The sequence below is a fragment of the Pleurodeles waltl genome, chromosome 11 (assembly GCF_031143425.1).
Source record: "Pleurodeles waltl isolate 20211129_DDA chromosome 11, aPleWal1.hap1.20221129, whole genome shotgun sequence".
NCBI classification, from domain to species: Eukaryota; Metazoa; Chordata; class Amphibia; order Caudata; family Salamandridae; genus Pleurodeles; species Pleurodeles waltl.
The window spans coordinates 550,074,994-550,147,082 of NC_090450.1; positions in this window are offsets into that span (position 1 = coordinate 550,074,994).

Consider the following 72,089-nt stretch of genomic DNA (forward strand, 5'->3'; position numbering starts at 1 on the left):
CTGGGACTGATTCTGAGACCCCAACACCAACCATGGCCGTTCAGCCGCCCGAGGCTGCAGAGGAAGGACTGGAGCCTCCTCCCATCACTGGCATTCCCACCACCATCACCGCCATCAGCACCACCACCAGCACCACTGCCAGCATCACTGGCAGCAGCAGCAGCCCGAGTGGGCAGCCATCCGAGGCTGCAGGGGAAGGGCTGGAGCCTCCCCCCACCACTGCCTGAACCACCACCAGCACCGCCAGCAGCACCACTGCCAGTACCACTGCCATCAGCAGCAGCCCCAGTGTGGAGCCGCCCGAAGCTGCATGGGATGGGCTGGAGCCTCCCACCACCACTGCCTGCACCGCCACCAGCACCACTGTCAGCAGCAGCAGCCATCCAAAGCTGCAGGAGAAGGTCTGGAGCTTCCCACCACCACTGCCTACACCACCACCATCACCGCCAGCAGCACCACTGCCAGCACCACTGCCAGTAGCCCCAGTGGGCAGCTGTCCAAAGCTGCAGGGGATGGGCTGGAGCCTCCCACCACCACTGCCAGCACCGCCACCAGCACCACTGCCAGCAGCAGCAGCCCCAGTGGGCAGCCGTCCAAGGCTGCAGGGGATGGGCTGGAGCCTCCCACGACCACTGCCAGCACCGCCACCAGCACCACTGCTAGCAGCAGCCGCCCCAGTGGGCAGATGTCCGAGGCTGCAGGAGAAGGGCTGGAGCCTCCCACCAGCACTGCCAACACCGACACCAGCACTGCCACCACTGAGCAGCTTCCACCCACCAGCGGGCAGTGTGTAGTCCTGCCTCCATGGACTGTAGTGCATCGTGGACCCTGCAAATCCTGTGGGTGTGACATCCAGGTGAGGGACTGTGACCTTGCACTCCCAAGTGCTGCATCACGGGGCACCAGCCCCCCTCCAGAACCAGTGGAGAAGCCATCCACTTGAGAGACTGTGGCTTTGCACTTCCCAGGACCAAGCAGTGGGCAACCACCCACTTGAGAGACTGCAGCCTTGCACTCCCCAGGACCAAGCAGTGGGCAAACCATCCACTTGAGATACTGTGGCCTTGCACTCCGCAGGACATCGTACAGGGCATGTAGCCCCCTCCAGAACCAGTGGGGATGCACTATCTTCTGGCTGAGGTGCCCCCCGTTCCCCAGGCCCCTGAGGTGCCTGTGTATTTTTTACCTGATGCCCCTGCGGTGTTCTCTCCGTGTTGTTGCAGGAGTTAAGTGGGGCCTTGGCCTATGTGATGTGGCCCACAGACATTGTGGACTGGGCAGTGTCCCTCCATTTGTATATATGTATATACTGTTTTGATTTTGAAGCACAGTTTTCTACACTTTTATCTTATTACACTCACTTTAATCAATTCCTTTTGTCCTTGCATTATTCCTGAGGGGTACGGGGTGAATATGTAATGTTACTACATCTGGTTATTTGTATGGTGTTGGGGGTGTTGCGTGTTGCATGTGTGTGTCACTACCTTTTTCCTCTCCCATCTCCCGTGTGCTAGGCAGCAATACTCACCGTGGTCATCTTTGCCGGTGTTGGTGTTCATAGCGAAGAAGGAGATAAACGAGCATGAGCAACACCTGCACCTTGGGCTCCATAGCGGCGTGGTTCTTCCTTGTGTCTCCAGGGGTGAGTGCTTTTGATGTCGTTGGTACCGCCCCGGAAAAGGTGGTGGGTAGGTCTGTTGTAATACAGTGGGCGGTACATTGTCTTCCGCCTGGCTGTTGGCGGTTACCGCCGCAGTGCTTGTGTTACCGCCATGGCGGTCAGTGTGTTAAAGTGGCTATCTGTCTGAGCGGTTTCCGCCGTGGTCATAATTCAATTTTTTCTACCACCAGCCTGTTGACGGTATTACCGCCGCTTTATCACTGACCGCCAGGGTTGTAATGAGGGCTAATGTGTGTATGTGTGCAACACTTCAAACAGCAAAATAGAGGAAATACAACATGAAAAGGTACTACACCTGGTCACAAAAATCCAATAAGTAGAACTTAAATCATAAATGTTCAAAGAATAAACTGTAAGATAGAGCATAGAAACAAAAAGCGCCAACCGGGGATATCTGGTAGCGCCGGGCTGGGACAAAATAAAAAATTCAGGCTGGTGGTGATTGAATGTAGGCTGGCTTCATGGACCCCGTTGGGCACGCTGAACCAACGTACCTTCAAATCCTAGTGCAGGAGCTTTGGGTTAGTTCTGAACCACGCCATTGAGGAGATGGGTCGATCTTCTCCACGCAGTCAAGGAGATTTGTTAGAGTTCCCCATTCAGCAGTTGCTATACGTTGGAGCCGAGATGCAATAGAGTTCGAGTGCAGGTGCCAGCTGCGTCGATGCAAGGGAATGTGACAGCGCTGTGAAGTTCGGCATTGGTGTCGAGACTGTCTTCGACCGGGATGCAGAGGCCTTAAGCTGAAGAAAATGCAGCAGTGCTAGTTCTGAAAGCGATGTGCCAGTTTTATCCATGCAGTGGCAGAGATGCACTGGTTCTGTCCATGCAATGACGGAGATGTGGTGCTTCTGCTAGAAGGATCTACTTCCAATGGCTCAGGATTGGGGTGGCACAACTTGACAGGTCAGGCTCACAGCTGGCAAAGCCCAGTTGCAGTGTTGGGTAGGTCCCTGAGACTTCTAACCAGGAGACCAGGCGGCTGGCCATTGGAGTCACTCTGTTGATTTTGTTCTAATTCACCAGTTATGTTATTTTCCTGACATACATAGCACAGTAAGACTCTCAGTGCAAGAACCTCTCCTTTTTCCCTCATTGGATGATCAGGAATTGTATGTCAAGAACGGACTTTCTATCACGATAATTTGGAAAACCCAGGTTCTCATTGACACAGGAAAGTACTATTCCTAAGTACACATGCCAGGAGAAGTTTGAAAAACTTATCTTGTCTACTGCTGATGTCATGTCTCTTGGAACAGTAGGCTTCCATATTTATACTTTTTTAGCACCGCATTTGCACCGCTTTTTGATGCAAAACGGTGCAAACTTACAAAATACAATTGTATTCTGTAAGTTTGCGCTGCTTTTGTGTCAAAAAATGGCGCAAATGCAGCGCTAAAAAAGTATAAATATGGGCCTTAGTGTGCTTGCTTTAGAGAGTGCAAAGGTAGATTCATATGTTTAGGGGCACAGGTGTGCGGCTTGGGACACGCACTCTCTAGTGCTTCTCAAGTTGAAAGTGAGGATGGAAGACCATTGCAATAATAATTTTTTGGGTGGGTGTAGGCAGAGACCAGCAGCCGGAGTGCACTGTTTGTTCGAACATCACAATGTTTCCCTGTGCCCACTTTTGGCCCTTGGCTATGAAAGGTGAAAAGAAAGCACAGAATTAGAAGTGCTAAGACCTCAGTGATAGCTCTGTAAAGAGTAACTGAAGAGAGATGTTCCAGAATAGAAAGACTACAGCCCATATTTAAGAGGGCCTAGCGCCATCTAATGACACATTAGCATCATTTTCTTGACGCTAGTGTGGTGTTAGATGGCCAAAAACGCAGTACCATATTTACAGTGGCGCAATGCTTGCATTTGCAGTAGCGCAATGCTTGCAATGCTTGCATTGTGACACTTTGTAACCCCTTGCGCCACATTATTCCTCCGCCAGGCATAATGTATGCAACGGGGGGCATTCTCCTGTTAGAGGGGGGCGAAAAATGGTGCAAAGAAATCTAAGTGATTTCTTTGCATCCTTTTTATAGACATTTTTAATGCCTGCTTGGAATATGATCAAAAGGAGGCTCCCATTGTTTTTAATGGGCCTCTGGGTGCTCTGCAGGATTAGCATCAACATTCTTGAAGCTAATCCTTCAAAATGCCGAACTAGCGTCAAAAATGTTGATGCTTGTTCCCAAACTACTGCATTGGTGGACTGTATGTTAAATAAAGAGTACACATGGTGGCGTTAGGAAGGGCGCTAAAGGGCAAATTTTTCATAAATCTGCCACTACATTTTGTTCTGAGAAGTTGCATTGTTTACTTTAAGATCGGCTAGTTGGAGGTTCACTCAATTAACTTCATAATATCTATTTTGGGGACATGGAGGTGGAGAAGAGAGAACACAACAGACTCCCTGACTACTCCACAGGCCATCTATTTTTTTGTGGGCTCTTGACACAAAAGAACAAAATTACAGAGCAGCTCTTCTTACATTTACTGTGCAGAAGGTGCATATGCTGTTCATATTTCACACCTCTCCCCCTTTCGGTATACAGATTTAATCTTTCAGGTTTTAAGAATGGATTGGGAGAAAAGGATGAATGTTAAATTCCCAGAGATACCTAAATCTTTTCTTTGAATTCAAAGAAAGATGCTCATTTGAGTGTCCTCAGAAGGATGAATGAAAGAGTTGATCATGAGGGACTCACATTTGTGATATGCAGATTACACTACTTCTTACTGATGCCTTTGTAATGGAAAGACAACACAAAGGCTTCAGCTAAAATTACAAAGCCATACAAGGGGCTATTTGTGCTGCCTTGTGTGACTTTGTAAAGAAATGTCAGTAAGGGCTTGCTCTGTGTTGCTTTACATTTTGTGGTGATAGGCATTCCATAGGTGGGTATATCCTTGCATCTACCCCAGGATTTTACCCAATTTCAGATTTACAAAGGTCCTAAACGTGAGATTCTGTCAAATCCGTACATCTCCCAGACGATGGCATAACGAGAAGAAAATTATTTTTTTCTCCTCATTACTATCTCTTTCAATGCGTGACGCATTGCACAACACACATAGAAAGAAGAAAATACCTCTTTTTATTGTATTTGTGGAGGAAGGTAGTATTTTCTGCACAAAAACAAACCTGCCCATAATGCAGGTGCCATTAGAGCATGGCGCAAAGGTTCCTGTGTTGGACTAGGCAGTACACAATGCACCAGCACTAGAAGAGAGCATATTTGTTTCATATTTTTGTAATTATGGTGCATTTCCGCTGTCTCCATTTCATGCAACACTGCATATCATTTGCTTGCTATTATGCATTGTGAAAAACTTTAGTAAGGAATCTAAGCTAAGCTATGAGCTATCTTCCTGGGACTGGAATTTGTTCGCTGTAAGAACCAGCACATCTGTTCAACAGCCATAGCAAGCAACAAGATACCCTGCAGAGGTGGGAACATGTTTGCTCCACATCTTGCAGTAGGCACAATAACAGCTTCAGATATCCTACTGTGATGTAGTCGTATTAGGATTGAAACCAGCCACCAAAAAGTAACAGGAACCTAGAGTCCTGCAAAGATTTAAAGTTTCGTTTTAACAATTGTTGTGTGTTTTACGAGCAAAATTAGAAATGTATGTGAAAGTCATAAAGTGCTTCATAATCAGGCATAATCATGGGAAATTGGACTTTAGCCATGTGTTTAAGTCTGCAGTATTTCAATGTTTTTACTATTGCCCCATTTTAACCTGTTTCTTTCCAACATCAACTTTGGACCGCAAACAGGCAGATTCGTTCTTGGAGTGAAAGTTATCCTTGTTGAGAGTCCTGCATTTTTTGTATTCGATATTTTTGTGTGGCTTTATTCTATCCAAGCTGAAACTCATTTCATTTTGATTAAATAAGTAAACATAGTATAAAATGTAATAAACAAAATTACATCAGAAGGAGAAAAATCCAATGAGTGGAACCAGTGATGTTTTTAGAGATTTAAGAGAAAAACTGCCAAGAAAAATAAAGCACCAATAGAATGTGCCTCTCGCCTGTCACCAGTACCTAAGCATGATTCTAGAGTGTGTGTTAGATACACCAAGGAGCTTTGGCCCACTCAAAGATCTTACCTTCTGGAGTCGTTCAATGAAGCAGGGTTCCACACTATGGAGCAAATTTACAAGCCCCTTGCACCACCTTGTGCCACCCTAGTGTCATTTCGTTAATGCTAAGGAGGTGTTAAGGTGGCCTTTTTCACTCACCAAATTTACAAAGTGGTGCAATGCTTGCATTGCACCACTTTGTGACCCCTTGCACCACCAATGTTGATGTTGTTGTGCTAACGACCTCCATGGTGCATCGTTCTATAATTACAATTCAACTGTGGTGTTGTTAGGTGGAGGTGGGGGTGCACAAGAAAAGTGTTGTATCGGGACCGATGCACCACTTTCTTGTAAATCTGACCCTATATATCCAAGGAAGTAATCTCAAAGCCAGAAAGTCATTGGATAAGGTTCAGCTGAAGCCGTTGGTTTTGGCGAGAAAAGCTCAGAATAGCAAGTTCAAATTTCACATCCAGGGTTGTCCTCTCATCAGGTTGATCATTTAGATTTATTTGCCCGGTCAAGACTTAAGCTTCTTTTTTTTGTAACTCAGAATCCTCCAGTGGGGCAAGGCTGCAGGCTGTATCCAGGATGTTTGCGCCAAAGTGGAATAAACTTGCCGCAAAAGCTGCTAAACAGGATTTTCAGGAGCAAAAAGCTCAGAGCAGGACCAACTTGATTTCATGCCCATTGAGGTCACGCTTTAAGAAGATTGACTTGATTGACTAGCCCTAGTCTTCCTGAGGTCACCCAAGTCCAAAATATTTTGAAGTCCCACTAACTAAGAGGTTGTTGAAGAAGTCCACCTCGACATGCCAATGGTCCTAGGACCTCAGAGACAGCACGTCAGAATGTACTCCAGCAGAGGCCAGTCCTGGTCAGTACGACACTTCAGGAAAAAAGCCTCTTGCATCTTGTGGTGTCCCTAAAGCTACACAGTAAAAGGGCATCTTGTAGCTTGTTGCATCCCTTTAGCAGCAAAGCAAGTCATCCCACTGGCCCATGGAATCCACTGTTTTGTCCTACAAGTAGAAAAACGTCCAGCTCTTCAGGCCTCCTCACTGGTACGGGTGTGTGAAATTCATGTAATTTGCTTTTGCCTAATTGCATTAAATTATCACAAAATTATGAAATTACACATAGTTGCACAAAAAAGCAAATCTGCCATTTCGAACTATAGTTTAGTGATAAAATGAATCATCTCATTGAATATTGGCACAGAGATGCATTTAAACAAAATCATTGATAACAACTGCTTGTGTTCTGTTATTCCTGTGCGACGATGATAAATTCTAAAGGCAACGTACTATAATTTGCACTACTTGTGGCAAATTCTTACCACAAACAGCACATAATTACTCAAAGTAGTGTAATGGTACAATTTTAGGAATTCTGAGTAAGAAGCATAATGCTAAATTTCCCAAATTACATGAAATATGCAGTTGTAATTTAAATTTCATACAGACCTATTCACAGGTTTCATACAGGAGGTGCATTCCTTTTTTGTGCTTTCATAGGTCCAGAAAGTGTTCTTAGGAGATGGTATAAGATCCACATTTGTACACTTCAGTAGCTGGTGGGTGGTGGTGAGTCCTGGACACTCAGTAACCAATGGTGAAAATGTTCTCAAGACAAACCTACTCACATTTACAGCACAACCTGTTTACCATACAGCATGCTATCCCAGAATCACCTATTCAAGGGATATCTAAGCTGGCACAGGCCTTCAGCCCTTGGAGGGATCTTGTGTGCCAGCAGTGGTCTAAATGGGTGGGATTGGAGGGGCAAAACGTGCCCATACTTTTTCAATTTATGAAAAACCATTCCCCTACTTTTTATGAAGGGACAACAGTCCTGGGACGGTAAATATTGACAGCGGAAAGTCTTCAGCTGAAGCGTCATTCTGTGAGTCTCCTGTGTTGTGAAACCGAGGGCTCGGCAGACCGCTTGACAAGAAATAGGTCTTCTTGCCAGGGTGCCGCTTGTCTGAAAGAAATGCAAATGAGCACAACTGGTTAATCTACAAATGTGAAAGGGGCTTAGGAGCCAGTCCTGGTTTAATTGATCGAATCACATGAAGCTTTGTGATGACAAAACTTTAGAGTCTCATTAGGACTTTGGTGGTTAACCGCCAAAGGCACGGGGAGAAGACTGCCGTCATACCAGTCCCCCCCCACCCAGTCATATCAAAATGTTTCCAGTGAGCTGACCGGCAGCGCAGTGCAGACAGTGGTATTCTGAGGGGCTGGCAGGAGAACACCCAGCCCTTGCTTTCCGCCAGCCTTTTCATGGTGGGGAACCCATCATGAAAAAGCAGTCCGAAACTGGATTTGCGATCACATGGTGGCACTGAACTCAGCGCCTCAATGGCTGACCATGACTCCAACTGCTGCCACCCTGTCAAGAACCATGTTCCTGTCGGTGGCAGCGTTCCCTGGCGGTGTGACAGTCAGAGTCATAATCTGGCGGTTTGACCACCAGAAGTGAGGCAGTCCGACTGCCACCGCAAGTCTGGCAGTTTTAAGACTGTCAGACTCGTCATGACTCTCTTAGTCTTTTTCAGCTGTAGCGCAATGGAGTTACCAGCTGAGTTGTGAAGTGTGCGCTTTTCAGGGTAGTTACATAAAAATACATGATTACATACAGTCTGGGTTTCACTAAAGTCTATATTTGGAAGCACCATTTCATCTGAAACCTTTTTGCACATTTAGTAGCAGTATATCTTATACTGTATGAAATGCAAGTTTAACATAATGACTTACATGTTCTCAGTGCTTTCTATTACAGACTGGGCCCTCGAAGCACACACAATACACAAGCCACTATTCTCCACTGCACTAACCAAGTTTTTATTCTGGGACTTTCTGGATACACATTATATCCATTATAGAGGTTTCATAATGTGCAGTTGTACGCTATTTTTTACATTTATTTTTCATGTAAGCTGTGGGTTATTTGATATGTAGGTACCTGAAGGTGAAATACCCCAAAAACTTACAGAATATTTTATTTAGCCATACAATTGACTCCACCCCTATGCACACTGACCGCACCCCTATTGCATGCAGCATCACAGTTCCCATACCTTTTAGAACGCACTTCGACAGCTGTGTGCCAGGTAGAGGTGTGTTTAGGGAAACCAGCAGCCCCCTCCTAAGCGATACTAAACAGATTCTGGGACCCGCTTCCCGTCTCACTGTGATGGTGCCCAATTGGCTACCCTGGGCCTATTAAATAAAAGCTTCACTTTCCTCAGACCTTCCCATACACTACCCTATGAACAGGCCAGCTTCACATCTGTCCCTTTGCATAGCTAATATTTTAAACTGTACTCTAGTTTTCCTCAGAGGACAATTAGAGCCTTCACCGGTACAAATAGCTTATGAAAGTTTGCCTCTACAAGAACATGGCCACATTAAGGACCATATTAAAGAAAAGGTGGTGCATCAGAGCTGATACACCACTTTTTCTGGAACCCCCTACCGGCACCTAACAACACCATGGTTGTGTCATATTTACGATACAGTGCATCATGGAGGTCGTTAGCACAATAGCGTTAAACTTTTTGATGCTATTGTGTCGCTTTGTATACACTAGTGTCAAATGTTTTGTGGCTAATGTAGCAAAGTGCAAGGAGGCCCATAGGTTTCTATGGGAGCGTCATTTTATCACCTGCTCTGAGCAGGCATTAAAAATGACACCACAAATGGTGCAGTGAAATCTATTAAATTTAATTGTGACATTTTTGCTGGCCTCCTAACACCAGAACGCCTCCCCTTGCATATATGATGCCTGGCGCATACAGTGCATGCATTGCTCCACATTGTAAATATGGGGATTGGAAAAAGCCACTTTAGTGCCCCATCAGCGAACAAATGTTGCTATGGAGATGCTATAGTGGCGCTAGGGGCTCTTAAATATGCCCCTAAATTTCTACATGCCCCAGTTTTGAATACTATGCACCCTACCTTGTGGGTTATAAGGCCCTTCATAGCGCTGACTTATTAACAATTAAAATGTAGGTGGTCATTATGACATTGGCGGTAATTGCCAGTTACCGCCACGGTGACGGCCGCCAACATACCACTGTGGAGGCGAACATCTGTTTGCCAAAATATGACATGCACACACCAATCCGACATAAAACTGCCACATACACAAATCCGCCAGCCCAGAGGTCAGTGCTAAAGTGGCAGTACCAACACCCATACCGTTACGTCAACAAAACTATGCCCACCACATAATGACCCACGAATCACCACAGCGGACATTCAATGGTGGTAAATCATTGGCGGTACACACCGGCGCACTCAAAATGGACACCCATATACTAAACTATACAACATTGGCCAGTACCAAATACACACACCTGACACTCATACACACACACACCCACATTACCCACAACCCTTTACGAATACAAATTATTGCCATCAGACTGACACCAAGACCACTTGACAACTAGACACACCACATACACCCATACATCCCTCACGCACCCCACTTCACACACCCAACCACAGTACCCAATACTCACATACTTACACACACCACACTACACCCATGTCCCCACAAAGGCACCCCTGTTTCACAGATGAGGAGTTGCGGGTCATGGTGGAGGAAATAGTCAGGGTAGAGACACAGGTGTTTAGAGCACAGGTACATCAAATATCCATTGCCAGGAAGATGGAGCTATGGCGGAGAATGATGGACAGGGTGAGCACCGTGGGACAGCATCCAAGAACAAGGGAAGACATCAGGAAGAAGTGGAATGACCTATGGGGAAGGTACGTTCCGTGGCAACAAGGCACCAGCTTGCCATACGGACTGGCGGTGGACCCCCACCTCCTCCTCCACAGCTCACAGCATGGGAGGAGCAAGTCTTGGCATTACTGCATCCTGAGGGACTCACTGGAGTTGCCAGAGGACTGGACACTGGTGACTCAAAATTTACTACTTATCACCCCCTGTACCTGCATGCCATCCCACACCCTCACGCTTACTCCCATCACTCCCACACACTGCACCTACACATATGACTAACCCCAATGCCAAGCCCTGCATGTTATACCAATGCATGGACAGCCCTCCCAGCCCTGCATGGACACCCATCACAAAAGCATGCACAGCATGGAGAACTAACATTCTCACAGTACATCACCATACACAAACAAAGGTGGGAGGGCAACAGCAATGATAAAAGGGAAGCTAGGGATGTACAATATGTCGCAGACATGAAGCATAATACATCACTTACATCCCCACAGGTGCCCTTGCCAATCTCAGCGGAGAGGAGGTGCCATGACAAACCAGTCCCCCAACAGAAGAAGCCCCCAGTCATGACAGTAACTCTGGACTTCTGGATCTGGATGAACTACTTGGCCCATCTGGGACCACTGGTCGGTCAGACTGGAACAATACCCTAGACTTTCCTCTACCATCACCCCATTCCATTGCACTTTTTAGCCAAATATTTGCACTACAGAAAACACCCTTGAACACAACTTGAGTGACACCGTTTTAAGTGTTGAAAATGTGTATTTATGGGAACAGTCACATCTCGTGCAAATGATTTGAACACTGTGACAGCATACAAATAATGACCTGTAGCTGTCAGGAGTAAACACATCAGGACACTGTTGTCATATCACCAACATCTGTAAAAGGACAAGCCATAAGTGACAGTAAGTTGAGATGCAAAGGATGGGATTGCCTTCCTGCTACAGCCCCACAGAAAACATCAATAGTCAGAGTAATGGTCAGTTCCACTGTCTCACATGTGTGTCATTTAAAGTATTGATGTATAATTGATGTTCTGTTGTCCTCATCCTCATCCTCTGCCTCCTCATCCTCACTGTCCTCAGGGTCCACTGCTGCCACATGGGCATTTCCAGTACCCTCCTCCTGCAGAAAAGGCACATGTTGTCTGAGGGCCAGTTTGTGCAACATGCAGCATGCCACTACTATCTGGTAGACCTTCTTGGGTGAGTAGCACAGGGATCAACCTGTCAGATGCAGGCATCTGAACCTTGCCTTCAGGAGGCCAAAGGTCCTTTTGATTATTCTCCTGGTTCGCACATGTGCATCATTATAATGGTTCTCAGCCCCTGTCCTGGCATTCCTCACAGGGGATAGGAGCCACAATAGGTTTGGGTAGCCAGAGTCACCTGCAAGTATTGAGGGACAAAATTTTGCCTTACACAATGCAGTGGTTGGGTACTCAGTCTCACCTATTAGCCACAACCCGGTGCCTCTGTAGTTGGGTCATCACATTTGGGATGCTGCTAGTCCTCAGAACAAAGGCATCATGCACAGACGCAGGATACTTGGCAGTAACGTGAGGGACGTACTGGTCCGCCAGGCACATCATTTGCACATTGAGTGGGTGGAAACTCCTCCGATTCCTAAACAACTGTTTATGTTACGACTCTGTCATCCCATTTTTAGGGGGCACTGTACGGGGACTGTCAGAAGCCTGGGAATCACCTTGAACAGTATCTTGAGTCCCTTGTTGACTTCGGTTTGTTTCTCTTTTGGCCATGGTATACTTTTGTAGTACTACATTTGCTTCCTGGGACTGCAAATCCCATAATGCACAGCCTGGTAGTCAGGAAAGCCTGGATTCTGTTTCCCATTGTTTTCTATGGGAGAAGTCCAGTTGCTCCTTTTCACCGGATCCTCTGCCCCAGGACTTGCGAGTGTCTGAAACTACACACACCTGAGACCGCTCCTGTGCAGCCGAGTCATGTGATTCCATCTGGGGTTTTCTGCAGCTTGGAACTGCTTATAAGCACCCATTTCCTCAAGATCCTTCGTCGTGCATTGGAGTTTGATTCCTTTGTGTTACAGACCCCTTATCAGATGGTGTTCCAGGCTTGTTCCACTTCATGATCCTGTTCTGTTCCAGCTTGAACCTGTTCCTGTTTCTCTGCCCTGCTCCTGATTGTTCCAGCCAGAGTCTGCTCCCTATATCTTAGCCTTGTACCTGTTTGTTTCTTCCAGAGCCTGCTCCCTGTTTCTCTGTCCTGCTCCTGCCTTGTTTCAGCCTGAACCTGGTCTCTGTTTCCCAGTCCTGCTTACTGCTTATTCCTACTCTCTGTATCCCACCCCCTGCTCCCTGCTTGTTCAAGCCAGAGCCTGCTCTCTGTTTCCCAGTCCTGTCTCTGTTTGTTCCAGCCAGAAGTTTGCGCCCTGTTTTCCAGTCCTGGTCCTGCCTTTTCTTCAGCCTGAGCCTGTTCCCAGTTCCTTCCTCTGTCTCTTAGTTTGTCCCTTCTGTTTCTGTTTCCTTTCGGTATTTGTGTCTGGTAAGTGTTCTATCAGTCTTCACCAGTGTATAAGTGTCCTCCTTTGTACTGGGGTTGGCTCTTGGTTTCCAGGAGGCAATTCCAGCCCCCATCCTTGTCTAGTGTTATACGTTGTCTTTTTTGCCTAACAGTGACAGTGGTTATTGCTGTTTTCCCAGGAATCACAACTGTGTTTCCAGCTGGACCCACAAGAGCTTGTCTTGTGTATGTAAGTACTATCCTTATTTGCGCTCTAGGGTCCAGGGACAGAATCACATCTGCTGCCTCCTTTCTATGGGGCTGGCAGGGTGACTATCTGTAAGAGCAAACTTCACAGAGGCATTGACATTCCCTGTCACTGTGGGAGGTTCTGCGCCTTACTCTGTGTACAACTCCAGTGTGTTTGTCTATTAGTAATCCATTTCCTGTTTGTTCACACAAGGGTTGCTCTGCTTTTACTTTCCTGTTTCCTGTGCCTGTCCATAGCTGTCCTTTCCGTGTATGCCTGTAGCTGCTCTTCCGCCCCAGTATACTACCTCTTTAGGATATTCGGTGACCTCAAGGTCCTGATCAGACCTGCCCAAATCCGTGACATTTTATTCTGGTGGGGGGGGGTCAAACGTAATATGTGTACCGTCAATCACCCCAATAATATTGGAAATATGTCCCATTGCATAGAATCCCGCTTTTACAGTGGCCAAATCTTCCACCTGGGGGAAGAAATGGAGCTGCACATGTGTTTCACCAGGGCAGACAATACCCTTGCCAGCATGATAGAGAACATTAGCTGTGACATTCCTGATGCCACGCCCACTGTCACTTGGAAAGAACCAGTTTCCAGGAAATGGAGCACTGATAGAATTGCACAAGAGGGGGGATCCCAGTGTGATGACGGGTAGCTGATATCAGGTCAGGCTCCAATTGGGCACACGGCTCTGTGAATGTGGCCCTGTGCAGTCTATAGGTGAGTATAATGTGCTTGTCCTCCAGTGTAGCCATGTCCACAAAGGGTCTGTACACAGGGGTGTGTCTCCTCCTCCTATTCATCCGCATCCTTAGTTATCTAAGGGACAAAAGAGTGAGTAGGATGTCACAATTTGTACAATGAAACCACCACCTTAGTGTGCATACAACATTAATGTGATAGGACAGTGGGAATGGCAATGTATGTGCAAATTCCATAAATGACGCAGTTATGGAAAATCTTATGTAGTCCACCACCATGAAATGGCGACCGCCTGTCCTGCATCTAGGGACAGGTGGAAGTGAGGTAACTTCGCTGACATTGGGCGTCGTGGCAAAAGTGGTCTCGCACCGCCGTGCAATTTCTAATTGGCTAATATGGGGCTCTATGGAGTACAGCAGCCAATAGGGATCAGCGTCGGCGGTGCAGATGTCTCCGCCATTTTCTGTCTATAGCCTCACTTGATTCCTGACTTTTCACACAACAAAACCTATACTGCATGTGCTGCTGTGATCTGTCTCTGGAACATACCAAGGCCCGTGTGAGCAGGGAAAGTGCCCCTGCCTTCATTTTGATGGAGTTGGAGAGCTTGGTGGATGGGGTCCTGCCTCAGTATGGACAGCTGTATGGGCCTCCAGACCAACAGGTGAGTACACCTTGGCCCCAATGCATGTTGGTGGGTTGCATGGAGAAGTGTGTGCATACATTGTGCCATATGTTGGGTAGTATGTTTGGTGGTAGTGTACATAGTGTGTGCTGGGCGATGTGTGTGCCTATGGAGTTGGAAGCGGGATTTGTGGGCCATATGTGTGACAGGCTGGATTGTATATATAATGCTGTCCTCCAGCTGTATTCCCTCTGCAGGACAGCGCCCATCAAAAGAAGGGATTTGTGGCATGTCATCGCCAATGATGTGCAGAACCTGGGGGAAACGGAGGGAGGATCTGAGACGCTGGGCATAGAAGACTGCGGAGGCCCAGCTGGGGATGGCCTCCCAACGAGGAAGGAGTGCCCGTTGGAATCTGACCCCCTTGATGGCCCGCATACTGGCAGTGGCCTACCCAGAGCTGGATGGGCGCTTGAGGGCATCACAGCAGCCACAAGGGGGTGATTACAGTGGGCGTAACTACAATAATTGTTAGGTGGCATGGGATCCCGGTGGTGGTTGTGAGTTAGTGGGTGCCCCTTAATGCCAGGCCAGACATTGCAGCATGATCCAGCTCAAGGGTAACGGGTGTATGACAAATGCAGGTAACCTAGCTTGTATGCATTCCATGTCAGTCAGGGCTTTGTGGGTCCCAGGAGGTCTGCAGTTGGCAGTGTTTGTCCCTCATCTTGCTGTGGGATCTAGCCAATTCAATGCCAATGCAATGCATAGTTCTTAATCCTGATCCAAGGGTGTGACGGTGCTGTGTATGCCAACTGTGGTGTTGGTGCTGTAATTGACCCAGTGCTCCCTTTCGCTCCCTCCCCCCTTTCTCCTTCTGTCATCCTGTCCATGTGTGCATTAACATTATCTGGCAGAGGAGCGGGGGCACCAGCGACAGAGGGAGCTGCATCCCACAGGACCCAGGAAGCAGAGTCCACGAGGGAACGAGTGGGCTGGAGGGTGCGGGGAGCACCAAGGCAGAGACATGAGGTGACAACACTGACTCAGATAACTCCTCTGATGGAAGCTCCCTGGTGGTGGCAGACACTTCTGAGACCACCCCAGCTGCAGGTACAGCAGCCACCCCCGTACCAGCACCCCCCTCCCAGTAGCCCCTCAACGAGTAGCCCGTGCTCGCTCACCCATGAGGGTGGGCATCTCCTTCGGCCCAGGCACCCCAGGACCCTGCCCCAGTGCGCCCTGCTGCCCTGAGTGAGGAGGCTATTGACCTCCTGAGATCTATTTCTGTAGGGCAGTCAACCATTGTGAATGCCATCCAGGGGCTGGCATCCCAGATGCAGAAATGCAATGCATTCTTGGAGGGCATTCACAGTGGACTGGTGGCACACAAGAGTGGCACAGTCAAACACAGACCCCACACCTCAGTCCACAAGCACTCACATAAACAACAGACAGTTGCACACACATCCACATGCACAGCCTCCACTGTCTACCCCTCCTCCTCCTCCTCCACCTGCCTCACAGTCACATCCACACTCACACCTGCATGCACTGCTTCAACAGCCACCACCAGCATCACCACACCAAGCAGCACACACACCTCACTAGCAGGCATCTCCACAACATCCATCCATGCATCCCCTGTGTCCTCTCCCACCCTGTCTGTCCCCCCTTCCTAAAGGACACAAACGAAGGCACTCAGACACCCAACAGGCATCCACCTCACATCAGCACACTGCTCATGTACCTGCAGCCACGTCCAGGAGACGTACTCCTCCGACAACCACTCCCTCAACCTCCACTCCCATCCCTCCAACCACATCCCACCCCAATGACCCTCAGAAGCTTTTCCTTGCACGTCTTGACTTCTTCCCTCCCCCTCCCCCCATCCTGCCCATAACAGCAGGGTCCCAAAGACCCAGCCCAGCACATCAGCCAAACAGTCCATGGGGTCAGTGGAGGAACCAACTAGTTGTGGAGGCAAGACAGTAAAGGATCCCACTCCACCAGCCAGGAAAGGGAAGGATCCCACTCAACCACCAATGTCAGAAAAGATTCCCACTCAACCACCAATGTAAAAAGAGGATCCCACTCAACCACCAATGTCAGAAAAGATTCCCACTCAACCACCAATATCAGAAGAGGTTCCTACTCAACCACCAATGTCAGAAAAGGTTCACACTCAGCCACCAATGACAGGCAAGAAGCCCTCACCTCCAGCATAGGCTGCCCAGGAGACACCTCCCCCCGGCAGAGACACTGCACCCCTCACCCTCAGCAGATGCTGCCCAGGAGACACCTCCCCCAGCAGAGACAATGCAGCACTCACCTCCAGCAGAGGCTGTCCAGGAAACACCTCCCCCAGCAGAGACAATGCAGCCCTCACCTCCAGCAGATGCTGCCCAGGGGACACCTCCCCCAGCAGAGACACAGCAGCCCTCACCTCCAGCAGAGGGCATGTAAGCCACCCTCCAGGGACTGCTGTACAAGGAGCCCCCTCCAGAAGCAGTGGGTGAGTTCCCCACCTCCGAGACTGTGACCTTGCACTCCCCAGCATTGGGAAATGGGCATTTCTCCAGAAGCAGAGGGCAAGTTCCCCACCTCAGAGACTGTGACCTTACACTCCCCAACATTAAGAAATGGGCAATGAGCCCCCTCCAGAAGTAGTGGGCAAGTTCTCCACCTCAGTGACTGTGACCTTGCACTCCCCAGAATTGGTAAATGGGCATGGAGCCCCCTCCAGAAGCAGTGGGCAAGTTCTCCACCTCAGAGACTGTGACCTTGCACTCCCCAGCATTGGGAAATGGGCATGGAGCCCCCTCCAGAAGCAGTGGGCAAGTTCCCGACTTCAGCTGAGGTGTTCCCCACACCCCCTTCCCCTGAGGTGCCTGTCCACTTCCGAGATGTTGCCCCTGCACAGTGTTGTGCAGAATTTGTCAAGATCAAGTTGGGGCTTGGACTGTGCCCTGTGGCCATGTGGGCCTTATGACTGAGCATTGGCCCTTTCTGGACAATTGTTCATGTATCGTAGTTCTAAAATTCATATGGTGGGTGTTGCCTTGCTAGTACAATGGCAGTGCTGCCAAACTGTAGTCCTTGTATTATTATGCTGTGCGTCGTGTGCCATTGCTTTACGTCTGCAGCTGGTAGTGTATGTTGTGTGTGCAAATGGTGTTTGTTGTGCGTGTGTGTGTCACTCTCCTTTTCCTCCTTCCCTCCCTTGTGTGCTAGGCGGCTGTACTCACCGTCATCGTCTTCGTCGGCGTTGGTGTTTCAGGTGGAGCATGGCATAGAAGAGCATCGGGAAGACTTGCAGTTCCGGTTCCATGGTGGTGTTGGTCTTCTCTGTGTCTCTGTTGGTGAGTCTGTGATGTGTTTTCACCAGGCTTTTGATGGTGTTCATATCACCCCAGAAATCATGGCTGTGTGCTGTGTCAGAATATGGTCAGCAGTACCTTGTCTTCCGCCTGGCTGTTGACGGCTACCGCCGTAGTCAGTGGTGTTAACGCCCTGGCGGTTGGTGTGGTACATTGGCTGTCTATGGGAGTTATCCGTGCGATGGTCATAATTTGGCGGTAATTACCACCAGCCTGTTGGCGGTATTACAGCCACTTTAACAGTCACCCCCAATGTCATAATGAGGGCTTAAGTGTCTTCCCCTTTCAAAAGGGTTATTTTGACAGTTTGGGCTAGAGGTTTACACTGTGTCAGCCTGGCTATGTTTGTAAGCTTGAAGCCATGTTTTCCTTTGCAGTAGAGGGTGACCCAATACCTGCTGCACAGATGAGATTAAACTTTCCATGCCACGAGTGTCATTTCTAAATCACATACTATGGTCTTACAGGGGAGTTAAATATGGGAATTATCCAATTTTTACATGTTTGAGGGTTCAGAGCTCATACAACGGGCACTGGACAACAGTGATCCAGTGTGTAGGTCCTGGATTTAGTACATTTGCAGGTCGATATTTCAACATCATTTTTTATAATATCAGGGTAGTCTTTTCTCTTTTTACATATCAGGCCACAATGCTTGAAGCAAATTTCTCTTTCTCTCTCATAAACAATTCATGCCTTTCTGTAAACTAGGTGTCAGTGCGTACTCATTTATGTTCCCACATTGACTAGTATTTTTAGATTGAATGTTATTTTGTTGTGAAGCACATTAAAGAGATATTTGTGGCCTCCTAGGTTTTTTTTTAAATGTACTTATTGAGTTTTTCCATGAAAAACATGTAAACATGACAATGACACAAGCAAAACAAAGTTGTTCATAATGCCAAAATGTATAGGGTGCAGTTAGAAAGAGGAGGGGTGGAGAGGAGCATAAAGAGGAGGGAGAGGGAAAAAGAACCATCAACTCAACAGGGGCAACATCTTGGACATACTTTAGTATCCAATGCTATATCCTTCAATATTGTAGCAGTCTCAAAGGATTTCACATGTCTCAATAAGTTCGATAAAAATAACAGATGGGGCATAGTGCAGGAGGGGACCTCTGATCCAGGTATGGCCTAATTAATTAGCCGGCGGGCTTCTGCTGGGGTGGTTTGAAGAGACCACCATCCTCTCCAATTCAAGCAAAGGGAGAGCACAGCCAACATCTCATGGATTGCCAGGTGCATCCTCAGCCTCAGCGATCTCCTGCTTCCCAGGAATGTCACAATCGGGGACCAGATGGCCTTGGGTTGAGAGAGCGGACAGACATCATGCTCCCAGAAAGCGTTCAGCTGATCCTGACAAATAAGCAGTATCCAAAAGTCACCTTGCCCTCCGGGGTGCCAGCAGCCTAGCCCAGTGAATTGCCACCCTACGCTTGGTCAGCAGCTGCAAGATCATGGTCAGTTTCCACACCTCAGGAGGAACCTTCTTGACATAGCCTAGCAGCGCAAAGTATGAGGAGCGCTCAGGTTGTTGACACGTAATCTGAGTGAGGGCATTAAAAACATCAGGCCAGAAACACCTGATTCTGGGGCAGTCCAATGCCAAATGTAAAAAGTCTGCACCTGGTGCGGCACAGAGCACAGCTTGCAATGGTCACCAGACCCATCCTATGCATCTGCTGTCTCTGTCTCTTGCATAATAGTGTAGATACTAGTGACCAGACTGAATGGTGATGGTGGATATTGTGACTATCACTTCCAGGACAGTGAGAGTCGAGGGAGTCATGTCATCCATTATCCGCAGGGCCACAAGTAGTTGATAATAGGGGAGGATGTCTAAGATCAGAGCTGCATGGCCTTGGAGTACCTGTTGCAGGGTAGGAAAGGTCCACTCCTGGTACGCAGCTCCAAAATTTGTCAGTTGTATGCAACACAGTCCACCGTGACCACCTGTGTTCATCATGACATGTGACAACAGGTGGCCCGCTATCAGCACTGATGAGACAAACAAGTGATCTCAACATGCCCTCCGTCTCAGCTCGCCCCATGCTCAAGCCGTAGAAGCAACATGTTTATCAAACTCCAGGTCCACCTGGGGAGAAGATATAGAACCATCTGAAGGCACAGCGCAGTTCTGTTCAGGCACGGGGTGGAGCTGGAATTGTGTGGGGTAAAACCAATGGTAGGATGATTGCACCTGCATGTGAAACAAATAAAGAGCCATATCTGGAGCTCCCTACCCTTCTTGCTCAAAGGGATGTGTCAATGTCTTCCACACCACACAGGGTTGTTTGCCTGCCCATGCCAGTGTTATAAGGTGCGACGTAAGTTTCTTCCAAAGGTATAGCGGGAGAGGGATTGGTAAATTTATAAACAGGTACAAAAATTTGGGAAGTACCACCATCTTAGCCAAAGCCAGTTTCATCCACACCGCCATATGGTCTTCCAACCATGTTATTAAGCTCCCATAAATTGCCCGCTAAAGTTCATTAAGATCCTGTTTAAGTCAGAGTCACAGGTACCAAACCTGTCTTTCGGCCATGACAGGAGGAATGCGGATTCAAATCTCCCCGTTGCAGCTGTAAGAGGGAACACAATGGATTTAGCCCAATTGATGGGTATGCCCACTATGCCTCTAAATGGAATGAATTTCCTAATAAGCAAATCTAAATTAGCCTGGGGATCCCTAATGTACAGGGCAATGTCACTCACATACATTGATACTAGGATCCTATGAGGAGTAAATGCTAGTGAAGGGTGAAAGTGGTGTTGCTGCAGATGGGCTGCCAGTGGTTCCATTGCAATCGTATGGAGGATAGGTGACATGGGACAACCCTGTTGAGTGCCAGGAAAGATTGTGAAGGGAGGAGATATTATCCAGTTTACTCTTAGATGGATGACAGGCTGTGCATAAAGAAGCGTAGACAGCCTTAAGAACTTGTCCCCGATGACAGGGCACATGAGAAGGTGGAAGAGATAGGGTCATTCAAGTGACATCAAGTGAGTCTAATGCCTTAGTTGCATTTAAAAATAGTGAAGCTGCTTGAAGACCAGAGTCGATAGTGTTAGTCTGGGTGAATGATGGTCAGGATGAGGAAAAGACGACCGGATGCGAGCAGTTTGGCTAGTATTTTGTTGACTGTATTTATCATGGAGAGGGGCCTATATGAGTCACAATGCTTGGAATCCTTTTCTGGTTTCAAAATTGTAACAATGACAGCCTCCTGTAGGAAAGGGGTCGATACTCCATTTGCTTTGGGGTCTTCATCCATATTCAGAAGATGGGGGGCAAGAAGGGTGGCGTATTCCTGATAAGAGGCAGCAGTGAGCCATCAATGCCGGGAGACTTGCACTTTGCAGGCTCCCAATGGCCCGGATAATTTCCCCTACTGTGAAGGGTTAGTTGAGAAATCTCCAATGCCTCTCATCTAAACAAAGCACCTGCACAGTGTCCAAATAAGCATCTAGGTCTATGCGAGGCAAAGGCTTAGAAGAGCTATACAGGTTCAAGTAAAATGTGGTTATAGTGCGCTCTATTGATGCCACACCAGCATGCATAGTGTGCTGATCATCTATGAGCTCAGCAATATATATTCCCAGGGCTTGCACAGCAGGCCAGCAAGAGTTTTCCTGCCTTGTCACTCACCCCGTACCACCTAGCTCAGGCTTCTTTCTCCAGATAGTGAGTTTCCCCATGAGCTGCTTCATTATACTCTAATTCAATAAATTGGAGCTCCAGATCATGGATCTCCATCTCCAGCCATGCCAGTTCTCCCCACAGCACCAAAAGCACCCCAGCCTGCTTATCAATACAAGCCCCACGGATTACCACCTTGATCACCTCCCATAAGGTAAACGGTGATGTGACTGACCACTCATTATGTTCGAAATTTTCAACAACAGCGGCTCTCACTTCGCTTCGGAACTTTTGGTCTCAGACGGTTCCAGCAGGTAGTCGTCAAGTAAATGTGTATGATATATACTCAGCGGGGGCTAGTTCCAGCAAAACAGAGGTATTGTCCGACAGTGTTTGGTAGATACAGGGCATTAGTGGTCCAGGTGACCACATCTTTGGTGGCCAGCCAGTAGTCAATTCTTGACCACACACTATATGCATACGTTGTGCATGTGCCTTCTGTGCTATGTGCATGTCGGGAGTGCCAGATATCTGTGAGATTATTACCTGTCATTATGGGTCTGTGCCAAGCTGCAGCATTCGGGTGCGGACATCGAGTCACTTGCCCTGTCCCCACATGCATCAAGCACCACATTAAAGTCCCTGCCCCATAGTATCGCTCCAGGACCCAAAGATCCAGCTAATCGCCAGACCTCTGCAAAGAAATATGGATCTTCTATATTGGAACCATAGATTGAGATCAATATTATTGAGTGTCCCTGCAGTGTACCTCTTAATGTGCCAGATGTAGTAAAATTCTGAGTTGCAAACTCGCAAATTGCAATTCAGACCGACTCGCAATTTGCGAGTCGCAATTCAGAATGTAGGATGGTGTCCCTGACACCATCTGCGACTCACAAGGGGGTCTCAAAGGCCCACCTCATTAATATTAATGAGGTGGGTCACAATTTGCGACCCCCTTGAGACTTGCAGCACTCACAGGGATGGTGGCCTGCTGGAGACAGACGACCACCATGTCTGTGCTGCTTTTAAATAAAGCAGTATTTTTTTTTTTGTAATGCAGCCCGTTTTCCTTAAAGGAAAATGAGATGCATTACAAAACTAAAAAATGAAACATTTTCGTTGAATTTTTCCATAGGACCACTGCCTGCTCTGAATAAATGTTTTTCATGCCATTCACAAAGGGGAAGGTGTCCCATGGGGACCCCTTCCCTTTTGCGAATGGGTTACCACCAGTGTGACACTGGTGGTAACTGCAATTGTTTAACGACCACGTTCGTGGTCACAAAACAATACATCACGCTGCGACTCGCAGTTTGGAAGGTGAACACCCCTTACTAATTGTGACTCGCAGACCCGTTTTGCGAATCGGTAACCAGGTTACTGACTCGCAAAACGGGGATTGGGCATCGCGATGTGCTTTTTGCACGTCGCAAACAGCAAAATTCTCTGTTTCGACGTGCAAAAAGTTTTGTACATCTGGCCCAATATCACGTATCTACCTTGCTTATCACAAAGCGCTCTGTGCATATGCCAAAGAAGATCCTTGGGAGGAGCACTGCCATGTCCCACTCATATTTAGAACAGAAGGCCACATGTCACTCAGAAACCCATCCTGTTCGAAGGCACGCCTGGGTCTCTTCCACCAAATGCGGCTCTTGCAGCTGGCAATTGTCTATAATATAGCTCTGGAGATATGCTAGCACATTCCAGAACTTATGTTGGTCATTGTGCCCCCTAATGTTCCAAGCAAGAGATTTAACTGACTGCATCTAAGGCTAAGGACGGGGTGAGCCATATCCAAGGTTTGGTGGTGCAGCTAGTGTTAAGGTGATGGAATTGCAAAGCTGATTGGCAGCTCAGGGGGGGAACAATCAAAAATAGAGGAGCAAAGGATCGTCCCCAAACACCCAACCCACCTCTCATTTTGGCCCCCTAAACAAGGCAAATAGCTCCTTTCCACCCATCACAGAACAACCCATAATTATTCAGTGTAACCAGAACGGGAATCATCCCTGAGGGCGGTCAGAGAGCCAGCTCACTCCCAGTCCAATAAGAACTTAGTGACCGAGAAGGGCAGCATAGAATCAACTGGATATCCATAATCAATATCTGCTCAATGCAGAGGTGGCCAAACTGAAATGGCATGGGCAGCACAAAAATGATGGATTTAGGCCCAGATCTCTGTACCGGGGTGAATGTTTGACATTGTTCAGCATTCCGTCCATCACTTGTTCTTTTTGCATTTGTCGCCCTAAGTGGGAAGGGTATGCCCAGACGTGGGTCCTGTGCTTCCCATGCCACTGGATTCAAGCTAGCCTGGCTGATGAAGGGTGAAACCCTGAAACCGGTCCCAGGATGCTTGATTCCAGTCCAGTGAAGACCTGGCCTGGCAGTTCGGGCTGGACTGTTCCCATGGGGAACAGGGTCAAGACTGATTTGCACATGGCTGGGACCAAACTGGAATGGCATGGGCAGCAAAAAAATGATGGAGTTAGGCCCAGCTCTCTGTACTGGGGGTGAATGTTTGACATTGTTCAGCATTCTGTCCATCACTTGTTCTTTTTGCATTTGTCGCCCTAAGTGGGTAGGGTATGCCCAGACGTGGGTCCCGTGCTTCCCATGCCACTGGATTCAAGCTAGCCTGGCTGATGAAGGGCGAAACCCTGAAACCGGTCCCAGGATGCTTGTTTACAGTCCAAGGAAGCCCTGGCCTGGCAGTTCGGGCTGGACTGTTCCCATGGGGAACAAGGTCAAGACTGATTTGCACATGGCTGGGTCCAAACTGGAATGGCATGGGCAGCAAAAAAGTGATGGATTTAGGCCCAGATCTCTGTACTGGGGGTGAATGTTTGACATTGTTCAGCATTCCATCCATCACTTGTTCTTTTTGCATTTGTCGCCCTAAGTGGGAAGGGTATGCCAGACGTGGGACCCGTGCTTCCCATGCCACTGGATCCTAAAACCGGTCCCAGGATGCTTGTTTCCAGTCCAGAGAAGACCTGGCCTGGCAGTTCGGGCTGGACTGTTCCCATGGGGAACAGGGTCAAGACTGATTTGCACATGGCTGGGTCCAAACTGGAATAGCATGGGCAGCAAAAAAAAGATGGATTTAGGCCCAGATCTCTGTACTGGGGGTGAATGTTTGACATTGTTCAGCATTCCGTCCATTACTTGTTCTTTTTGCATTTGTCGCCCTAAGTGGGTAGGGTATGCCCAGACGTGAGTCCCGTGCTTCCCATGCCAATGGATTCAAGCTAGCCTGGCTGATGAAGGGTGAAACCCTGAAACCGGTCCCAGGATGCTTGTTTCCAGTTCAGGGAAGACCTTGCCTGGCAGTTCGGGCTGGACTGCTCCCATGGGTAACAGGGTCAAGACTGATTTGCACATGGCTGGGTCAAAACTGGAATGGCATGGGCAGCAAAAAAGTGATGGATTTAGGCCCAGATCTCTGTACTGGGGGTGAATGTATGACATTGTTCAGCATTCCATCCATCACTTGTTCTTTTTGCATTTGTCGCCCTAAGTGGGAAGGGTATGCCCAGACGTGGGTCCCGTGCTTCCCATGCCACTGGATTCAAGCTAGCCTGGCTGATGAAGGGTGAAACCCTGAAACCGGTCCCAGGATGCTTGTTTCCAGTCCAGGGAAGACCTGGCCTGGCAGTTCGGGCTGGACTGTTCCCATGGGGAACAGGGTCAAGACTGATTTGCACATGGCTGGGTCCAAACTGAAATGGCATGGGCAGCAAAAAAAAAGATGGATTTAGGCCCAGATCTCTGTACTGGGGGTGAATGTATGACATTGTTCAGCATTCCATCCATCACTTGTTCTTTTTGCATTTGTCGCCCTAAGTGGGAAGGGTATGCCCAGACGTGGGTCCCGTGCTTCCCATGCCACTGGATTCAAGCTAGCCTGGCTGATGAAGGGTGAAACCCTGAAACCGGTCCCAGGATGCTTGTTTCCAGTCCAGGGAAGACCTGGCCTGGCAGTTCGGGCTGGACTGTTCCCATGGGGAACAGGGTTAAGACTGATTTGCACATGGCTGGGTCCAAACTGGAATGGCATGGGCAGCAAAAAAATGATGGATTTAGGCCCAGATCTCTGTACTGGGGGTAAATGTTTGACATTGTTCAGCATTCCGTCCATCACTTGTTCTTTTTGCATTTGTCGCCCTAAGTGGGAAGGGTATGCCCAGACGTGGGTCCCGTGCTTCCTATGCCACTGGATTCAAGCTAGCCTGGCTGATGAAGGGTGAAACCCTGAAACCGGTCCCAGGATGCTTGTTTCCAGTCCAGGGAAGACATGGCCTGGCAGCTCGGGCTGGACTGTTCCCATGGGGAACAGGGTCAAGACTGATTTGCACATGGCTGGGTCCAAACTGGCATGGCATGGGCAGCAAAAAAAAAGATGGATTTAGGCCCAGATCTCTGTACTGGGGGTGAATGTATGACATTGTTCAGCATTCCATCCATCACTTGTTCTTTTTGCATTTGTCGCCCTAAGTGGGAAGGGTATGCCCAGACGTGGGTCCTGTGCTTCCTATGCCACTGGATTCAAGCTAGCCTGGCTGATGAAGGGTGAAACCCTGAAACCGGTCCCAGGATGCTTGTTTCCAGTCCAGGGAAGACCTGGCCTGGCAGTTCGGGCTGGACTGTTCCCATGGGGAACAGGGTCAAGACTGATTTGCACATGGCTGGGTCCAAACTGAAATGGCATGGGCAGCAAAAAAAAAGATGGATTTAGGCCCAGATCTCTGTACTGGGGGTGAATGTATGACATTGTTCAGCATTCCATCCATCACTTGTTCTTTTTGCATTTGTCGCCCTAAGTGGGAAGGGTATGCCCAGACGTGGGTCCCGTGCTTCCCATGCCACTGGATTCAAGCTAGCCTGGCTGATGAAGGGTGAAACCCTGAAACCGGTCCCAGGATGCTTGTTTCCAGTCCAGGGAAGACCTGGCCTGGCAGTTCGGGCTGGACTGTTCCCATGGGGAACAGGGTTAAGACTGATTTGCACATGGCTGGGTCCAAACTGGAATGGCATGGGCAGCAAAAAAATGATGGATTTAGGCCCAGATCTCTGTACTGGGGGTAAATGTTTGACATTGTTCAGCATTCCGTCCATCACTTGTTCTTTTTGCATTTGTCGCCCTAAGTGGGAAGGGTATGCCCAGACGTGGGTCCCGTGCTTCCTATGCCACTGGATTCAAGCTAGCCTGGCTGATGAAGGGTGAAACCCTGAAACCGGTCCCAGGATGCTTGTTTCCAGTCCAGGGAAGACATGGCCTGGCAGCTCGGGCTGGACTGTTCCCATGGGGAACAGGGTCAAGACTGATTTGCACATGGCTGGGTCCAAACTGGCATGCATGGGCAGCAAAAAAAAAGATGGATTTAGGCCCAGATCTCTGTACTGGGGGTGAATGTTTGACATTGTTCAGAATTCCGTCCATCACTTGTTCTTTTTGGATTTGTCGCCCTAAGTGGGAAGGGTATGCCCAGACGTGGGTCCCTTGCTTCCCATGCCACTGGATTCAAGCTAGCCTGGCTGATGAAGGGTGAAACCCTGAAACCGGTCCCAGGATTCTTGATTCCAGTCCAGGGAAGACCTGGATTTAGGCCCAGATCTCTGTACTGGGGGTGAATTTTGACATTGTTCAGCATTCCGTCCATCACTTGTTCTTAATGCAGAGGTGGGGCTATGTGTAGGGGAGTGGCAAGTCACAGGTGTCCTATTGCCCCTCATTTGGAGGGAAGCCAACAGGTGGATTGCGCAATGACAACATAGTATGGACCGGCCATCCACTAGATATCAAAGAATTGGGATCTCAATCAGTCATTATTGCTGAGGTGGTCTCGCCCCAAGCCCCCGGGGAGGGGCCCAAGCCGGAGGAACCAAGGCCTTTAGCAAATGTTTAGGCAGCCCTGGGGTTGGTGAAGTGGTTGGTTTTCCCAAAATGTAAAATGCAGAGTTTGCCCAGGTATATCAAAGGGTATTTGGTGTCGATTTTCTGCAACATGTGCTTTACTGGGAGTAATTTGCATGTAGCTGTCTGCACTGAGATCTCTTCCCCTGATATTGAAGTGGACAGCGATCCCTGGCTAGGCAGAGCATGGTACATCAGTACCCGTAATTTAGAAGCCTGGTAATGATCAGCCATTGAGTGTGCCGGGGGGCTGCCCAAGAATGTATGGACCCTTTCCACAGTGAACATCCGAAAGGGATCGACCCCAAAAAGAGATCAAGGCATTTTCTCCACGACTCAGGTATTCCCAGGATGCACAGGTTGTTCAATCTCAAGCACACTTTGAGGTCCTCATTTTGGTTACGAATGGGCTCAAGCACCTTTTACATTTGCAATAATCGCTCCCCCGCAGTGGAGTGAGCATCCTCAACATTAGATGTGCGTTGATCAAGTTGGTCAATGATCTCTTCATGCCTATCTACTTTCTCCTACAGGCGGTCTAATCAGTCTATAAGAAGGTCTATTTTTGCATCAATGGTGTTCAAACTGTGCTTGAGTTCGAGGAATATGGAACGAGTGTCAATGCTCAGGCACATTCCCACCACCGGCGTGGGCACCGGACTACTGATCCTCCACCTGGAGATCTTCAGTATGAGTGAGTCTGTGGGACTCAAATGACAACTTGGATTGCTTAGTGTTGTGTTTCGCCATTGAGCATAATACAGCCTCGGGTGTCAGCAATAGAATTTCCTCTCTCACCCGTGGCCCCCAAGTGCAGTGTTGAGTTGTTTAACTCCTTGGGGTCCCGAAACTCCCATGGGGCCAGCAGGGCTCACCATAGCTCTACTCCTCCGGGCGTCCATCCCCATAGCACATTCCACGGGCCCCATGCCTCCCAGTCTGTGGGTAGTCAGCCCAAAAATGCCTCACCCCACCTCCCCCCAGGCCCGCCTCACCCCGGAGATAATGTACGGGGGCATGAGGAGGCCCAGGGCCACCAAATAGTCCAGCAGGGGAGGGATCATCACAGAGGAGCTGAGTGCAGTCAACAGTCAGGCCGAGGCTGGGGAAAATCAGACCCCACCCCAGTTAGGGCCACTATGCAGGTTCCAGTGCACTCCTCTCTGAGGTCTCAGGCTCAAAACATGCGGGACACTCTCAGGAGTTCGATCCTCAACAGTGCTGCATCGATGCTGTGAAGTCGGGTGGATTTTTACTGGATTATCCTTCCCGACCAGCAGAGTCTCACTATCTGGCAGCGATCTTGCTGCCGGGCTCTCTAGCACCTCCATGGCCTCATAGTAAAGGTCTTAAACTTGCACTCTGAAGCTTAAGGGTTTGAGCCCTGGTCTCTCAATGGTCATGTATTTGTTAAAATGTTCAGTTTACATAGTAAAGAAATTCTCACTCTTGAATTACATTTTATTCTTTTATTTTGTTGAAAAATACCTGTTTTTAAGCACCAGACCCCAACGCTTAAAACAAACTTCTCTTTCTCTTGCTCCCTTTTTCCATGCCTTGCTGTAAATTAGGCAAGTGTCAGTGTATTCTCAGTTATGTTCCAACATTTACTCTTTTTTCAGATTAAAAATCATAGTTTTGTTTTGGTGCACACCAATAAACGGTCCCTTGTGGCCTTGTGGTCAAGATCTTAAACCGTCACTCTGAAAGTTAAGGGTTTAAGTCCTGTTAACTCAATAGCCATGCATTCAATTTAAATAGTCAAAAAATATCCTTCTTCTTAATTTCATTTTTTTTGTACTATGTCTAAAAATATCTCTTTTTTAAGAATATCCCTACTCAAGCTTAAAGCAAACTTCCCTTTATCTCTTCCTATGCTTTCATGTCTTTCTGTAACTGAAGTAGGTGTCAGTGTATGCTCATCTTTATTCCAACTTTGATTGGTATTTTCGGATTGAATGCCATATTTATGTTTTTGCTCCAGTGCAGTAAAGAGTCATTTGTGTACTAGCGGCTAACGCCTCAGACTCTTCTGAAAGTTATGAGTTTGAATCCTGGAATCTCAGGGCTTATGCATCTGTTCACCTTACATAAAAATAAAATTCTCATTATTGTTTATATAATATTTTTTTCAGCTTGTATAAAAATACCTCTGTTTAGGTATACCGTGCTTCAAAACTTCAAACTAATTTTTCTTTCTCTTTCCCCCTGCTTCCAGGGCTTTCTGCATTTAGTGTTAGTGTCAGTGTATACTCACCTATGTTCCCACATTAATTTGTATTTTTGGATTGAATGCCAAGGTTATGTTTTGATCCAGCAAAATAAAAGATCAGTCTACCTGTGGGATGGTGGTTATGCTCTTGTACTCTAACTCTCCAATTTAAGGGTTTGAGTTCTGATCTATCACTGTTCATGAGACTTTGCTAAAATCTTTATTGAACTAAGTTGAAAAAAGTTAATTCTTTTTAATTTCTATCTTTTTGCCACTTTGTCTAACAATACCTCTTTTAAGTACATCATCCTCTTAAACAAACTTCCTTTTCTCTCTTCCCCTCTTTCTGTGCTTTCTGTAAATGAAGTAAGTGGCAATGTATTCTCACATATGTGCACTCATTGAGAGGTGTTTTGGATTGAATGTCATAGTTATGTTTTTATCCGGTGCAATAAAGAGTGACCTGGTGGTTAATCTCTTAAAATTTCACTCAGGAGTTAAGGGATTGAGTCCTGTTAATTCAATAGTGACGTTTCTGTTTTGATGTTAAGATTACATGGTAAAACCAAATTTCATTCCTTTTCATTTTTCTTCATTTTTCTCACTTTCTGTAAAAATGCTTCTTTTTAAGTATATCATGTACAAAAGGTTGAACAAACTTCTATGTCTCTCTCCCCCTCGTTCCATGTATTTCTGTAAATGAGATAGACATCAGTGCATAGTCACCTATTTTTCCAAATTGACTGGTATTTTTAGATTGAATGTCACAGTAATGCATTGGTACTAAAAAAGAGTCATTTGTGGCTTAGTGGTTTAGGTGTTAGATTCACTCTCTGAAGGGTTTGTGTCCTGGAATCTCAGTAGTCATGTGTCTGTTCAATTTACATATCAAAATGAAATCTCATTCTTTTTAATTCAATGTTTTGCCTTTACTTTGTCTAAGAACACCTCTTTATAACTATATCTGTCCTTAATGCTTTAAGACAACTTATTTTTTTCTATCCCCCTCCTTCATGCCTTTATATAAATGAGGTATGTGTCAGTGTATACTCACCTATGTTCCCACATGGAATGGAAATGTATGGATAGAATGTCATATTTACGTTTTTGTCCACCTTACTTCAGAGTCACTTGTTGCCTTGTGATTAAGATCTGAAACTATCAATTTAAGAGTCAAAGGTTCTAGTCTTGGTATCTTAATGATTGTTTAAATGTTCAATTTACATAGTCAAAAAATATCCTTCTTAATTTCAACTTTTTACTTTTTCTTAATTACCTCTTTTTAAGTATACCAAGCTTAAAACAAATCTTCCTTTCTCTTCCCATGTCCTTCCATGCCTTTCTGCAAATGAGGTAGGTGTCAGATTATACTCACCTATGTTCCCACATTGATTTGTATTTTTGGATTGAATGGTATATTTATGTTTTGATACAGTGCAGTATAGAGTCACCCACAGAATAGTGAAAGGTCTCTTATTCTTGCTCTGTAGGTTAAGGGTACTAGTCTAGAGCTTCAAATGTTCATGTATGTTCGTTGAAATTTTTACTAAGTAGGAAAAATCAGATTTTTAAAATTTCAATCTTTTCTTTCACTTTGTCTAAAAGTCGTTCTTTTTAAGTATGTCATGCTCCAAAGCATAAAACAAACTCTTTCTCTCTCTCCCTCCTTCCGTGCCTTCTGCAAATGAGTTAGTTATCAATGTATACTCAGCTATGGTTCTACATTGACTAGGTTTTTTGGATTGAATGTCTTAGTTATGTTTAGGTGTTGCATGTCAAAAAATCACTTGTAGCCTAGTAGGTACGTCTTAAACCTTCCTGCTGAAGGTTAAGGGTATGAGTCCTAGTATTTCAATGGTTATGCATCTGTCTGATGTTAATTTTGCATAGTGAAACAAAATCTTTTTACTTGTCCAAGAATACATCTTTTTAAGTATATTATGCCCCAAAACTTAAACAAACTTATATTTCTCTCACCCCCTCCTTCCATGCGTTTCTACAAATGAGGTTAGTGTCAGTATATACTCACCAATGTTTCCACATTGACTGTTATTTTTAGATTGAATTTCATAGTTATTTTTCAGTCCTGCAAAAGAAAGACTCACTTGTGGTGTAGTGGTTTATGTGTTAGACTTGCACTATGAAGGGTAAAGTTTGAGTCTTAGAATCTTGACTTGTATTTTTTGAATGAATGTCAAAATTATGTTTTGAACCAACACAGTAATGTATCACTTGTGGAATAATGGATAAACTCTTTTACTCTGACTCTAGATAATAAGAGTTCAAGTCCTGGCCTCTTGTTGTTTATGTGCCTGCTCAAATCTTACACATTAAAATAAATCTTGTTATTTTTCACATAATTTTTGCTTTCCATTTTGTCTCAAAATCACTCTTTTTAAGTATATCATGTTCCAAAGTTTAAAACAAACTTTTCTTTCTCTTTCCCTCTCCTCTTGCATGTCTTTCTGTAAATGAGGTAGGTGTCAGTGTATACTCACCTATGATCTCACATTGATTGGAATTTTTGGATTAAATGTCATAGACTCTCACTGTGAAGGTTAAGGGAGCACGTTGTGATATCTCATAAGTCATGTGTTTGTCGAATTTTCAATTTACATAGTGAAAGAAAAGTTAATTTTTTTAATTTAATTTGTTTTTTCTTTCTCTTTGTCAAAAATACCTTTTTTATGGATATCATGTCCCCAACCTTAAAACCTATTTATCTTTGTCTGTTCTCCTACTTCCATGCCTTTCTTTAAGTGAGGTAGGTGTTAGTGTATAGTCACCCACCTGATATTTTTGGATTGAATGTCATAGTCATGTTGTGGTCAGCTCAGTAATAGTCACTTGTGGGTTGGTAGTTAAGGTCTTAGGGCAATATGTACGAAAGCTTTTTCCCATAGACACAGAATGGGTAAAATCCTTTGGTACATCTAGCCTTTAATCTCTTATTCTAAATGGTAAGAGTTAGAGTCCTACTGACTCTAGGTTCATGTGTCTGTTTAATTTACTTAGCTTTCTTTCAAGTTGTCTAAAAATATCTCTTTTTAATGTACATCATGCCCCAAAGTTTACAACACACTTCTAATTCTCTCTACCTCTCCTTCCATGTCTGTCTGTAAATGAGGTAGGTGTCGGTGTATACTCACTTATGTTCCCACATAAACTGTTTTTTGAGACTGAACATCATAGTTATGTTTTAGTCACAGTAAAGGTTGACTTTTGGCCTACTGGGTAAGGTCTTAGATTCTCACTTTGAAAGCTATGGACTTAAATCTTGATAACTCAATGGTAATGGCTCTGTTCAAATTTACATAGTGAAAGAAAATCTCATTTGTATTAACTTCATTGATTTTATTATCACTGTGGCCAAAAATAACTTTTTTGCAAATTATCATGCCCAAAGCATAAAATAAACTTCTCTTTCTCTCTCCCCCTACATCCATGCCTTTCTGTAAAGGAGGTAGGTGTCAGTGTATACTCACCTATGTTTCCACATTAACTGTTATTTTATTCAGTGCCATAATTATGTTTTGATCCAGCATAGCAAGGAGCCCCTTGCGGCTTAGTGGTTAAGGTTTTATACTTTTATAAACCTAAGAGGGTCAGAGATTAATTTTAGTCCAGTACACGTTCTCCCTTCATCAACTAAATTGGAAGAAAATGTGTGCTGTTACATAACAACAAAGGGATTCCAGGCTATATATATATATATATATATATATATATATATATATATATATAATAATAATATGATTCTGGACCCGTTCTGGTCATCAAAGACAGCTCCTGTTAGGAGCACAAGCCTTCACCCACCAATTGTGGCGTGTTTCGTCATAGGGCTGTGCTCCTCATTCGGCTGGTGTTTCAATGCCCAATGGGCTCCTCAAGAGGACACGTTGTCGGAAATCTTTTGGTATTGCCTCTAAGCCTGGAACATCAATCTAAGTGATCTAGTGATCTTAAATGAAATGTAGATTGATATTGGACTGTTAAAGTTAATTAGAGATCCCCTTTGTGCTTATATTATTCTTGGGCTCTCTGTCAAAGATTAAAAAACACAAAGTGGGTCTCAGAAACAACTATGATTCTTAGATCATTGAAATAATGGTTAAGGGCCATAATGTGGGCTTAAAACCCATTGTTGTTACCGAACAGTACATCTTTTTGTTGGATCAGGTGTTAGGCTCCCATTCTGAAAATTATGTGATCAAGTCTTGGTATTTCAATCACCATGTCTCTGTTAATTTTATGTAGTTAAATAACATCTCATTCTTCTTCACATTAAACTTCTCTATCTGTCTACTCTCCTTCCATGCATTTCTGTAAATGAGGTAGGTGTCAGTGAATACTACCCTATGTTCCTACTTTGACTGGTACTTTTGGATTGAATGATATAGTTATGTTTTGATCCACCCAAGGATAGAGTCACTTTTGGCCTAATGGTTAAGGGGTTAGATTCTCACTCTAAAGGTTAAAGGCCAGATTTAACAGAACATGATGGTGTGCGTTGCTTCCCCTAAATTTAGTAGCGTTGCACACTGTCATTTTCAAAATGCAAGGATGCATCCATATTTGACAGAATACGGTGCATCCCTGTGTTTCCCCCTACGCCGGTCCTACATTTGCTGCCATGCACCAATGCAGCAATCCTTGCACCATAGTGCAAGGATGGCTGCGTTGATGGGGAGATTGTTTTTGTGCAGGAAGGAACACCTTCTTTTACAAAAATAATCTTAAATGTCGATTTGCTCTTTCTATGTGTGCTGCAAAATGCAGCACACATAGAAAGAGCAAAAAACGAGGAGAAATGAAAGCATTTCTCCTCGTTGTGCCACTCTAACACCACCCTTAGGGTGGTGTTAGATTTTGGCGCTGCCTCAGGTTTACAGAAACTCAGAAGTCTGGGCCAGCATCAAAATGCAATGGGTGTTGCTGTGGCATACCCACAGCAACACCCGTTGCACACCCCTTCCATGCAAAGTGCTGCACGTGAAGGGGACGTATTTACAAGGTGGTGTTAAGCCACAAAAAGTAACTTAACACCACCTTGTAAACACAGCGCAGGGCATTGAGCCACCAGAGCGTCACAAAAAGTGACGCTCCAGTAGCGCTAGGGGCTCTTAAATATGTCCCTAAGTGTTTGCGTCCTGGTATCTCAATGGTCATATGTCTGTTCAAAGTCCTATTTATGTAGTGAAAGAAAATCTCATTCTTTTTAAGTTCAATTCATTTTTTTCTTTCACTTTGTCTAAAATTACTTATTTATAAGTATATCATGTCTCAAAGCCTAATACAATCTTCTCTTTGTCTCTCTTCTGCTTTAAAGTCCTTTCTATAAATGTGGAAGGTGTCAGTGTACACTCACCTATGTTCCCAAATTGACTGGTGTTTTTATATTGAAAGACAAGGATATGTTTTGCACCAGAACAATAAGGAGTTAAATGTGGCCTTATGGTTAATTACTTCGGCTCTCACTCTGAAGGTAAGGGGGTTTGAGCTCTGGTATTTCTATGTTCATGTATCTGTTCTATGTGTATAGTGAAAGAAAATCTCATTGTTTTTAATTCCATTATTTTTTAATTCTGACTGTGTTTAAAAATAGTAACTCCACCTTTTCGTGTACTAATTAGAGTTCGGGGGATGCGGGACATGTACCAAAATTGCTCTATATTTTATCCACCCTAGTTAATGTGTAATTAGGGCTATAAACTCTAATAGAACATGCAGAACATATGAGAATTTCTGGCCACTGTTCTGCACCTACTGCACTTTAAGTACCATTACTGTGGCAAATATCGCCACTTCGCTTTTTCCTTTTAAAGTGCTGGGAAAAGGTTAATCAAAAAAGATGTTTTTATTAGTAACTACAGTGGCTGCAATCTAATCCTGGTGTCAATCTGAAATAATATTTACAAACATGCAAAATATTATTTCCTAGTTCTGGCACTGTTCTCCCAACTTTTAAATACAGTTTAGTTAATATTAGGGGAACAAAACTTTCACACCTTAGCTCGGTACATATGGAATAGTCCCAATTTGCTATTTGTTAAAACCCTTCTGGGATATGGTAGTGGCCAGTTTTAGTATTAATGTAAGACAGATCACTTTTTTTCTCTAACACTTTATAATAATAATATGTGGCACTCGCCACCCTAAATTCTACCTATTTTAGCAAAGTAAAGCAAATTATATTATTGCTCAACTGAGGGATATTCATTGACCTTACAAATATAAAGATCTTAATTGGTCCTCCGCGGATTGAAACCAGTATTTTTTAGATTACACTTGAAACACTACACTGAGTCCTCGGAAACACCCTTGTGGCAATCCAGAAAAACAGTTTCACATTGCTCTAACTGAATTCGGTCTTTGAAGTATGGTATTTTGGATATCTAAAGTATTTATAGATACTCCCTGCTTTTATAGACATGTACATTAAGGGAAAACGTCATTTATGTATGGTTGAATATTAGAATGTGTTGTTGTTGTTTTCTGATGTCCATTGGGTTTATTTGCAATTTCTTGTTGTCTTTTGTTTTTTTAAGTCAGACATAAGGAGTCAAATGTTTTCAAATCAAAGTTCCATTACTGAATACTCCGGAAACCATTAACGACTGGTGAGCTTGAATTTCCAGCAACAAAAGAAGGCTCCCAAATGTTACAACCTCATTTGATCATCTGATAAAATTAGAGTGTTACGTTGGGTAACATTGTTTTGTTCTGTGGTTATGGGTGCTCTCCCCTTGGTTTAAAGGGTGGCTTTCTAATTGTGCGCTATTCACATGCATCTGGAATTTCCATCAGGCCAATGAAGTATCTTAAGCTAACTGAGCCATGTTGTGCATTATAGGAAATTCTGTGCTTCAAAGTCACCTCATTACTGTGGAAGAAAACATCTGTACTCTGTTTGTGTTAAGTCTGAAAAGAGTATTTCTTATGAATACCAAACACAAAAATTGCGCAAGAAGTCTCCAGGGAGAGCCGCTCCCTGGGCTGATGAAGCACACACATTTGCAGCCAACTACGGAGTCTTCCACGCTCCGAGACCTAGTGTTTCAGCTCTATAATGAGCAAATGTATCAGTGAAAGAGAGATGGAATTGCTGAGATTTAGCACAAATGTTCTCCAAATGTATCTAAACTTAGGGATGATTTCACATACAGAGGGGCATATTTATACTCCGTTTGCGCCGAATTTGCGTCGTTTTTTTCGACGCAAATTCGACGCAAAACTAACTCCATATTTATACTTTGGCGTTAGACGCGTCTAGCGCCAAAGTTCATGGAGTCAGCGTCATTTTTTGCCGTGAACACCTTCCTTGCGTTAATGAGATGCAAGGTAGGCGTTCCCGTCTTAAAAAATGACTCCCAGGCATGTGCGTGGTATTTATACTCCCGGGCAAAAATGACGCCCGGGAGTGGGCGGGGCAAAAAACCCCGCATTTGCGCCTCTTTTAAACGCCTGGGTCAGGGCAGGCGTTAAGGGACCTGTGGGCTCAGAATGAGCCCAGAGGTGCCCTCCCCTGCCCCCAGGGACACCCCCTGCCACCCTTGCCCACCCCAGGAGGACACCCAAGGATGGAGGGACCCATCCCAGGGAAGAAAAGGTAAGTTGTGGTAAGTATTTTTTTTAAAACTTTTTGTGGCATAGGGGGGCCTGATTTGTGCCCCCCTACATGCCACTATGCCCAATGACCATGCCCAGGGGACAGAAGTCACCTGGGCATGGCCATTGGGCAAGGGGGCATGACTCGTGTCTTTGCTAAGACAGGAGTCATGTTAATGGCGTCTGGGCGCCCCAAAAAAATGGCGCAAATCGGGTTAAGACGATTTTTTTGCCTCAGCCTGACTTGCCCCATTTTGGGACGCCCAAACGCCATTTTTCCCTACGCCGGCGCTGCCTGGTGTACGTCGTTTTTTTTCACGCACACCTGGCAGCGCCGGTCGGCTAACGCCATTCAATAAATACGCCGCCCGCATGGCGCTTCAGAATGGCGTTAGCCGGCGCTAATTTTTTGGGCGCAAAACTGCGTTAGCGCAGTTTTGCGTCAAAAAGTATAAATATGGCCCACAGTGTTTTTCAAAAACTATGCTTCATGTGCAAAGACATTGATGCAATCAAGATGAAAGATGAGGGCTTCCAATTAATGGTCTAACAAAGATGGCTGTCAAAAGGTACACTTTCAATTTTTGGCTCAACTATGGCCCAGATTTATCAAACTTTCGTGCAACCCAATGCAGCAAGACACCATGTGTGAAAGGGAGAGAGCAGAAATGTGTCATATTTAACAATAGATGGCACATTCCTGTCCCCTCCCTGCACAGGCACACAATGTGTTGGCTTGCACCTAAGCTGTATCTGTGGCTGTAGGCAGGTTTGTTTTGTGCAGGAAGGGATACACTTTCTTTCAACTTTCTACATGTGCTACTGAATTGCAGCACACCCAGAAAGAGGAAAAATCTAGGATAAATAAATATGTTTCTCCTCTCCTAAGTCTACCACTCATGGTAAATCTGGGAATGTGCCAAAATCAATGGTTGGATGCTTGGGAACACCTATACTCCACCCAAGGAATGTCTCACTGATGCTGAGCAACAAAAGGTAGTGATTTGTGCTGCCTTGCATTACTCCAGCTTTACCAAGCACCACACGGCCACCATGCAAGGTGGTGTTGCATTGTTTGGTAAAAATCTGAATTTAGTGGTGCATTACCCAAGTGTTAACTTGCATTAAGCAAGGGCAAACGCAACACTATGATAAATTTAGCCCCTGATTTCCACATTACCAATCCATAAAACTGTAATATACAGCACCCACCCACTTAACTTTAAATACCCACCATTCAATCACGCCTTTCAAGCTACTCTTTGCTCTTTTGCTGAATGCATCTACTCATTGAGATGCGAGGAAATAAGTTTATATTTATTTTTATGACTCTTTATATTGTTCTAATACAGAGGTCACCAGATGTCCAAAGTCAAGTGTTAGTAGTAAACAGATTCTAGGACTTGTGGTTTTGTATTTCTCATTAAACTAAAATTAGCAGCATGCAACGAAACAAATAGTATAGAATGTGATTCTGACATCTGATTTACATATCTGATTAAATCCCAGCAGGGTACAATCACCCCTATTTAGCATAGCGCTTAGTGGTGAGATGTCACGAGCTGTTTTTGCAAGTTATTGATTTGCTTCAGTGCCCTATACTTCTCGACAAAGCACGACTTCCCCTGTACATTGTGAGACAATGCCGCTCCCCTCAACTCGTTCCATAGAAGGTGGCATTAATGATGAGTGCAAATATAAATCGTTGTGTTTCAAAATTCTTTACAAAATTACAAAATAAGACAGCTGTGTTTCTTTTTCTTTTTTCTTTGTGCTAGTTTTGGATTAGGGGTGTTTTACTCGGAGGGAAAGTATTACATTAGTAGTAAAAGAGCGGGACAGAAAATTATGCATGCACTACACATTTTGTTACACAGAAAAAAATGCCTTCTGTTTCTGGCACTCTTGTGCATATTGCTATAAGCATGGTGTACGGATCCTGTTTTCCGAAAATGCATTCTTCAGGCATGATGGAAGAGGAGCCAATTGTCCCTTGAAGGGGAACTAACTCAAATGCCCCCCTTAAGTCCCTTTCTGATTTAATTAAAGCCATTCAGTCATTTTCGAAGCCAAGACAAGAAAGTAGTCATCGATGTGGCCTATAAAGGCTTTACCACCTTTCATACAATATGCTTCACCATGCATGAACATAATGATTGAATGTAAATGATCCTGAATCATAACTCTGGGCTCCCCCACTTCTTCAGAGGTCCCCTGCCCTCTAGTTAAGTTCTCATTATACAAAAAAAAACTTGAATTCATACATACATAGACGTCCATGTACATTCATACAATGAGGCTTATCTTCAAGCATGATTACAGTCCTATTCAAAATAACTCCTGTCCGTTCACTGAATCTAGAGCTTTTTCCTTGAGATTTAGAGGGCTCAGACCTCCTCAATACAGCCTCCGTTCAACATTAAAAAATATAATTCTTAGGTACTTTAATCTCCCAGGTGGTCCAGAAATATTTTTCACCAGATTCTGCTTGATAAACGAGCAGTTGAATGAACTGGCCCTTTCAAAAAGCAATATACTCTAACTCTTTCTTCTATCTACACTATCAGTCCACTGCCACTCCCCCCATTCCTCTGCATTGGACAGCCCACTGCGTCAATAGCCTTAGGTCACACAAAGCTCACCCATGATGGCGGCCGAAATGCATCAACCAACAGTTCTACTCCTTATAGGACATTACCATTTACCTCATCTTCTGTGACCTTAACCGAACTCATCTTTTTTTCCATTATCACCTCGATCTGCAACTAAGGCAATCTCCCTTTTCAACACTTTCAACTCTAAACTTAGGCCGTTTTTTACCTACAGGACCCAAAGAAGCTTACGTCTTCAAAACAGAATCACGATTACCATAGCAGTGGAGAAAGTTTAACGTTGGTAAAAGAATCATCTGGTAACGAGTGACAATAGCAGAATACCAGATCATAAGACAAACTAACACAACTGAGATGCACCCCTCCAGGTCTTCAGAGACCATGTCGTTACTGCCCTGTGGCAGGTTTTGAGTAACAAGCGCAGCAGTCATAATATATGTCTAAGTTCTTTCAGTTGTGCCCAGTGTATTAGTTATAATTGTACTATGCTCCAAACCACCAGCTGAGCCACATTTTGTCTTACTCAATTGCTGCTGTGCGTAATTTTGCGCCATGCTGTGGGGAAGGGCTTCCATAAACTCTCAGTACAGAAAGCCATCATCCCTGCACCAGAACGTCAGCAGGGGCTCTGTATTGCATATCTCTCTTTATGATGGCGTAGTCGTCAGGAGTCTATAGGGTGGTGTTGAATCTTTATTCATTCTACAGGGTCATCCAGTATGCTCACTTCAAGATATTCAAACTACACTTCTTCATTCCACTGCTATCACCCAGAGAACGAACTGGTCACACTTAATTTATAAGGGGCACACACTCCAGGTCACTGTTGTTGCAGAATGTTAATACTTAAAGTAAGTTTGCTTTACGTTTGCATCAATATCACCCTACAGTACAGTATTTTGCTTTGTCAGCAGCCGCAAGACATTGGCTCCAGTTTAGCTTTTATGCAGCTAGATGTGTTGAGGTTTGCCTATATGATTGGCAAGTTCTGCCTCTTATTTTTCAAGGCAGAGACAGACACCAAGAAGATTTGAAATTACCTGAGCATTTTGCCTGCTTAATAAATTGGGGAATGTTTCATGTTATACCCTCCCAGCAGAGGCTTTTCGTTGGTGTAATGTTTCAGACGGATCTAGGTGAAGCGTTTTTGCCAGATTGTACGAGGATCTATCATTAAGGACGTCTCTCATACTCAGGTTTCTGTTGTCTACGTATAAAGTGCATATATCTTCAAGGAATGTAGATGTGGAGTTAGGAATATTACATCTATGCTTCCTTCTATGCACTTCCCTTTCGATATTTTGCTCCTCGATAGTCTGTCATCTGTAATCTTGTACCATGATATTCTGGAGGCCAATATTCAAATTTTCAATCTTCTAAGGATGAATGTAAGCTGTTGTTGTGCCACATTAGAAGGCTATGCTGTTCAGGTTTGGTGGTTTAGGGTGGAAGCAATACAGTTCTTCAGCTGGAAGGAATTCATTTCTATTTTCTCGTACTTAATGGCATCCAGACTTGTTCTTCAGGGTAAAGTATCCCTATCTGTCATGGACTACTAACTATGAAGACATATAACAATTTCCATGGGGCAGCAGATGTCCTATGCTGTCAATGGTTGAATAGGAGAATTGTTTATGAGGTGAAGGCTACTTATTTAACTGCACCTTATCTCCTGAGGTGGAAAACAAGCTGGTTGTTTCTCTCCTCGGTCTTGGTTCCTCTCACTCTTATTTTTTTTTCGGAGTTTTTTTTTTTTAAAGTTCTGTCATCCAAGGTTATATCACCATTAGGCCTATGACAACATTCTCCTTCCTCTGAGGGGGCATGGCCAAGATGGCGACAGAGCTAGATGTTCTGTAGAAGAGCTCTGTGCCAGCCTGCCATGAATCCTCTTTCAATCCTGGCCTTCTCTGCATACTTGCCATGCAACCGCGCTCCTGGGCGACCTGCTGACAGCGGAGACATCTAGCCAATCACTGATGCATGGCGGTCTTGACAAAGTGGCCAGCTTGGAGTGAAGAGTAGTCCCGAGACCCATATTGAGTGCCGACTGGGGCTGTAAGTGGTGTTTTGGAGCCCGGGGCTTCGCAGTGGATACCTTTGGCCCTAGATTAATGAGCGAGAAAGTATGAGAGTGGAAGAACTGATGAGACCTGTGGCAACTGCAGCAATGGCAGGGATGGAATGAGCCCCAGCATCGGAAGTGCAGGCAGCGGAGGAGAGAGAAGCGGCCTCTGCCACCATTGAGAGTTCACAGGCTGGAGGAGGTGAAGGGAAAAAAACTGAATTTCCCTTTATGTAAAAGGAGCGAGAAGACAGCCCGAGGGCTCATATCATCGCCGATTGAGGGTCCAAACTGCTGCTGGGACCTGGTGGGTCAGGAATACCCCTTCAGTGAGTTCCAACCATTGTTCCCCAGCCCCATCACGCATATTCCTCCCCTCTGCTCACTGACGGGACATTGGCAAGTCTGCATTGATTTCCACATACCCCGGCTGCGCATCTGGCTTGATAAGATCCTCTGATATGGAGTTTGTGGCATTTGAATAGAGAGGCTGGCTTTGCTGATCAATGGGTGGATGGGAGCAGTGGGATCTGGAAAACTGTCAAAGAGTCCCCAGCGTTCTGAGACTGCAGTTGAGTGCTGTGTAAGGCCTCATTTTCATACCACCTCCTTGCCCTCTATAGGCCCCCCGCTTGCTGGACTGCACTGCTGACCCCTCTGCTGAGAGCCTTTCTACCACCAGAGTGCGGGGATCAAAGAGGCCCCCCAGGCCAGGGGGCAACAGCAGGTGTGCCTAAGTTGTAGGCAACATCACACCGGGAGGAGGTGACTGGGAGCATGCAGCAGTCCACCACAACTACCACATCACATTTGGGCCCTACCCAACGAGGTGCCCTGGAGCCTCCCATGATTCTCTTAAGGGTTGGGTGTCCACACATGGGAGGTCTTCCCACGGCCAGGAACACAGGATACATCTGACCCCAGAGAGTGACTGACCCTTTCAGCTCCCTCAACCCGCCTGTTCTTCCTGCAGAGCAGAGGCCCCAGGGTGGGGCAATCTGGCTAGGTCCCATCTGGCTCCTGTGACATTTTTGGGCTTATGCTGAATCACCAGGATACACTTCACAGGACTACACACACAAGCGTCATGGCCAAGGATAAAGAAGCCAAGCCCTCCTCCCATGAGAAGCTAGACCCATACACAAAGTTTCTCACCTCGCCTCCCCCAGAGGGCCCCCGGCAGCCTGGATAATGCCCCAAAACTTGTCCCTCACCATCCTGGGGTTCAACTACCTTGGCATCTTCTAAACATTGAACAGGGATTCCTGTCTTTAGCACAATCTTAGAAGAGTGATATGGGCCTGTCGTGAGGACATAGCAAGGTGGAATATGGAGAGGACTGCCTCTCACATTCCTGGGGAGAGCAGCCATGTTCAAGATAATCTCACCGCCCAAACCTCTATACACTCTACAGCGCACATAGTACCCCAAGTCCCCAGACATCTTTGCAATGATTGATGGAGATCTGCAGACCCTCCTTTGGGGTGGCAGGCACCATAGGGTGGCTCTTAAAACTCTGCAACACAACCAGTACCCCCTTCAAAAGTATATGGCAAGAATTTGGATAGTGGGAGGGTGAGGTAGGATCGCAGGGGGGCAACATCTAGTTCAGTAGCTCAAGTGGGACTTATAAAAAGCAAAGGGATCAAACAAGAACAGAATTGACCAAAACACTATTCCCCATAATTGGGATGCTGTGGGACCCAGTGCACTGTACCTGCTGCACTAATGAAGACTGTAGACCCGAGAAGTAGGCTATCTCTTCTTCTTACACTCCTCACCCACCATGCCTGACCATCACTTCAATCTCGAAAGAAGTCTGGTCTCTTTCTGAAAGTAAATAAGCTATTGCATGCTGCCCTGCTTTTTTGCACCAAGGGTGCCATCTGTCCTAAAGCCAGGAAGGAAAATGAGCCTCCATGCCCACTTTTTTGTTGTAAAACATTCATAATTGTGATGCAGTGATCCTCTGGGCAAAAATGTCGTTGCACTTCACTAATGATAGCTACTCCCTTTTTGTCACCTCTGCGCTTTGTCAACAACATGCCATCTCACACATTCCTCTCACACCCATCTTTCACCACTTCCTCTCCCTCTCATCTCTCTGATGCCCAAATAAAGGTATCTCCTTTGCTTCATGTTTCCTCTTCTTTGAGCCACTGCTCCAAGGTTCAAAGAGACATTGGCCCAGGAGGTATGCCCTTTGCCTCTAATACAACTGCAGCACCAATGATACCTACATCTCTGCAAAGCAGGCTTCCCACTATGCCGACTCAACAGGGCCATTACTTCTTGAGCAAATGTCCAAAGCAGGCTTTCTGCCACTACGTGTAAAAAATAATAAAAAAGCCCATTTAGCCCCACACATCCCATGTTGTTTGAGCCTTGCTCCGAGCTTAGCAATGGTGGCTTGGGCCCTAATGCTAACAAGGAAACTGGAACCTATTTTTCACAGTAAAACTGTCATAACTGGGGTCCAGTGTCCATTAAAAGAGGGTGGGGTGGAGAGGGTGCATGTGCTGTGAAACAGACGGTAGAGAACTAAAGAAGAAACATGACTTCTCATCAAGTTTCCCCCTACCTGAAAAAAATGTAAATCTGTGAACGGGTGAATCATCAAATATAAATGCTGCTCTAGAGCTAGTGTAGGTTTTAAATAATGGTGTCACTCAGCTTCATGGTGACAAATATTTTTTATGAAAGGTAATATATGTGTCCATGTAAAAGGAATACACTCTTTTAATGGGCACATACAAAAATACTTAAACTAGGTATAGACTGAATGCTTATCATTAAAATGTTTAAAGAAAGTGTTTTATCTTAAACACTATTTTGCAGCAACCTGTTTCATACAGTGTAATACAATTTTAAAATAATGAGGCTTACAGTGTTTTTTGGTCACACATTGGGCCCTAATAGCATTATAAGCGCCAGATGTAGCAAAGGGTTTTTCCCATTCTGTGTCAATGGGAAAATGTGTTTGTACATATGGCCCTAAATGTCACTATTCCTCACTGCACCAAACAACCAAACAGGATTTAATTCTGTGATTCTGGTCACACACATAGACATCTGCAGTGATCACATTAACTGACTGAGGTTTCTTAAGGCAACCAAGTAAATTTCCATTTGAATCGTTTAATTGGTATTTATTTTTCATTTGAGGTATGTGTGCAGTTTTATATGCAGTTACCTGAAGATGAAAAAAAAAATGACAATTTTTTTCTCTTTCTGTGTCATGCATTTGACCACATCTTCACACGCTCTGCCCCTGCCCCATGACAATCAGTAGTACCTTCCTTGCACTTGTTTTATGGACTTATACTGCTGCATGTATATGAAGACAGCCTAGAAACGCACCTTTCGTGCTTCCAGGCTATCTTAATTTAAATGCAATTGCAAACCCATTTGCTCCCCCCTGGAAACACATCTATGCCCCACCCTTAGTTTGAAGACCTCTGCTCCAAGGGCACTGCCCCACCTTCACCTTAAGAAGTGGAATAGGGGAGAGTGGGCTTGCAGAGGCAGTGGCGGGAGTGTTCCAAGTAAGTAACCGTGACCGATACCACATCCTGTCCTTCATATGAGGCTGTGTTCTTATCGGGCTATCTTCACTTCAGGCGCAGTTGGCAGCCATAGTAGCTTCATGGAGACCTGGGCTTCAGTTATAGCAATGGTCCCTTTGGCATCAAGACCCCTTTGCAAATTGTGCAATTTTAGCCCATTCTTTCATTCCCCTTTGCTAATCTGGGATGATATGTTTTGTTTTTCAGCCTGTTCATCGACCTCTGTTCGTACATCTGGGTTCTTCTCCCCTGCCTTTGTTCTCAGCTAAGGCTACTCCGAACACGCTTGTGACATATATTCATAGGTTAAAGCAACTGAAGGTTTTGGCTATTTCTGTTTCTATCTTAGGGTCGTCCTGGATTGGAACATCTTTCATCCAACTCGAGGTTTCACACCCAGGTTTTTCATCCAAACACACATGGCACAGAACATTTTCCTGCCAATGTTTTCGCCTAGTCTCACTTTGGATAATGAGCAGGGGCTGCATTTACTCCACTGTATAGCTTCAGGTATGTAAGTAATGTGGTTAGTAAAATGTACAACGTGATAATGGGTCAGTTACTTACTGGTAATCATTATTACTGAAAGTCCTAGTATTCTCTGCCAAAGCCATATTTTCTAAACCCCACCTTTCACTTGGCATCTTCTGGTTCAATCTGCTAGGAAATTAAAATGTTTACTGTTTTTTTAGGTTGGGAGGATAGGCTTGTTGTCTTTATGTAGCACATGGCATACCAATGCTCAATTTGAGCCCGTGGTTGGCAGTGGGGCCCACAGGGCTCATTTGTGGGGACCAACACTTATTTTTTAATCAGATATTCGCCGTGAGCAACAGAGAGAAAAACACACTAACAGGAAAGAAGGGGGAGGCAAAGACAGAAAAACGGGCAAAAAGGAAGAAAGCAGGCAAGAGGGAGAAAAGAGGGGGCAGTGTCTGATAGTTGCTTCAAGAAGCATCAGCTGAATTCAACACTACATAGCATTGGTACTCAGTACACCAATTTTTAAAAGATCTGCTAGAGCAGAGCTTTTGGCACCAGCACTTATTCTTCTATGAGGGTAACCCTAGTTGTGAACAAAGCCAAGGGAGAGAACCCAGAGTTTCAAAACAAAGTCCTGATGATAATGCATACCAACATATCGTCCCATGATGGGATTAGGAAATGAATGCCACACCACACCAAGCATGAACCACCGACTCCACAGCATACTCCTCAATATACACTCGATGTGCAAGCACTCTACAGAATTATAAGACCTCATCCCCACCATATCACCCGACATTGCTTTCCTCACCAAGACCTGGCTAAACCCATTCCCTGCTCCTGAGATTGCCATTGCAATCCCCAACAAATACAAAATCACTCACCATGACCACACCGACAAACCAGAAGGAGAAATAGCCATCTTCCACAAAGAAGCCATACAATGCAACTCCTCCAATGACAATGCTACCACCCCCATGGAACACCTCAAATTTAAAATTCCACATGGACGGCAAGACAACCATCAGATGCACACTTGCATACTGACCTCAGGGACTGTGCTCCGGCTTCTGCAACACTATTGTAGATTCATTGCACCCCTAGCCCTGGACACCAAGGACAACATCTTCCTCGATTTCCACATTGCTGACCCCAACAACAACAACATCAGCCACCTCATTGACAGCTTGAGCATCCTTAGACAGACCTAGATCGTCCATGACCGCACGCACACCACAGGACACACGTTGAACCCCATATTCACTTCCAGTAACGGAGTCACATTTAGTCACGTCACAGAACTCAATGGTCTGATCACTCTATCATACACTTCAGCATCTCCATCCCCCGCCCCACCCCCCTAGGATGACCAACACCCTGTACCACAGCTGGAGAAAAATGACAGAGACCAGTTGGAACGGCGCCCTCATTACGTCCAACCCAGCTGCCACCACCAACCAGGAACAGGGAATTTAAAACTTTAACACCTGGATCACCCACTGCACTGACAGCATCGCCTCCATCAGGAGAAACAAGCAGAGAGGATCCTCCAAAATGGCCAGTTGGTACACCCAAGAACTCAGAACATCGAAGTGTGACCGCAAACATCTTGAGAGGAGATGGCACTCCAGCAAGGACAGTACCACGGAGCAGCCTTCAGAAACCCCTTCACCTTCTATCACTAACTATTAAGAGCTTCAAAGAAGACAGACATAGCTTAAAGCATCGAAACCAGCACCAACAACAGCAAGGAACTTTTTAACATCATTAAGGAGTTCTCCAGCCCGACTGCCAGAGAAAACAACATGACACGCCCATAAGAGCTGTGCGAGTCAACTTCTTCCACAGCAAGATCGCAACCATTTACAGTAACTTCATATGCCAGCCTTCACCCACGGACCTACTGGACAGACTCTCCTCCACTGTAACCAACACAAACCACAGATTGTCCACCTGGAACCACTTCACTACCCAGGACACTAGTTCCTCATGAAATCTATTCACTCTGGAGCTCCCATAGATCCATGCCCGCACCACATCTACAACCTCAAAAACCAAAGAGTCAACCAGGAACTCATCACTCAACTCAACACTTCCATCACCATTCCCCCGACGCCTGGAAACATGCTGAAGTCAGACCACTACTCAAAAAGCCAACTGCTGACCTCAATAAACTTAAAAAGTACTGCACAATCTGTCTGCTTCCATTCCAAGCCGAGGCACTAGAAAAGACTATCAACAGCCAATTCAAGACACATATAGACCAGAACAAGCTGCTCAATGACTCGAAAACTGGCTCTGCAGCAATCACAGCACCGAGACCAGCCACTGATGACATACGATTCATCCTCGACTCAGGAGGAACAGCAGCTCTAATCCTCTTTGATCTCTTGGCAGCCTTTGACACTGTATCACACCACACGCTAATCAAAAGACTCCACCACATCGGCATCCAAGGGAACACACAGAGATGAATCACCTCCTTTGTCACTAGAAGAACTCAGAGGGTCTGCCTACCACCCTCTACCACCGAGCAAAAGAATATCACCTGCAGTGTCCCACAGGGCTCATCCCTCAGCCTCACCCTCTTCAACGGATATAAGACCCCACTGGCCAACATCGTCAGTTCTAATGGCATCAACATAATATCCAACACAGAATACACCCAACTCAGCCTCTCACTCACTGACAACACTACCAGGATTAGCTTCCACAGATGCATGACTGACTTTGCCAACTGGATGAAAAACTGCCTGAAGCTGAAAATGGACCAGACAGAAGTTCTGATTTTTAGCAAAAACAGCATCCTATGGAGCGAGGTGGCCCTCTGACCTGGGACCCGCACCCAAACCCACTGGCCACGCCAGAAACCTTGGAATCATCATAGATAACAAGCTGACCATGAAATCACAGAAAAACACAATCTCCTCCACCTGTTTCTTCACTCTGCTCATGATATATAAGATTTTCAAGTGGCTACCCCTGCACACCAGATGCATCATGAAATAGGCCCTCATCACCAGCCAACTGGACTACGGCAAACTCTCTCTACATAGGAATTGCCGCACAAGTCCTGCATAGACTTCAAACCATAACAAATACTGCAGCCAGACTGGTCCTCGACCTCCCCCAATGAACCCATATTCCACACCACCTAAGGCAACTCCACTGGCTTCCCATACAGAATAGATGCCAATTCAAGATGCTGACCCATACACACAAGACTCTACACAATCAAGAACCCACCTACATTACCCGTCATCTGTACTTCCACCAACCATCAAGAAGATTATGTTCCTACTCCCTCTCACTTGCCCTCACCTCTCACATTCACGAAGTAGAAGCAGAGGATGCTCCGTCTCTTACATTGCAGCAAACACCTGGAACAGCCTCTTCACTTAGCTCCGGACCATCACCTCACCTGCAGATTTATGTAGGGCACTCAAACCCTGGCAGTTCGGATGGGCCCCCGGGAGCTACAAGGCCTGGATACCCTATAGGACCATTAGCAGCACTTTATAAATCCAGATTAATTGATTCAATAATGGGTTTACGGTTGCAGAAACTGCAAAGATGTTTTCACAGCAAGGAGACCATTATCGCAATTGAATCCCAGTTTTCCAGGAAAGGCCCATCTTGGCTAAAGTCTTCTATTGTTGAAGGTGGTCTGGGCAAGAAAGATAGAAAGGGAAGAGGGACTATGTTTACAGGTGAGTTGAGGGAAAAGCATTGTTTCAGGTGTTGACAAAAGGCGAAAACTCAGTTCACAATGTTTAAGGACTGATGAATCTCCAAACAACTCTTACACAGATTCCAGACCATCCAGAGGGATTGGACATATACCTTAATCCAGGACTCCCAGAGTGACCCCACGGGCCAGTCTGCTGGCCTCCTGTTCAGAGCCACAGGGACATTACAGGTTCCCAATCACCTGAACCAGCACCCAGATCCAGCTGGAGCAAGTCTCTGACCCCCAAGTGGTGCCGCTCAGGTCATAGATGTGGTAGATAGGTGTGGCCTCAATGGAGCTGAATTGAAGTTTTTAGGCTCTTCACAACAGGCCAAAATCTTGTCACTCTCACTGCCTGCCAACGCGAAGTTCCGTCAACCTGACTTATTGTGCTACAGATTTGACAGCTCACAGGGATCGCCACCACGGAGGTCTGGCCCGACCATTTGCAAGGGCAACAGGATCTTTGTGATGCAGCGACAGCCGTCCGTAATGCCAAGTTTGCTCTTCACGCTAAATCGGTGACTGTCCACAACAATTTCTTGCACCTCACGGCCCCCTCCACCACGAACGTGTGCAGGCGGGTGGGGGCAACTAGGGTGCAAATGTTGTGGTGTGCAGCATTTTACTCCTGGGGAACTTGCAGCCTCTTAGTGCACTGCTCCCATGTTCCCCTGACCGCTCCACCCACCCATGCACATTCAGGTGGTGAAAAGTCAGGATGAAACAAGCACGATGTTGCCAGAGAAATCAACACCTACCATTCTTTGTCAACTTAAAAGAAGAGATCAAAGGCAGATTTGAGGTATCATAGGCCAAATAAGGGGGCATTCAAGCCTTCTTCTCTGCTCCGACTCAGAAGCTTGGTGAAGTAGCTGCATGCACTAGAGCACCAGAGGAAGAAGTTGTCCTGATAAAGCAGGATTGCATGAAAAACACCACTGGGATAAGTTTCTTCACTAAGCAAAATCAAGGTCTGCGGGAAGATCTTGAGAAGATTGAAAATCATTCCCAGATTAACAACCTAAGATCTTTAAATGTGCCTGAGGCCGAGGAGGGTGATGACATGAGGTCCTTCATTATTTCTTTGCTCTGGGATGTGGTCCTAAAGGACAGACAAGACATTAATTTAGAACAAGAAATACAGAGAGCACACAGAGGCTCTTTCAAGAGAAATCCTCAATGGCAGAAGCCAAGGAAGATCTTAGTGAACTTTCTTTCATATGGCGTAAAAAAGGCAATACTGGGTATCACCTTAAGGAGTGGCTTTTTCACTACGAAGGTGTTCTTGTTTACCATCAGATCCGTTGTGTGTAAGGCAACAGATCAGCGGCAGTGAGAGCTTGGCAGGAGAATGGAGGAGCTGCAGAAATTGGGGGCATAGGTGCAGTCAAAATTTTCATCAATGCTCTGCATTATGTGGAATACTCAGATGTTTTACTGCTGTGCTGTGGCAGATGTGGATGCATTCATTGAGTCCATTAAAAGGGGGGCACATTCTACATCCTCCAGAGAGTCTTGAATGCAAGGTTTGTGGGTTGAGGAGGGGCACATTGCAGTTAGTGTTTTTGAGGGTGATGTGTCTGTGTCTCCAAGGGAAACGTTTAGGCATTAGATATGCTCACAAGCATTGGAAGGGTTCCCCAGGGTGGGGAGCAGTGGGAAAAATGAAAAACAATGTCCTCGGTTTCACTAAGCAATGGTATTCTTGGGAGCAGGCCCATAATAAACTATTGGGGAGGGATGTTGAATTTAGATGTAGACAATGGGAGGGGGTCAAGAGTGTTAATGGTCTAAGGAGTCATGGCAGGCAGAGATTGGTGAGGCAGCATCTTAAAGAAAGTTTGGCCCACAACATTATCTTACAAGAAACTCACCTGGCTGCGAACAACAGTAGAGCCTTTTTCTCTGGGGTTTCGATGGCTGGAGGGCTGCAAGGTTTCTGATTCGGTAGCGCAGTGGTTCCCAACCTGTGGTCTGGCAAACCTTTGGGGTCCTCGATGCCTCCTTAGGGGGTCCGTGACTGCTTAGAAAATTAACTAACATTAACAGATTAATAAGATGTATATAACTAATGTGGTTAAATTTACAATTTAAAATGTTAAGACATACTGTAAGGTATTTGAAATTGGGGCTAAAAATGTAACTATTATACTCAGATTGATTTGTGGGAGCAGTGCAGGTGCAACAAACAGAATATAGTATGGATGATGTCTAAATTGAATTTAGAAAAGCTCCAATCTTCCTATTAAAATTCAAATTTCCTTTTTTTAATTTGTTTGGACATTAAATAAAATGTGTTATCCTTTGTGTATGTGTTTGATGGAATGCCTGTTTCTGTATTTTTTGTGTATTGTTTTGCAGTTCAAATCATCGACAGTGTTTAGGCCTTGGTCCCCAGCTTCACGTGATCACTCAGTAGGGGTTCCTATAGTTCAATAATGATTCAGTGGTGTTCCCAGGTTCCAGTAATGATAATGTGGGGGTCCGCAGAAGTCAAAAGGGTGGGACTCTCTGACGTAGAGTATTGTAAGGGGGTTGTAATTTTAGTGAGAAGGGTGATAGAGTAGAGGTCACTTCTCAGAAACAGATAACTCTGGTAGGTGGGCCTTGACAAGCATGAGATGCGCTGATTTTGAGTTTGTATGTGTGGGATTTTATGGGCCAAATTCAGATGACCCTCTCTAGATAGCCAACTTGGAGTGGAATCTGATTGAGTTGACAGCCCTGATGGTTCTTGGGCAGGGGATTTTAACGTCTTATTAGATGCCTCCCTAGGTACATCTACCTGAAGAGTCTGTGATCAAACACCAAGGACTAGGCAGGCCCTTAGAAATATGCTGCAGGATTTAGGGTTGGTGGATGTACGGAGACACCTAAAGTGCCCAATGATAGGCTAGACTTTTCATAGTAAAAAGTACAGCCACTACTCTAGACTACTCTAGATTACTTTTTTGTAGATATGGGCATCTTTCAGACCATTCTGCAGCCTCCATGCTACTCCATTGTCCTGGAAGTAGACAGAATTTCTTCAGGTGGACCCTAAAGTTGAGCGCTCCTTCTTGATGAGGGCGTGGCATCTGCCTTAAAAAAAAAAAGAGATTTTTTCCTTGATAGTGCTGGCACAGCTCTGCTTTGGATAATTTGGGATGCTTTTAAAGCTTTTATTGGAGGGGTTTGCTGAGTCAGGTTCATTTTAACAATAAGTTAGAAAACGTGGAATGAGCCAGATTGGAGCAACAAGTGGGGGATTTGGAGGCTGCTTTACATGTTCAAAATGTGGTAACAGTTGGAGAAGCCTTAGTGAAATTTTTAAATTACATTGGGCACAATATGTAGGAAAAGGTGGCATGCTGGGTGCTTGAAGAAGTTTGAGTATGGGGAGAGAGCTGGTTCATTTCTGGTATAGAAAGTGAGGGTTCAGATGTCTAGGAACATTATTAAAGAGCTGGTTGTCAGCCCACAGGGAGATGTCTAAAGCAAAGTGGAAGACATGCAGGGGCACATGGTCTCTTTATTCTCTACATTGTACACTGAAGAGCTGTCTCCAGACTTGGATTGACTAAGGGAATGGTCGAGGGGTTTGAATCTACCAGGGCTCACGGTAGATGATAAAGAGCGTGTAGAGGTGCAGATTACTCAAGAGGAAATTAGGGAGTCTCTGTCAAAGTGGCAGGCCCCAACGCCATCCCCTTGGAGCTTTACAAGTCTATAAAGGAAGAGGTTGTACTAGTGTAGGAGGTCCTGTTCAACTTGCTATACCACGGTAAGCTACTGGTCCCTGATTCATGGAAGGAAGCCACAATTACATTCATTTGAAAGCCTGCCAAAGACCCGAGGAGGCTGACTCCTATCCGACAATATTGTTATTAAATACAGATCACAAGGTTTTTGCGAGTATTCTGCCCAGGGGGCTGGCCAAGTTAGCACCTCAATTAATACCTCCAGATCAGAAGGGCTTTGTGCCAAAGCGACAGATACATGAGCGTCCTCAATAGCTGATTGGATCTATTGACTTAGCCACCACTCAAGCGATCCCCTTGGCAGTGGTCACAATAGACACTGCCAAGACATTTGATCAAGTGTGTTAAGCTTATCTTTGGGAGGTCTTGGCAGTACTGGGTTTGAATCCCCATTTCATTCTGACCCTTCAGAGGCTATATGAGAATTCTTCAGCAAGAAATTTGTTCAACGGGTCACTGACTAGGAATTTTGATATTTGTAGAAACATGAAACAGATGTGTCCCCTGTCTCCACCTCTTTTCGATATCTACATCAAGCCGTTTGCCCAGCGACTTAGAAGGGATGCCCAGGTAACCCCCTTTCGTTCACCACACTATAGCAATAAGATTGTGTTATATGCGGATGATCTGGTTATTTACACATTGGACCCTGCCTGGACTATCCTGAGGGTGGAAAGGTTGGTAGGAGAATTTGGGGACTCATCGGGCTATTAATTAAACAACTTCAAGTCAGAGGTGATGTGTGGGAATGTACCAAACTGGATGGGGGAGAGACGGGCAGAGTTTAAGTATCTGGGTATTGTTATTGTTAACCCTCTGGAGGCAATTCTGCAGTATAATCTAGAGAGGGTGACAAAGGAGGTGGATGTTTTACTAACCAGATGTAAGATTCTAGCTTTAATAATCTATGGGCGAGTGAATCTGATTAAAATGTTGATTCTTCCCAAGCTGACATACCTTTTTAATTGCATCCCGCTCACATTCCCAAGATCAGCTATAAACAAGATTTACGGGGAAAATATGAAGCTTCATATGGGCTTCAGGAGGAGCAAGGCTAGTGTGGGAAAAGCTGAGGTGCAGGCTTGTGAAGGGGGGCCCAGCCCTGGGGGACACAAATCTTTACTGTATGGCCTTTCAGTTTAAAAACTCCAGGATATTTTTGGGCATTCTGGATAGTGCAACGTGGGGGGTGATTCTAGCAGAAATGGTTAGGGAGCTGGTCCCATTGGTTCCTACACAAGCTTAGCACTCCAAAATATTTTATTAAAAGTGTGACTAAAGACTTTAAAGGCCACTCTGAATTTATGGTGAGAGTCAGGAAGATTCTGGGTATTGTCATTATTCAGACTTTGCAACTCTCTGGGACTCTCCGGGCACCCCAGAGTTCTTGTGGGATATGTTGAGCCTTCTGTTAAGGAGAGCCAGAGTAGTTAACTGGGGGAACTGTCTTCAGTACAAGGGTATTACCTTGGGAAATATTAAAAGCTAAGACCTTATCAAGGTTCAAATATCTGCAGTGTCTTCTTGGCTCACAAGTGTTAGTCAGGAGGTAGGGGATGCCTGGAAGGATGAGTCACTATTACAGTATGTGAGGCCTAAATGTAGGGAGGTTGCTGTCTGGTACCGGATGTTTTTGGAGGCTGATAATAGGAAACTGGTGGAACCACAGTCCGTTTGGGAAGGAATCATACAGAGGACTGACTTAAATTTCAAGTGGAAAACATCCTTGAAGTTGTTGTACTCTGTAGTCAAACAAGCTAATCTGAAGTAAAATCACTTCTTTACTTTCGACTTCCTATATTGGACCCCTCAAAAGATTGCAAAGTTTGTACAGGATCCGACCCCCACATATAGGACTTGTGGTCTTTTAATAGCTAATGATGGACATCTATTCTTTACTTGTCCCTGAATTAGAGCTTTTTGGGAGGACGTTGAGGATGTTGTAAAGGGCATCCTGGGTGTCAATATCAAATTAAGCCTTGGGCTGGTTCTGATGGGGGAGGATATGGTCTCACATGGCCTCCTAGGTAGAGCGCAGAGGGGCCTGTTGTTTTATTTTGTACTTTTAGCCAGGGGAGTGGTTTGTAAGCACTGGACAGATCCATTTACCCCTCTGTAATAGATTGGCTCAAAACGGTACATTGGACCTTTTGTTTGGACACCCAAGGTAAGCATTGTGGAACGCATAGAATGTGGGCCAATTGTTTTACATGGAGTGATATGTTGGTACTGGAACTGGCAGAATGAGTGGTCCTATGATTACACCAGGCTGCACTATTAGTGACAGGTCTTTTGGCTCAGTCAGTGTGGTGGAAGCCAAGGCAACTGCAGCAGGATGAGGGTCAAATAATAATTGTGAGATAGCCTGAGTGTGCAGAAGGTATGGTGATATAAGTACAAAAAAAGGTTCTAAATCAACTTGTTCAAGGCAGTGTTTGTTGTTGGGAGACCTTCTCCAGAAAAGTCCCCAAACGACTCAGCTGCCTACTAACTACACCTTCCAACCCATGACTACTGCAGGAATACTCTTCAGATAGTTGGCAGGTTGGTTAAAATATTCCATTAAGATTTGGAATGCAGCAGTTGCAGACAGGTGGGTGAGGATATCAGATCCATATCAGAGAACCTCCAATCAATATGTTTTTATCCACTCCCAATCCACTTTGCTCTCTATGGTGACAATCACTTCACTTGGGCATTCAGAATGTTTTAAAAAAGACCAGCATAGCACCAGTTCCAAAAGAGAAAATATGTTAACAGTATATACAGTACTCTTCTTGGTACAAAAATCATTTCAAATGAAAAATACATTTCAACCAGTTCTCAATCAAAGGAAAGTCAATACCTTTTTTTAGCAGAAAACTATCAAAGTAGAATTAATGGAATTCTAAAGTGACTTTGATCAGATCAGGACATTTTTTTATCAATCTCCTGGGTGCTTTCTTCCACATCACAGTACATAGAGCTCCCAGAAGTTCCTCAGAGTTTGTGCTGGAGAAGAACACTTCCATTTTGAAGTGCTGCCTTTCGGCATACCATCAGCTCCGAGAGTGTAGACCAAGATTCTGCCACCGTTAGTGGTATTCTATATTGTGAAGGTATTCAAATGTATCCATATCCTGCTATTTGTTAATTTGTTTCTCCTCTATTTTTAAAGGTTGTTGCGATGACTTGAAATTTTGCAACACTCTTCAGTCCAAAGAAGTCACAGCTGCATCCAAGTCAATGGTTTCACATCATTTGAGTACTTTTTAAACAGATGTAGCACAAGTGTTCCTGTTGAACTAGAGGAAACAGAATTTAAGAGGATGCCTATCAAATATATTGAAGAAACTAGAGGCCTCGTGAAGGAATTGGTTCAATTTCATGACCACATAGCACCCTACGTAATTATTGTACTTTGATGAGGTTACATGTCATCCCCTACTCAGTCATCAACTTGTTAGGCAGGATCCAATGCTAAAGGACGAAGTAATGATTCCAATCACTCTGAAAATCAATAAGGAGTTCCAATAGTGGCTAATACAAGGGTATAGCAATCAGGATCTTCTGTTTATTAGTCTAATAAGACAAAATCCCAGCACCTTGAGACCCTCACGGGTGAGTAGAGCGCTCTACACATTTTTTTGATTGATTGATTGATTGATTGAATTTTCCTCATTAGAAAGAAGCTGCAGCGATCTAACAAACTCTTCTGCATTTCTACCCTTTCGACAAAGAAACAAACATTATGAATCAGGATAGTCAACAAAACAGCAATAACTTGTATACATTATTAAGGGAGATAGAGAGTTGTCAATCCTGGTACCAAAAATTGGGAATTGAAAAAAGGACAATGACGTTTGTCTTGAACCTTCAGCCATAACTCTTTTGAAGATGGAGAATACATGTGTGGGCCACTTGAGCAGGGTCATTCCTTCATCGTTGAGCATGTGCCTATGGACAAATATGTTCCAGTTAATAACAAAAAGGTTTGACACTCCATGACTGAACCTACTTGTCACAGAACAGAAGTCTCTACTGCCCAATCATTGATCACTATTTCCATCTCAAGCAGCTTGCAGTGGTGGATTCACTGCTCCTAAAGTGGTCAGTAGGTCTACGGTATGCATTTCCTCCTTTCCTTCTCGTTCACAAGATGTTGAAGAAAATTAAAAATGTGCAAAGGTTCTTTATGCAGTCCCTTGTTTCTGCAAATATTGATTTAGCCTCAATGGCAATTTCCAGTGTCCCATTTCTTATTTGTCACCTCTCCTTTATGAGAATTTCTACAGAGACTGCAAATGGGGGTTTGGAGGTTGGGAGGATGAGATTGGAATACTTAGGTTGTTGTGTTAGTGCAGTTACTAATATTCAGTTTTCCCAACGTTCAGCAACCACCAGGGTGTATGGTAGATATTGGACAATTTTAAAAAACTGGTGCTGTTCTAATGACTTACAGGTCTCTACTTGTTCTCTATTTAAATATTTGGCTTTTTTGTCTGCTAGATTTACCATGAATCTAGTAATGTTAATTCCACGCAGCCAATGGGCAGCAAATAGAGCAGTTCGAGGAACAACGGTTGAATTAAATATGGAATAAGCTGCCAGATTCTAGAGTTTTGTGTTGAAATGATTAAAACTTGGTTCTTCTACTGCTTTCTGGCAATTATGACTTGTATCGGAGGGACCAATGAAACCCTTGTTCAAACAGCATTACCTTTCAATTAATGTTTGGCTCGGATTCTGATCTAATTCACTATTTGCTTAGGTAGGCATGTTGAGAAATTGGAGCATTGTTATTTACTCTTCCATTTATACACATTTTTCAGGACAAAATGGTTTAGATCTTTTTTTTTATTTTTTTTAGAAAAGTTCATTCTGGTGTTCATATGCGCCAGGACTTCTTTTTGGAAAGTTGACTGTTTTTGACTTTTGGTTTGTCCAGTCATAGTCTTCACCCAATAAATGGATACATAATGTGGTTTGCAATCATAGAGACATACTCACATTAAGAACAAATGATGTCATTCCTGAGCAGTAGAAATAAGCAAGGAGAGTTGTGGTTTCATGGGTGATGTTCAGGAAACATCTAATAAAGATATTTGTCTTGAAGGTACTTGTTCTAATGACTTACAGGTCTCTACTTGAGGTACTTGCTCCTCCTCACACACATTTATATTACTTTATAGACTGCAAATTGATGAGGTTATTAAGCAACTATTGCAGTAAATGTGTTGGCAGCAGTGTTGAATTTGTTATAATTTTCATTCAAATACCCTGGTTGTAGCAGGATTGTGTTTCCCACTCCCTTTTATGGCCGTAAGTACTGGAACGAGGGAGATAAAGAAGGAGATATGTTCTTGTAAAAGCCACTATTGAGGCTTTTGCAAGGTTGACGTGTGTACATGGACCAGCCAGTGGGGAGATTGGCCTCAATGGCTCCGAGTCTCCCTAGTGTAAAAGTAAGCCACATCTTGTTTTATTGGCTGTCCATCCACAGTGCTGGATATGCCATTAATCCTATTGGCTATTTCCCAGCGAAGGGCTGGAGCAGTTAAGACCAGCTAAATGATGCTGACTTCTACCTGTTACACCCCCTAGTCCCCGGTGTCTTATAGTACCCAGGAAAATGGGGAGGGGAGGACAAACCAGTGCTAGTGAGAGAGCTTGAGAAGGAAAGGGAAAGACAAAATTAAAAAAAAAAAAACAAGTGCTGGTTTGAGCATTTGTGCTGGAGCTGCTTTTGTTTCCCAGCACAGCTCTGCCAACCAAGGGATTCTCCTAATGCATGCCGGGTCTAACTTACCATAAACATTGATCAAACATTCCCTCATCTTACTTGCTTGTACAGAAAGACAACTTGGAAGTTCTAGTAACAGTATGGTTGAAGTGACCAGCAGAGGTCAGTCAAAAACTATATTTCCCACAAGTAGACCCTTTTGTCACATTGGCGTTGTAAACTGGCAATTATTACTAGGACTATCATCATAGCACTGCCATACTGCCATAGGCACCTCTACTCTACCAGTATGAGTTTATATGTAGACCATATCTCATATTTGTGTGCATCTGCAGGAGTGTAGTGATCCTGTGGGTTAGCCTGTTGCCACTACTTGCAGTGTGGATATGCTGAGTTTACATAGGAAGAGTGCTTGAAGTGGTGTCAACAAGGTAGGTTTCTCTAAATGAGGCATGGTCAAAGAAGTATAAATAGGAATCCTTTACAAGAGGCATGGCCCATGTTGTTAAGGATGTGGATGAAAACATGTAGCCTGGAATGTTATGTTTCATAACCATAGCTATTCACTTGACTGCAGTTGGGTGCCTATGTGTGAGTTTCCTATTATTCCATACAGACATCCCACACAAAAATGGAAAGAAGTCTAAAATAAGCTATTCCTATTGGCTTTGCCAATACTTGTTAGTAGCTTTAGATAAGTGAGTAACAACATATTGTGAACAATTAGGAATGGAAATGTTTCAACACTTAAAATATGAGACTGTGAACTAAATATGATTAAGGTCTGTGGAAATGGTAGTGGTCTTTGTGGTGTCTCAATAACTCCTTTGCTCCCAATCGCTTCACATTCCTCTACAGTCTCTAACAGTTAGCCATTTACCTCTTTTTTCGCTCTGCAGATTTCTGAAATAATATTTCAGTATTTTTCACACATCATATCTTTCCACTTATTCACTGTCTTTTCACTCTGCATTTTGCATGTACAAGCTTTCACCACCTCCCCTTCACAATGTCCTGTCTCTCTTTCAAATACACACTCTCTCTTCTCACATGCATTACTTGTTGAGTGGGTGAAACAAGAAGCAACCACAATCCTTGCCAGAGCGAGGCACAAGCAAACCCCAAATTACCCTGTAGCCAACTCTCTGGTAGCTTGACACACAGAAGTCAGGCTTAGTGTATTGGCAATGTGTAAAGTATTTATTTATGCAGCACTTCAAACAATAATAAAGTCAAAACACACACAAGAAAAGTACCACACCAAATAAAGTAGTTTATTCAATAAATAAATCAAGACAAAAATGACAAAGATCAAATCAGCAGAACCAGAGCTATGCAATTTTACAGATATATGTCAAAAATAAAAAAGCCAAAAAGCCTATAGCACAACTGTCTGGTCCACCCGTATGGCCAACCTACCAAATTTAAATATAGCTGGGGTCACATCCAGCGAGGTTTACAAGGCACATAGCGAGAAAGCTACTGGTCCTAATATACCTGAGGGAAATAGCATGGTTCCTAGCAGTTCCTCCCCCTGTAGGAAATATCCTCAGAATAAAGCAGGGTCCATAAAAACAGAGGATCTCGATAAGGTACTCAGCTGGAATATAGCAGGGTTGGAAAGCAAATTACAAAGCCCAGGATGGGGCAATTTCATTGATGATCACCTGATCTGCCTCTTCCAAGAAACGTGGGCATTAGAACCCAAATATAGACTAGGCTTTAAAAGCTATTGGGTTCCAGCACGCAAGTCATCTGGGAGACCATCGGGAGGGCTGCTTGTGTGGATCAATACTTCTCTTAGGTGCAAGATAGAAGAAATAGATACGGGTTGCCCTGATTTGCAAGTCCTATTAATAATGTTTTCTGAAGAGAGACCTTTACTTTTAATTAATATCTATAACAGGAATGTGAGCTCCCACCCTGATTCTGATGTCCTGTCCGTTTTGGACAGTTTTCTTAAAAACAATCCCTCCTTCTTTGTTTTGATTGGAGGGGATTTTAATGTCACTTTCGAACCTAATCCTCTAGTCCAAGGAATATGTAAAGAAGAGGATGCCCATTGGGGCATCCCTCAGCTAGTCTCCAACAAAAGACCAAGGCTGAATAAATCTGCGCGCTTACTGGCCGATATCACACTAGCCCATGGCCTCCGAGCCTGCAACGGACGCTCGCGCTCGGATGTAAATTTGCAAGCTACCTTTAGGCGCGGAGGGCACAGCAGTCGTATTGATTATATATTTCTTGCCATCCGACTGTGGAGCCACATGTTCGATATGAGGGTCCAAAAGCAAATTGAGAGCGATCATGACCCGTTGATCTTATCGACCAGAGGACTTTTTCCTTCGTTTAATGTGCCCTACTCTAAGATCCATGCCTCCCAGCTGGCCCTAACTAATAACAGACGCAACCTAAAATGGGAATCTGTTATTTCTTCCCCTAAACACCTGGCATCTATTTACAACCTGCTTGCCAACCAGATGTACTGTATGATCCGGCTAAACGAGAATGGGGAGGGTGACAGACTCTTAGCAGCCCACACTGATTTGTTCCAATCTTTAAAGCATCTTTTTACAAAAAAGATTCTTAATAATCCTAACAAAAAGCACTGCGCTCCCTGGTTTGACAATTGTTGCAGAGAAGCACAACTATCTCTCCTGGAAGCAATAAAAGAAGGCCATGTTGGGCTGTTAAGAACAGCCAGAAAGGTTTATAAGAAGGAATGTTCCAAGGCACGCAGAAGCTGGGAAGAGGCCAGATGGGTTATTATTCTGGAGACTGCTAAATCCAACAACACATCTAGGTTCTGGAAACTAATAACTGATGACTGTAGTAATTCCCCTGCCGCACCTGGCTCCTCAATTCTCTCAGCATCATGGGTAGAGCACTTTGGGCAACTATACGAAGGGCCATCTGAAGCATCTCTGTGGGCCCCTGATGCCTCAATAAACCAAGAGACCACCCCGATCACATTCTCTCTAACCGAAACAAGAGCAGCAATTGACTCATTGAAATGGGGAAAGGCCCCTGGCCCAGATAAGATTCCAGGCGATCTATACAAATCAAGACCAGATATATGGCCACCATATCTCAACCTTATCTGCAATGCAATTGCAGCAGGGTCCCCCGCTCCACCCACTTGGAAAGGGGCTGAAATAGTACCCATTTTTAAAAAAGCAAATCCGAATATCCCTGCCAATTATCGTCCGATTAGTCTCCTTGATAACTCCCAAAAAATCTATGCAAAACATCTTCTGCTCCATCTTGAGGTATGGATTATGGAGTCTGAAGCTCTTTCTGACCTACAAGCAGGATTCAGATCTGCAGTGAGTACAGTTGACCAAGCCCTAAGATTCATGTCAATAAAATGGAAGAACGTTGACCTGGGGAGGGGTAATCTCTATGTGGTCTTCATAGACCTCAGAGCCGCATTTGATTTGATCCCCAGGAACCTGCTGTGGTCAACATTATCAAATATGGGAGTGCCATCTGGTCTCCTGAAACTCATTGCTCAACTGCATGAAAATACTTTCGCTCAAATTAGATGTGGCCAGGGGGGCGAGTTGACTGACCCCGTAGCTATTAAAAAAGGAGTTAGACAGGGATGTGTCCTGGCACCCACTCTTTTTTTGCTATATATCAATAATTGCATCCACTACTTAGAGAACTGTACAAATCATTCACCTAAATTGGTTGGGAAAAAAATCCCGTGTCTGCTATATGCAGATGATACAATTTTGATATCAAAATCGCCAATGGGAATCCAAAACTTGATCAACCAATTCTGTGTTTTTTGTAGTGACTGTGGTCTGGACGTAAACATTAAGAAAACAAAACTTATGATATATAGTACCTCCAAGAAACGATCGCGCGTTAGTATAGAAATGAACTCGATTCCATTGGAGAAAGTAGAAGAGTTCGACTATTTGGGTTTCAGACTATCGACCACAGGCAAATGGAAGGCAGCCATTGACAAAGGGGCTCTCATTATAAGCCAAAGAGGCGGGCCCTTGTCCGTAGATCGAGAAAGGCTCCGAGTCCCCCCTTGAACATACTTGCGGAGATTTACAATGTCCAAATCAGAGCAGCGGCCCTTTATGGAGCGGAACTTTGGGGGTCCCACAAAAACCTGGATACTCTGCAAACCAAGGAAAATAATTTCCTTAGACAGATTTCCCGGTTAGGTATGGGCTCACCAATGACCCCTCTAAGGCTTGACCTAGGTTTAAACAGTATTAAAACCACAACGGCCCTAAGGCCTCTCTCCTATTGGATTCGTTTATGGAAATCTGTTGAACTCGAACCATATAGGCTGGCTATAAGAGAGCTCATAGCCGCCCCCCAGGCACTGGAGAAAATTCCATGGCTGAAGGAGATGAAATCTGCCTGGGTCAAAATAGGTTTTCCTTGCTACTGGAAATATCCAGATCAAATCCCCGATAATGCAAGGAAACTTGTCACAAAAAGATATTGGGAGAAAGTTAATGAAGACTCCTTGCACCAAAAGGGGGCGGGCAGGCTAACAATGGAATTTCTCCAACTCAAGCACGAGCCCTGGGCTGAGAACTTCTTGAACCTTCCCATGCCTCCGTACGCCCGTGCTTTATATCTCCAGCTAAGATATGGTACACTGCCTATTAATGGTTTTACGGCTCACTGGTCATCTAACATCGTTTCAAATGATAGATGTATCTCTTGCCAAAATTGCAAAGAAACAATAGAGCATATACTATTTTTCTGCCCTTTGTATAAGAGTCCCAGAGGGAGGTGGATCATTCCCCTCTGCAAAAACATGTCATTACAGGTTAGAGCAAACGCCACCAGAATCTGTACATATGACTCATCCTCCGTGGTAGCTATTACAGTTACCAAATATTTATCGGAGGCCTGGTACATCCGGTGTAGGTTTATTGTATCAAAGGGCATGTGAGCCATCCTGACATTAGTCCACAGAAGGAGTCTCAACTGTTATTTTCTAGTAGTATCAGTAGGAATTTTTAGCAGGAACTTGTTGCCCTCTATATGAACAATAGAGATTGTATAAGCTTATAGAGCCATTTTTTTAGCTGAAATCTGATAGGCTTCTTGTTAACGTATCCTATATCTAAATGGGAACTCTATTTGTTTTTTGGATTGACGAGGGCCAGGTCTTACGGGAAAATAACTGCACACATTGGTATGTTAGACAACATTTTATTTCCTAGCTTTTATCTTTTTTCTCTTACCATTTTTAGCCATGTCTTATTTATTGTACTTTTTATCTATGATCAAAAACTTAGTCCTGTTGATTTTATTGTTATACTGTCCTGATTATTATTGTTTTTTATTTTGCTATTACGTTTTTTTAACAAATATTATTTATCATGTATGATTGTTATCTTTGTTACTCTAAATGGTCTAGATTTCTAGACCGAATGAACTCAAATAAATAAACTGTCTGGTCATACAAAACTGGGAGAAAGTCACAAGTTTAGGCTGACTGCGATGGAACGTGGGTCCGACACATGAACCAGGTTAGTCCCACTGAAGAGTTACCTTCTCAATCCAGTGCACTGGTTGTGTGTTCACCTGGATCTGAGTCCTTGTTGTGATCTTTTTTCCTGACTGAATGCCCTTTGTGGCGGTTCCTGGAACATCTTCTCCTGACTCCACTGTCAGCGCAAGGATTTTGTGCTGGGAGGATGCCACACAGGAGCTACAGGGAGGCACAGTGGCTCGAGCACAGGCTCATAGTGGTGGTGGCAGCATCAGCACAAGTCAGGATGCAAGTAGCAGAAGTTCCCTGACCGGCGCAGAGCAAGCATCAGAGTGCATACGGGCGACTCAATTTGGAGGAGTGGCAGGTGGTGGCAGAGGGATTGGGAGGCAGTTAAAAGAGATAAGAGGGCTTGGCGCCCCATCTATATGGATCAGGAAGGTCAAACTACCAGTAAGGCTGGTGGTAAGACCTCAAGGTACATGCTGTGCACTCGTGCTGTAATGGCTGCTAGGGCAAGTCCTGTGCTGGAATTTGCTCCTGCCATTTTGAAAGACGTGGTGAAAGCTCAAAGGTGTATGCCAGGTGGTGTTGCTGGTGCTTCAGGAATTGATAAGATCATTAGCCACAGCCGCGTAAACCATTCTTCAAGTATCAGATAATGTGACTGAATTACTTGGTTTTGCAGGATGCTTTTCTTCCTGCATAACATCTACTTCAGATGTTCCCTCCTGTTCTTAAAGGGTCCTTTTCTTTGAGTATCAACTCAGCTTCATCCTAGTTTGAAGAATGCCGACACCAGAAAGCTTGTATCACAAGCTAATGATCATGTTCCACAAATTGATATAAAGTCTTCAACAGAGAGAACATTCAAGAATTACCTTACATCGAGAACTTCATAGCAACAAAAAAAAATGAAATTGTTTAACATATTTCAGTTGGTGAAGCGGGACGTGCACAGAAGAAATACAGGAAATCTAAAGGATGTTGCTGCTTTTTAAGAAAGAGGAGAGACGTAGATCTACGAATTGAGTAAACAATTCTCTTTTTAGGGAAAATTATAAGCTTGGTTGAGTGAATCAGTGCTGTGCTATGAGGAAAAATCTCAGCCATAAGAACTATAACAAGGCGGTCTAGGTAAAGCAATGAAAATTACTGCTAAGTAACTGGGATATTAACCTATAACCAACAGACATCATGAGCAGCGGTCCCACCGGCCAGTTGCAGACTCTTGTCCTACAAGATGCAAAGATAAGGTGGAGAGGCAAGCATTTCACATTTTAGATTACCTCCCTATTAAACAAGCATTTGTAAAGCCAGTAGTTCTTGCCTTTGTGACCCACTGACTTTCCCAATGGTTTTAGTGATGCACTGTAGCATCCCAGATGCTAGGCAGTATGGCTAAAGAGTAAACAAAAAACATGCAATGACACACCTGCCTGCATCATTTTATAGGCTTGTGAAACACTGGAAAGAACACAGAGGGCACTGCGGTGGGGACCAACATGAAGGACACAGATGAGGAAGGAAACAATATGGCAATGGGAGAAACAACACGGCCAGAAGCAACATAGAGGGTTGGTGCAAGCAATAAAGGTGAGAAAGAGGAACTTAGGGCCTCATTACGAGGCCCTAGCGCACTCGGAGCTTCATTTTTAGTGATTCTCTGGTGGCACTGTGCCATTTTCTATATTTAAAAAGCCGCATTAAGCTATGCAAAGCCGCCTCGTAATTATGGGCTCTCATGATGCAGTTTTATGCAGCAGATGGGCGTGCAATGGGTGTTGCTGTGGGCGTTCAACTGAAACATCCATTGCATTTTGACACTCCTTTAGATTTATTAGTATTTGTAAACCTGAGGCCGTACCAAAAACTAATGCCACCCCAGCAGTGGTGTTAGCATGGGGCTACAAGGAGAAATACTTTCATTTCTCCTTGTTTTTGCTTTTTTTATGTGTGTTGTATTCTGCAGCACACATAGGAACGTGATTAATGATAGTTTAAGTGCAGGAAGATGTCCTTCCTGCACATAAACAATCATTAAAAAATGACGATTTGTTACTCCAATGTGTGCTGCACTGTGCATCACAAATAGGACTAGCAAATCGCCATTATTAATTGTCTATGTGCAGGAAAGGACACCTTTCTGCACATAAATAACCATTCCCACTATGGTGAAAGAATGCCTGTGTTGGCGCTAGGCAGCTAATTTCCGTGCCAGGGTTATGGAAAACACAGGGGTGCACCATATTGTGTTAACTACAGTGCATCCCTGCTTTTCTGAAGTGATGCAGCATGACCCTGCCAGTTTTGACGCAGCACCACGCAACGCCACTTTTAAGTAAATGAGGCCCTTACAGCACACGGAAGAAGCAAAACACATAGGCTAATAGAGTGACATAGAGCTGTTGGGGTAAGCAAAAGAGCAAGAAAGCAAGGCAGGGAGAGAAGCACATGAGGGTGAGCACAACATGGAGTGGATGAGTGACAGCGAACAGAGAGTGCGTGGAGGGGGATACAGCAGTACTCGAGGGAAACAGCTAGAAAAATATGCTGCTGCTGGGCGTGCCTAAACAAAAAGAAAAAAGTAGTGCTTCAAAAGTGAGCAGTGGAAGGATCCAAGTAATGAGTTCTGCTGCAGGGAAGAGACAAAAACAAGTAGAGGAAGTAAAGCCTACACAAACTGATGAATACAAAGTAACCAGATGAAAGTAATATTAAAGCCAACCAATGGTAAGCGATGTGTGGGCTTTAAGCCCGAGGTAAGCTGATAATAGCTAATAGTTTGTGCTGTCTGGTAACAAGACTTAAGAAGGCCAGCTGTTTTTGAGTGACAATTCAGCAACAAAAGGTGGACGATTTTGAAAAAAGCCTGCATTTTGTAAATTCTGCTGCTGTTTTTAAATACGGATACTGAATTAAATAGGCAAGGTATTAGTCTTAAACAATTTACTCACCAATTTTACAGCAATTATATGAAAAATAGAACAACGTACTGTACAAGTTTATGTGCTACTGTTGCAGATTTTGACTAAATAAAAGAATGATTCACTCTACTTAAACCTTTGTAATTCCTATTTTGATGAAAATGAGTTTGTGCCCCAATCAGGATTAGTGCCCTAGGTAAAATGAGGGTCTATTTTCTGAGATTAATATCTTATGTAGATCGATTTTAGCTGCAAATAAATATATGTGCAACTTAAATAGTCACTAAAATCAAGATAGCCACGCCGAAACTTTACAAGTATTATTTTCCCATAGACATTCGAGATGGTTGTACAAAATAAACTTTTCTCATCCTTATTTGAAATATGTAAATAGTTAATTTTTTACATTTAATAAATCTGGTAGAGAAATTAAATAAAAAAATTAAAAAAATGAATAGTATGGGCTTAGAGGGCCGCCACCTCTCTCTCCTGCTGCCCCTTACTCTACTGTTGCCTCAACTGCCCAAAGCTCATGACCGGACGAGCCAGGCAGTGAGGAAGAGGGTGGTTCCAAGTAAAGCATGATGGGAGCGGGAGCCAGTTGAGGTATACCACCAAGGTGAAAATACTAGTTGCAAAGCATTAATTTGTGAACAGAATGGTACTACATCCTTACACCAATGGGCTTTACGACATGAGTTCTTAGCAGAGCCTTAGGATGGGTGGCATGGTTCCCTATGCAGGAAAGCACAATGGGTCTTTGACACCCGTTTGGGAGTGAAATGCATCCGTAACTGGGCTGCAATGGGCCCTTTGCATCCCAGGGCCCCGGAAGCACAAGTATTGTACTCATTGTAGCGACGTCCCTGTCAAACTGTAATGCAACAGCAGCCCTCTGTTGCTGAGAGTGCTGTTGCTGGGGGCAAGAAGTGGTGATATTCCAAGATGACGACATGGTGGGTCAGTTCCGTGGGTCAGTTCCGTGGCTTCTACTTCCGTTATTCCTGGTTCATGCAATACCAATTCAACACAGCACCCAAGTGAGGTTAATATTCCATTAGATCAAAAGAGTATTACAAATAAGAAACAAGGAGGCTGGTATACCAAAAAAGTGAAATAGAAGTATCAATAGAGAGCAAGGCAAAGTAGATGCGAGAGCAAAATGTAAGAAAAAGTGACCGGGGAAATAAGGTAGTAAGTACAGTAGGAAGGAAGAGAAGAAAGAGATACAGAGTGTGAGAGTGAGAAAGTGAGCAGGTAGGAATAGAGGTAAAATGATAGCAAACGAAATAAGAAAAAAACACTGTAAGAAAAAGGAAAGAAAGAAGCAAAAAAAAGAGAAAGCAAAAACTGTGGGCGGCAGAAGTGTGCGTGTGCTTGCTAACCGACAGAGTGCAAAAACAGAAAGTTTGAATTGAAAACATAACTGTCTTTAAGAGAATAACAGAAACCCCATTAGCAGAACAGACGTCCAAACGGGAAACAGCAGAAAACTATTTACAGAACAACTTAAACTGCACTTCCTGGTGAGGACCTCATTTCACTTGAATCATCCGCTATCTAAAGCCAACACCTCACACCTTGTAATGTTGACATCCAATCTTTTAACTTTGCAAGTGTTCTTTCTAATGCTGTTGCACATCAGCAAAAAGAAAAAATGCTTCTTTGTAGATAGGGAACAACAGCAACAAAAACAAGAAATATGCCTCCGTAGTGCAGTGAGTATATTGATACATACATCTCCATACATGTGCATGTCTGCGGCATTATTAAGCAGCCATATTTATACTTTTACCATTCCTAGATGGCAAACACCAGTTTTGAAGCGGTAGTTTAAAAAAATGTAGAAAAGTGCATTAAAGATAATGAATGTCCCAGCAGCAATTTGCAGCTGTAGTGCCCTCCAAAAAATACGATACAAACATTTTGTTTTAAAAGGAATGCAACAGGGAGAGGTGAAAAGTAATGGAGGCGCAAGTAGGGGGGTGCTGGTCAATGTTGCCTTGGGAGCAACGGAGAGTAGGGATGCAACCAAGGAGGTAGGTGTGGTTGAAAATAAAAAACAAAACAAAATAAATGCCAGCCCATGGAAGCAACCACCGAGCAGTGGGGGAAGGGCAATATGGAGAGAGTGTGGGATGGCATATGTGAGGGAGAAGTTGCATTGGAAGACAGAGCAGAGTAGAGAAAAGACTAGTTCCTGTGTATGGAGCCATAGAAAGATGCAAGTCAATCAAACAAACAAAAGGATGATAAATATTCTGTGCTGCAGCTTAGGGACAAACTCAAGAAGAGAAAGGGAAGAAATTGAATAAGATGCAGGCTACTGAGCTTCACAAAGACGCCAACCAATAGTAACTATTTGGCTGGCCAAAGCCCACTTTAAGTATTGGTATTGTCCACAATAGGTCTTCAACACCAGACAGCTAAAAATCTGCCTGTAGGACAGACAAATTAAACCAAGCATTTTTCCTTACTCGTCCTCCTCCCACAACCAGCGAGGAAAGTACAGTGACACATACCCTTTGGGATTTGCAGTAAAATACTTCCCAGCTTGTTTGAGGCAATGACAAGTGCTATAACATCAGAGGAACCCTTTATTAAGCCAGGTCTTCAGTTTACATTCTGCATTTGGCTTCAAGATGACATCGGTGGATGATCTCTAGACTGTGAATCTGCTATGAACAAGGCGTTGGCAACTTCCAGTTTTTACACCAATGGTATGTGTTATTTTTCTGAAATTTAGCATATTGTGCATAATGTGTTTGGGAAGACATATGTGAGAAAAATGTTCTAGAGACAACCCCTTGTGTACAAAATACAAGGAATGTACCTGCTCGGTGCTCAATGTATTTTCCACGACGTTTCAAAAGTCATGTGAGAAATGTTGCTAGCACAGTGTATTTAGCAGCAGCGCAAATCCAATGCTGCATTTTCTGCGACATGTTTTCTTTTCAAATCAGCCCCTTCTCAGGCAAAAAGACATGCGAAAGCATAAACGATTCCATAACCTCAATTTATGCGCAGTTCAAAAAAAGTTTAGAACTCACACCTTTCTGTCTCTTCTTGAGCCTTCTACTCATGAATGTTGGTTCACCATAATTTCCAGGTTTAAGGAGAGTAACTGTAAGAGGCTGGCCTGGCTTGTAGTGGGTACCAAGGGGTACTTACACTCTGTGCCAGGTCCAGTTATCCCTTATTAGTGTAGAAGAGGTGTTTCTAGCAGCTTAGGCTGATAGAAGGTAGCTATAGCAGAGCAGCTTAGGCTGAACTAGGAGACATGCAAAGCTCCTGCTATACCACTGGTGTCATATGCACAATATCATAAGAAAACACAATACACAGATATACTAAAAATAAAGGTACTTTATTTTTATGACAATATTCCAAAAGTATCTCAGTGAGTACCCTCAGTATGAGGATGCCAAATATACACAAGATATATGTACACAATACCAAAAATATGCAGTAATAGCAAAAGGAAGTAATGCAAGCAATGTAAAGTTACAGTAGATTGCAATAGGAGCACATAGGTATAGGGGCAACACAAACCATATACTCCAAAAGTGGAATGCGAACCACGAATGGACCCCAAACCTATGTGAGCTTGTAGAGGATCGCTGGGACTGTAAGAAAACAGTGAGGGTTAGAAAAATAGCCCACCCCAAGACCCTGAAAAGTAGGTGTAAAAGTGCACCTATAACCCCCAGAGAGCACAGAAGTTGTGATAGGGGGTTTCTGCAAGGAAGACCAACACCAGCAAAGCAACAACAGTGGATTTCCAGACCTCAGTACCTGTGAAACAAGGGGACCAAGTTCAAGAGTCGCAACAACGTCGAGAGTGGGCAGATGCCCAGGAAATGCCAGCTGAGGGTGCAAAGAAGCTGCCACCTGATGGTAGAAGCTGTGGATTCTGCAAGAACGAAGAGGGCTAGAAACTTCCCCTTTGGAGGATGGATGTTCCACGTCATGGAGAAACTTTCAGAAGTGTTCCCACACAGAAAGACCGCAAACAAGCCTTGCTAGCTGCAAGGGTCGCGGTTAGGGTTTTTGGATGCTGCTGTGGCCCAGGAGGGACCAGGATGTCGCCACTTGGATGAGGAGACAGAGGAGGCGCCCAGCAAGTCAGGGAGCCCTCACAGAAGCAGGCAGCACCCGCAGAAGTACCGGAACAGGCACTTGGAGGAGGAGTGAACCGGAGTCCACCCGAAGACACAAAAGGGAGTCCCACGACGCCACAGGAAAACTCAGAAGGTTGTGCACTGCAGGTTAGAGTGTCGGGGACGCAGGCTTGGCTGTGCACGAAGGAAATCCTGGAAGAGTGCACAGGAGCCGGAGCAGCTGCAAATCAGGTGGTACCCAGCAATGCAGTCTAG